The sequence below is a fragment of the Arachis ipaensis genome, chromosome B5 (genome assembly GCF_059453495.1).
Source record: "Arachis ipaensis isolate K30076 ecotype BB chromosome B5, ASM5945349v1, whole genome shotgun sequence".
Taxonomy (NCBI): Eukaryota; Viridiplantae; Streptophyta; class Magnoliopsida; order Fabales; family Fabaceae; genus Arachis; species Arachis ipaensis.
Window position 1 is genome coordinate 64,933,964 of NC_142440.1, and position 72,089 is coordinate 65,006,052.

At 37.9% G+C, this 72,089-nt stretch overlaps 3 non-coding genes and 1 pseudogene across 3 annotated transcripts; 1 reads left to right on the top strand and 3 right to left on the bottom strand.

The window, feature by feature from the left end:
- Positions 1 to 3,258: 3,258 nt before the first annotated feature.
- Positions 3,259 to 57,798, bottom strand: LOC107643633 (uncharacterized; annotated as a pseudogene).
- LOC148564469 (small nucleolar RNA R71) lies at positions 12,806 to 12,913 on the bottom strand. Its single transcript, XR_015884977.1, has one exon. It is a non-coding gene; the product is annotated as a small nucleolar RNA R71 (small nucleolar RNA).
- Positions 24,058 to 24,165, top strand: LOC148564470 (small nucleolar RNA R71). Its single transcript, XR_015884176.1, has one exon. It is a non-coding gene; the product is annotated as a small nucleolar RNA R71 (small nucleolar RNA).
- Positions 57,799 to 68,025: 10,227 nt separating the features above from the next.
- LOC148564471 (small nucleolar RNA R71) lies at positions 68,026 to 68,129 on the bottom strand. The gene has a single exon (XR_015885076.1). It is a non-coding gene; the product is annotated as a small nucleolar RNA R71 (small nucleolar RNA).
- Between the last annotated feature and the right edge of the window lie 3,960 nt (positions 68,130 to 72,089).

Consider the following 72,089-nt stretch of genomic DNA (forward strand, 5'->3'; position numbering starts at 1 on the left):
TTGTTGGTTCTGATCCACATTCAAATTTCTCCCACGAGGGCAATCCCTTGACATGTATCCAGGCAATCCAAATGAAAAGCATCCACTTATACCTAGCTCGCACAAGTCATGTTGATGAAAATGCCCACAACTGTCACAAATTAAATCCGGAGAAGTTTTGCTTTGTTTACCTCTTCCCTTCGCCTGGTGGTATTGATCATAGTGGTTTCTCCTAAAGTTTCCTTGGCCTTGAGGGTGTTGAGGTGCATGTCCACCCCTCTTGAATTTCTGACCTCTAGGCTAAAATTACTTCCCTCGGCCTCTGTTGTTGTTTTCTCCTCAAGTATCCCTTACTAGTGCCACCTTCTTCGCATAATCTTTAATTACTCGGGATTTATTCACTAAGTTAGAAAATACCCGAGTCTCCAAAGGAGCCACAACAGTCATAATCTTTTCCCTCAATCCTCCTTGGTACTTTATGCACTTTTAACTCTTATAGGACTCCAGGGCACCCTGACAGACGCTAGAGAACCTGCAAAGTTCTTCAAACTTGCTTGTATACTATGATATAGACAATGAGCCTTTCTTCAGCTGCATAAGCTCTAACTCTCTAGCTTCCCTCATCGATTCTGAAGAATACTTCTTTTAGAAGGCCGTTTGAAATACGTCCCAAGGAATGTTTGTGTTCGAAAGTCGCAGCAGTTGGCACTCTCTCTGGCACTAGTGTTGAGCCTCCCCCATTAGTTGATAGGCTGCAAATTCCACAAATTGATTGTCAAGGACATGCTGTGTCTGTAAGGAAATTAGTGGCTCGTGCTTCAAAATAAAAAACAAAGTATGAAAAAATGGCAAAAAGTTTGATCCCCCTTTTCAAAGTGTTTCTAAGATTTTATATACTAAAACCTAAACCTAAACCTAATCATTAAATTCAAACTTAATTCAAAACAAAATAAAATCAAATCAAATCAAATCATATCTTTCACATGAAACTTCAACTTTGTATCTTTTCTTCAAGGCTTTAGTGGTCCCAAGTTTTCCATTCTAAATGGGCTTGGAGAGTTGCAAACAAGGCTTGTGGAGGTTGGGCTAAAATCAAATAAAACGACTCAATTTCCTTGTAGAATGCCACGCTTTCCTTGAGCACGCTCCTCTGGCGTTTGAAATGACACACAATGGCATGTAAAACGGCATTCAATTCTTCCCTGGGAGTGGTCCCTCTTCATGGCATGTGCAATGCCAATATGTGGCATGTGCAACGCCATCTTCAGTGGTCCCTGGAGCTCTTCCTTTCTTGGCATGTGATACCCCCTTATTGTGGTGTGTAAAACGTCCAATGAGTCTTTGAAGTGGTCTTCTACTAGCTCATTTGAGGTGCTTGCCTGTGCAGTAGAGGTGCTTGCTTGTGCAGTAAAAGTGTTTGCTTTACTAAACTTCCGAAAAAAGTTTTATTCTGCTGAAAACTAGGTTGTTACATGCGCTTCCTTCTGTTGTATCTGTGCTTTCCTCCACCACGTGCCTTTCTTCTCTCCGTTGTGCGTTCGTTTCCCTCCGCTGTGTTCTTGCATCCCTCCGCTACATTGTTGCGCCTCTTCCATGCACCTCTCTCTGATGTGGTCAGCCTCTCCATCGTGTTCGTCTTCCTTCATACATAACCATCGGTGACAGAACCTTATTTTTTGGCAGTTTTAGATGTTATTTTGTTTATGGTTTTGGATGTTGTTTTTTCAAAGTTTTTGGATGAAGATTATTATGTTTTAATTTTTTTGATGTTTTTTTATTTTAAAAAAAGAAATATCCAAAACCAAAAGAAAAGAAATACTCATAATAAAATAAAAATCTAAAACTAAATGAAAAGAAATATCCAAATCATTGTAAAAAGAATATTAGAATCATACAAAAGGAAAACATCCGAAACATAATAAAAAGAAACATCTAAAATTATTGTAGAAGAACTTCCAAAGGTGATATGGAAGGAAAAGACATGGAGAAAAAAGTGCGGAAGGAGAGAAGAGATATGAAAAGGGTGAGAGGACGCATATTTTTTTAGTGTAAGACTAATTTTTAAAATTTTAAAATCATGATTTTTTTAAAAAGTTGGCTGCATATAGAATTAGTTCATAGACTTTCTCTTTTTATTGTTGTTGTTGAGTCCTCCTTTATTTTTTCTATAACACAATAAACACAAAAAGATTATAACTTAGGGATTATAGAGTTTATAAGTAATATAACCTGAAGGAATCGGTTTGACTTTTATAATAACTATTTTAAAATTAATTTTAGAAAGTTGTGTAAGAGACAAACGTAAAAGGGACCAAAAAAATTGTAAAAGAAACCAACGTTCAAATTAAATTACCCTGAAGGCCAACAAAATAATCAGATTACCCAAACTCTCTTTCTCTTTATATATACATATAGAGCTATGGATGTGAAGTATGCATTTTATATGAATAATTGACCAATCTTAATTTTTTCTTTGCCGAAAAAAAAGGTATGGAGTATTGAATGTTATTTTAAAATCTTGGGGGGGGGGGGGACAGTTTTGCTCTTTATTTTTGTTAGAAATCTGCTCAGTAGTAATTGTAGACTTCCAACTTCCAAGTTTAAACTTCTACACGTCTCCAAAATATTTGAATCAACAAAAGTTTGCATATGAGAAGAAAATGTTCCTCCACTAAATTTTGTTTACTGAAACTCAAGCAAATCTTACGTGACTAGTGCTGCAACAGTGATTTGGTAAGTTTCTTGTCAGACATTCAATTTGAGGAACAAGCCATGAAGCAGCTAGGTTAAGTAGTTGAGGTTGTTCTGACTTGTGATAACATAAAGATTACACAGAAATTCATATACAAAATCATTCTAATAGAAAACTTATCGTGCATCATTGTATATCTCAAATTTCAAAGCTCATTGCATATTTTATTTGCCATAATCAAAATACCCAGCTTATATTTCTAATTTGCAAGAAAAAGGGAGAAGTTTATACAAAGATATAGATTTGTACATGCGCCACATTTGTGCAGAACAAACAATGTTCCCATCAAGAAATCTTAAACAATTCTTCGATATATTATTGTCCTTGAAGCTGTTTACAAGAAAATAGAAAAAGCTGAGTGTTAAAAAACAGGTTTACATAAACATATTCAAACTGCAAGAAAGAACCAAAATGATAACTCGCAATATCTGAGTTGTTGATGAGAAGTCAATTAAAAAATTAGTTGCAGATTATACAGAGTCATTAATGTAATTTTTATCTTATTAAATCTAAAATGGTAGATTTTCTTATTGATAGTTTAGAACTTCAGATACTACATTGAGTCGAATTCGATATAAATATGCCTCAAGTGATGAAAGGAGCAATGCAACACCAGTGTTCCAGAAAGCATGGATAGTGATGGGAGCGAGAAGGTTGCGAGTTTGAGCATATGAAATCCCCATAAATGTCCCTATAAATATATCTCAAATATTTGTTATTTCTTCATGAAATTGGCAAATATCGGTACTTTCAAAACCAAATAAGTCGCAGTTTTCTTTTTCCACTACACTGTAAACTGGTAGAGTTTTTATTCAAATTTTAACTAGGTGCTTATAATTTAAGAGTTTGTGATGAGATCTCTATGTTGTACAAAAACTTTCAATCATGTTCCTATAATTCGAAGATTTTTAAACAATATGAAAACTTGATTACAAACTTTTAAATTGTAAGAACTTAATGAAAATTAAGTCGAACTTTAGGAACATTTGTTAGTTCTTGTTTGGCCTCTATTTAATTGATAAAAAAAATATTTTTTTCAATGAAAAAAGATCTTTTTTATTCTTCAGTGTGTTTGGCAAATTTCTATAATAGTAAAAGTAAAAGAAATAGAAAAATAAAAGAAAACATCTTTTTTGAGAAGTTACAATTTACATCTTTTTTTAAAAGATCTTTTTTTCCTTAAAAAAATATTTTTCACATAATAAATAAACAAAAAAGTATATTTATCTAATTTTACCCAAACATAATTGATACATAAAAAGATCTTTTTACATGAGATATCCAAACATAAAATCATTTTTACTTTTGTAAAAGATCTTTTAAAAAAGATCATTATAAAAGCTAAACCATCATCATCATCAATTTTGTTTTCTTAAGAAAAAATCCTTCAATGCCAATTCTAAAGATCATGTTATCACCCTACCTAAAACAAACAGTTTTGGAAAAGCTTCAGGAGTGAAATGGGCAAGAGTAAATACAGCAGCACTAATGATGATTGCTACCGGCGTCGGAACCCTACGGTAAGAGATTAAGCAACCAGCAATTATGAGGAAACTGTGCACGAATAACACAATAGTAGATAAAACATTCTAAAGAACCCAAGCAAGCAATTTGGACCAACTACATGTTTAATTGTTTAAATTTGACAAAGCATGAATTTACTATTTGATAGTTTTTTATATTGAACAGATTAGAGGAGATAAGTCCCGAAATTAAACTTTAAACTTAGGCTGCAAACAATGCCTTATTAGTTATACTACAAAAACCCCAAAATTGATTGATGAATAACTTGTAAATGCAATGAACCTGAAGTTTGAACTAAAAACAAACTCTAACCAATGTTGTAATAGTTTACACATAAAACTATCAGCTTATCGTTAAACTATGTCTACAATTGGAGATGCCAAATACAGGATATAAACGTGCCACGGATTTACTAAAGTTCAATTCTAAGTTTTTATCACACTATATTGCCATATTGGATACAATTTAATTTTTTGTTGGCTAGGACTGAAAGAGAACTATATAAAAAAACCCTTTAGAACTATCTAAGGAAACTCATAAAGTAGAAGCAGTAGTTAGTTTTTCAGCATACAGGTGAAATTATAAATGATCTTAAATGTTGGTTTAACGTACAACAAATGAATGAAACGTTTTCAAGGATATGAAATCATACTCCTATGAAAGAAAAACAAATAAGGATTTTCTTATTATAAGGTAAAACGAAATTTTTTCAGTTAATACTGAAAATGGCCCCTGAAATTTGACCTCCGACTCAATTTAGCCCTCTAATTTCTAGTTGACCAAAATTGTACCCTAAAACTTTAAGGCGTGACTCAAGTTGGCCCCTCCGTCCGTTTCTGTCACCGGAGAGATAACGTGGCACAATTAAACAACGTTGTTTTACTCCCCCCTCTTTGACGTTAGGATTTTTGCCAGTAAAGAAGTTCATAAAAACAGTCGCGTTGTAGATATAGTCTCTAAACCGACAAAAATTCCTTCGTACAAACGTTTTGGTTGTCACAAGTAACAAACCCTTTGAAATTGATAACCGAGTATTCAAACCTCGGGTCGTCTTCTCAAGGAATTGCAGGGAGGTGTTCTTATTATTGGTTATGAGTTTGTAAATTGGGGTTTTTGGATCAAGGTAAAAAGTTAGAAAAGAAATGGCAGAGGGAATAAAATAATAACAATAAACATAAACTCTTGGCAAGGTATTAGAAATTGGAAGTCCAGACCAAGTTATCCTTATCAATGATAATGAAAGTTGAATCTCAATTCCACTTAGTCAACCTTTACTAAGGTAAAGGTAAGTCAAGGGACTAATTAGTTTGTTCTTTGAATCCTATTTATTTCCTAAGAAAAGGTTGGGATTATTGAAGCTCAGTTCAATTAGCAAAGATAACAGTTATCAATTATGCTGTTGAGTTAGATAACTTCTGAGTTACTGATTTCTTAACCAAAACCAAAAATGTAAAAAGCTAAAATATAAATCACAAATATCTGAAATACCTCAAATAAAATACATTCAAAGTAGTAAAATCTAATATGGAAAAGTTCATAAGCCAATTGGGAAAATAAAAATAAAGAACCTGGGATTGAGAGTTACTCCTAAAACTAGGAGAAGTCCTAAATCCTAAGAGAGAGAGGAGAGAACCTCTCTCAAAACTAATCTAAATCATGAGAAGTGAATTATGAGAGCCTCCTATGAATGGATGCAATCCCCCACTTTATAGCCTCTAATCTGTGTTTTCTGGGCTGCGAACTGGGTCGAAAACAGCCCGGAAATCGCTGGAGAAGAATTCAAACACGCTGATTTCTGTCACTGCGACGCGGCCGCATGGATCACGCGGTCACGTTGCCTAGCGTCAGGGGAACTATAACATATTATATATCAAATCGAAGCCCCGGACATTAGCTTTCTAACGCAACTAGAACCGCGTCGTTTGGACTTCTGTAGCTAAAGTTATAGCCGTTTGAGTGCAGAGAGGTCAGGCTGGACAGCTTAGCAATTTCTCCAACTTCTTGCATTCCTTCCACTTTTGCATGCTTTCTTCCCATCCTCCAAGCCATTCTTGCCTTATAATATCTGAAAACACTTAACACACATATCAAGGCATCTAATGGTAATAAGAGAGGATTAATAATAAGCAAATATAAGATCAAAGAAGCATGTTTTCAATCAAAACACATAATTAGGAAGGAAATATAAAACCATGCAAATAGTATGAATAAGTGGGTAAAGAGTTAATAAAAACCACTCAATTGAGTACAAGATTACACATAAAACTATCAGCTTATTGTTAAACTATGTCTACAATTGGAGATGCCAAATACAGGATATAAACGTGCCACGGATTTACTAAAGTTCAATTCTAAGGTTTTATCACACTATATTGCCATATTGGATACAATTTAATTTTTTGTTGGCTAGGACTGAAAGAGAACTATATAAAAAAACCCTTTAGAATTATCTAAGGAAACTCATGAAATAGAAGCAGTAATCAGTTTTTCAGCATACAGGTGAAATTATAAATGATCTTAAATGTTGGTTTAACGTACAACAAATGAATGAAACGTTTTCAAGGATATGAAATCATACTCCTATGAAAGAAAAACAAATAAGGATTTTCTTATTATAAGGTAAAACGAAATTTTTTGAGTTAATACTGAAAATGGCCCCTGAAATTTGACCTCCGACTCAATTTAGCCCTCTAATTTCTAGTTGACCAAAATTGTACCCTAAAACTTGAAGGCGTGACTCAAGTTGGCCCCTCCGTCCGTTTCTGTCATCGGAGAGATAACGTGGCACAATTAAACAACGTTGTTTTACTCCCCCCTCTTCTTCCTCCTCATCAATGTCTGAACCTCCTACCACCCCATTGCTACCACCGTCAATCATATCTTTCCAACCCCACCATCCTCACCACTACCACAACCCTCCTCCTGCTCCTCCTCACCTCTTCCTCATCCACCACTCTATCATCACCCCACCATCTCCTTCTCCATCTCCCTTTTCCTCCACCTCTTTAGCCAAAGAATACTGCAAAGGAAACTGGACCATCCAAGAAACCCTCATCCTCATCACAACCAAGCAACTTGACGACGAGTGAAGACTCAACCCGATCATCATCGTCATCATCATCGTCATCCTCACTTGCATGCTCCACCACCCCAACAAATAGAAACAGTGGTGAGTTAAGGTGGAATTGGGTTGAAAACTATTGCTAGAGCCATAGCTGCTTGAGGTCACAGAATCATGTTGTCCCATTTTTCATTGCATTGATTCTGTGAGAAGAAGGGAAGGATGGAAGATGGAAAGGGGGCATTTACTGATCAAATTAAGGAGAAGGAAAAAGGGGGGGAGAGGTGAGGAGCAGGGGGTGGTGGTGGTGGTGGTGAGGGTGGTGGGGTTGGGAAGGTATGATTGAGGGTGGGGGCAATAGGGTGGTGGGAGGTTCAGACATGGAGAAGGAGGAAGAAGAAGAAGAAGAAGGGGAGGAGTAAAACGATGTCGTTTAGGCAAAAGCAGAAAACAACATCATTTAATCGTGCCACGTCATCTTTTCGGTGACAGAAATGGACGGAGGGGCCAACTTGAGTCACGCCTTAAAGTTTCAAGTTACAATTTGGGTCAATTGGAAATTAAAGGGCTAAATTGAATTCAGGGTCAAACTTCAGGGGCCATTCTGAGTATTAACTCAAAATTTCTCCAATAATTTTGATATATAATGGGGAACCAAAGCACATGAACGAGGCGTAATACCACTTAGTCAAGGAAGCCATAATAAAGCCTCAAAATACAGTCTCCTCAAGAAGGGGAGCAAGAACACCTGTTGTTCCTACCACACAAGCAGTACTACAATGAAGACCACCATAATCAATTACTTAATCATGAAACTAGGAACTAGGATATAGAGCATACCATAAAACTTATAGACATCATAAAATTAAAGTCCAAACACCCATGTGGTCTATAAAAAAGCATGTCTATAAATGCATCACAAAATAACAAATGTATCTCAAAAAAGGAAATTTAAAAGAAAAAGTGTCTGTAGACAAGCTAACAAAATAAAAGTATTTTTTAAATGATTTTAGCTATAGTACTTAGTCTATGTACGTCTACCTATGTCATGCAGCCCATTCAATTTCTTCTCTTCATGTAACTAAACCACTTAAGGAGGGATTCTAACATTTTTTATGTGATATCTGATGTGTGGAAAACGATCCAACACAAAACTCACCGGCAAGTATACTGGGTCGCATCAAGTAGTAATTACTCACATGAGTGAGGTCGATCCCACAGGGATTGAAGGATTGAGCAATTTTAGTTAGATGGTTGATTTAGTTAAGCAAACAGTTGATGAGTTGAGTGAATTGTGATAAACAGAAGCTAAATTGCATGAAAATAGAATGGAGAGGGGAAATTGACAGAGGGGTAAAGTGCAAAAGATTAAATTGCATGAAACTTAAATTGCAAGAAAGTAAAAGAGCTGAATCTTAAAGAGAAAATAATGTAAATGACTGAAGCTTAGAGTGCAAGAAATGTAAATTGCTTGAATAGTAAAGGGATGTGGGAGCTGGGATTTAGAATTCAATAGGTAAATGTAAAATCCAATCAATCAGAGACAGAGGAGTTGAAATAAATTGCAAAAGATCTAAATAAAATAGCAAAATTGCTTGAAGAACAAAACAGAAAGTAAATTCAGCTCAATTGTAAAAGCTAGGAAAGAAATTCAAGATCTCAGGGGATCAATGAGACTAGAAAGTAGATCTAGATCTCAATTCCTTCCTTGATAAAACAGAAAACAAATTGCAGAAGAATTGTAAATGAAAGCAGTAAAGGAAACTCAGATTTAATCCTCAATTCTCTGAATTATGCAGAAGAAGAACAAAAATGGATTTCAGATCAAGATTTGAAACAGAATTCCTTCAATCTCAATCCAAAATTCCAAAATAGAAAGCAAGAAATGCAGAAGCAAGAACAAGGAGGAAGAGAACTCAGATCTCAATCCCAATTTCCCCAATTCAAAGCTAAAATGTAAAAGTGAGCTAAAAAATAAAACTAAAAATAAAAGAAGGTTCAAAAGTGAGAGTCCAAATTCCTCCACAAATCAAACTAACTCCTATTTATACACTTTCTAATTTTTTATCTTCAGACTTTGGAGTGGGTGATGAGCGGATAATTTATACGCTTTTTGACAATGTTTTTAGTATGTTTTTAGTAGGATCTAGTTACTTTTAGGGATGTTTTCATTAGTTTTTATGTTAAATTCACATTTTTGGACTTTACTATGAGTTTGTGTGTTTTTCTGTGATTTCAGGTATTTTCTGGCTGAAATTGAGGGACTTGAGCAGAAATCAGATTCAGAGGATGAAGAAGGACTGCTGATGCTGTTGGATTCTGACCTCCCTGCACTCAAAGAGGATTTTCTGGAGCTACAGAACTTGAAATGGCGCGCTTCCAATTGCGTTGGAAAGTAGACATCCAGGGCTTTCCAGAAATATATAATAGTCCATACTTTGGCCAAGAATAGACGACGTAAAATGGTATTCAACGCCAGATCTCTGCCCAAATCTGGCGTCCAGCGCCAGAAAAGGAGCCAACACCAGAGTTGAACGCCCAAACTGGCACAAAAGCTGGCGTTCAACTCCAAGAAGGATCTCTACACGTGCAACACTGAAGCTCAGCCCAAACACACACCAAGTGGGCCCAGGAAGTGGATTTATGCATCAATTACTTACTCATGTAAACCCTAGTAGCTAGTTTATTATAAATAGGACCTTTTACTATTGTATTAGGTATCTTTTGATCACCTTAGGATCTTAGGAACATCTGGGAACGCATAGTTCTTAGACCATGGGGGCTGGCCTCTCGGCCATGCCTGGACCTTTCACTTATGTATTTTCAACGGTAGAGTATCTACACTCCATAGATTAAGGTGTGGAGCTCTACTGTTCCTCAAAGATTAATGCAAAGTACTACTGTTTTTCATTCAATTCATCTTATTTCGCTTCTAAGATATCCATTCGCACCCAAGAACGTGATGAAGGTGATGATTATGTATGACGCTCATCATCCTTCTCCCTTATGAACGCGTGCCTGACAAACACTTCTGTTCTACATGAAATAAGCTAGAATGAATATCTCTTAGATCTCCTAACCGGAATCTTTGTGGCGTAAGCTAGAATGATGGCGGCATTCAAGAGAATCCGGAAGGTCTAAACCTTGTCTGTGGTATTCCGAGTAGGATTCAATGATTGAATGACTATGACGAGCTCCTAACTCGCGATTGCAGGGCGTTAGTGACAGACGCAAAAGGATAGTAAATCCTATTCCAGCATGATCGAGAACCGACAGATGAATAGCCATGCCGTGACAGGGTGCGTGAGCATATTATTCACTGAGAAGATAAGATGAAGCCATTGGCAAGGGTGATGCCTCCAGACGATTAGCCGTGCCGTGACAGGGCATTGGATTATTTTCCCGAGAGATGACCGAAAGTAGCCATTGACAGTGGTGATGTATCACATAAAGCCAGCCATGGAAAGGAGTAAGACTGATTGGATGAAGATAGCAGGAAAGCAAAGGTTCAGAGGAACGAAAAACATCTCCATTCGCTTATCTGAAATTCCTACCAATGAATTACATAAGTATCTCTATCCATATTTTATTATATAATATTCGAAAACACCATTATCACTTTATATCTGCCTGACTGAGATTTACAAGGTGACCATAGCTTGCTTCATACCAACAATCTTCATGGGATTCGACCCTTACTCACGTAAGGTATTACTTGGACGACCCAGTGCACTTGCTAGTTAGTTGTATCGAAGTTGTGAACCATGGTATTGGCACCATGTTCTTGGCGCCATTGCCAGGGAAAGAAAGAGCCATGAATTTTACATAATTAAAGTGTAATCACGATTACGCGTACCAAGTTGCTCACGTTGCCAGGGATTGTTCGAGCCTGGATATCACAATTTCGTGCACCAAGTTTTTGGCGCCGTTGCCGGGGATTGTTTGAGTTTGGACAACTGACGGTTCATCATGTTGCTCAGATTAGGTAATTTTCTTTTGTTTTGTTTTCAAAAATTTTTAAAAAATCTTTCAAAAATTTTTCTTTTGTTTTCGAAAAAAAAAAAAAATAAAATAAAATAAAATAAAATAAAATAAAATAATGTTTTCAAAAATAAATTATTCTATGGCTTCAAGATTTTTAAGAATGAATTCTAGTGTTTCATGAAACATGTTGAATCCTATCTGGCTGTAAAGCCATACCCAAACTGCTTTGTGATTGGTATTCAACTAATCACTCCAGTCCATGTAATTATATGCTAAAGCTTGGCTGGCTATTAAGCTATGCCTGACCCTTTGATTGGAGCTTTAGAGCATAAGATTCCTGGAATTCATATTAAAAATTTTGGAATCCTTATTTTTCTTTTCCAAATAGTTTTTCGAAAAATATAAAAAAAAAATCCAAAAAAATTTTAGAAAATCATAAAAATCAAAAATATTTTTCTATTTCTTGTTTGAGTCATGTGTCATGTTATAAGTTTGGCGTCAGTTGCATATGCATCTTGCATTTTTTCGAAAATTCATGCATTCATAGTGTTCTTCATGATCTTCAAGTTGTTCTTGGTAAGTCTTCTTGTTTGATCTTGATGATTTTTTTTGTTTTGTGTTGTATGATGTTTTTCATATGCATTCTTGAATTCTTAGTGCCTAAGCATTAAAGAATTCTAAGTTTGGTGTCTTGCATGTTTTCTTTGCATTAAAAGTTTTTCAAAATTGTGTCTATGATGTTCATCTTGACATTCATAGCGTTCTTGGTGTTCATCTTGACATTCATAGCATTCTTGCATGCATCACATGTTTTGATCTAAAAATTTCATGCATTGCATCATTTTAGTGTTTTTCTCTCTCATCATAAAAATTTCAAAAATAAAAAAAAATATCTTTCCATTTTTCTCTCATCAAATTCAAAAATTTGAGTTGACTTTTTCAAAAATTTTTAAAATCAAGTTGTTTCTTATGAGTCAAATCAAATTTTCAATTTGAAAATCTTATCTTTTTTTTCAAAATCTTTTTCAAAAATCAAATCTTTTCCAAACTTCTTAGTTATTTTCGAAAATTCTAAAAATATTTTTCAAAAATCTTTTTCTTATTTCTATATCATATTTTTCAAAAATCTTTTTCTTATTTCTATATCATATGACTTTACTGCACCTACCTCCAATTTACATGGAAGAAGCATCTCCATTCCTGCCATTGGAGCAAACAACTTTGAGCTGAAACCTCAATTAGTTTCTCTGATGCAGCAGAACTACAAGTTTCATGGACTTCCATCTGAAGATCCTTTTCAGTTCTTAACTGAATTCTTGCAGATATGTGATACTGTTAAGACTAATGGAGTAGATCCTAAAGTCTACAGGCTCATGCTTTTCCCTTTTGCTGTAAGAGACAGAGCTAGAATATGGTTGGACTCTCAACCTAAATATAGCCTGAACTCTTGGGATAAGCTGGTCACGGCTTTCTTAGCCAAGTACTTTCCTCCTCAAAAGCTGAGCAAGCTTATAGCTGATGTTCAAACCTTCAGACAGAAAGAAGGTGAATCCCTCTATGAAGCTTGGGAAAGATACAAACAGTTGACCAAAAAGTGTCCTTCTGACATGCTTTCGGAATGGACCATCCTGGATATATTCTATGATGGTTTATCCGAGCTATCAAAGATGTCACTGGACACTTCTGCAGGTGGATCCATTCACCTAAAGAAAACGCCTGCAGAAGCTCAAGAACTCATTGACATGGTTGCTAATAACCAGTTCATGTACACTTCTGAAAGGAATCCTGTGAGTAATGGGATGCCTATGAAGAAGGGAGTTCTTGAAGTTGATACTCTGAATGCCATATTGGTTCAGAATAAAATATTGACTCAGCAAGTCAATATGATCTCTCAGAGTCTGAATGGAATGCAAGCTGCATCCAACAGTACTCAAGAGGCTTCTTATGAAGAAGAAGCTTATGATCCTGAGAACCCTGCAATAGCAGAGATGAATTGCTTAGGTGAACCTTATGGAAACACCTATAACTCATCATGGAGAAATCATCCAAATTTCTCATGGAAGGATCAAAAGCCCCAACAAGGCTTTAACAATGGTGGAAGAAACAGGTTTAACAAAAATAAACCTTTCCCATCATCCACTCAGCAACAGACAGAGAACTCTGAACAAAATGCTGCTAATTTAGAAAATTTAGTCTCTGATCTATCTAAGGCCACTGTGAGTTTCATGAATGAAACAAGGTCTTCCATTAGAAATTTGGAAGCACAAGTGGGCCAGCTGAGTAAAAGGATCACTGAAATCCCTCCTAGTACTCTCCCAAGCAATACAGAAGAGAATCCAAAGGGAGAGTGCAAGGCCATTGACATAAGTATCATGGCCGAACCTATGAGGAGAGGAGAGGACGTGAATCCCAAGGAGGAAGACCTCCTGGGACGTCCAGTGATCAATAAGGAGCTTCCCTCTGAGGAACCAAAGGAATCTGAGGCTCATCTAGAGACCATAGAGATTCCATTGAACCTCCTTATGCCCTTCATGAGCTCTGATGAGTATTCCTCTTCTGAAGAGAATGAGGATGTTACTGAAGAGCAAACTGCCAAGTTTCTTGGTGCAATCATGAAGCTGAATGCCAAATTATTTGGCATTGATACTTGGGAAGTTGAACCTCCCTTGTTCATCAATGAACTAACTGATCTGGATCAACTGACATTGCCTCAGAAGAGACAGGATCCTGGAAAGTTCATAATACCCTGTACCATAGGCACCATGATCTTTAAGGCTCTATGTGACCTTGGTTCAGGAATAAACCTCATGCCCCTCTCTGTAATAGAGAAACTGGGAATCTATGGGGTGCAAGCTGCTAAAATCTCATTAGAGATGGCAGACAGTTCAAGAAAACAGGCTTATGGACAAGTAGACGACATTTTAGTAAAGGTTGAGGGCCTTTACATCCCTGCTGATTTCATAGTCTTGGATACTGGAAAGGAAGAGGATGAATCCATCATCTTAGGAAGACCTTTCCTGGCCACAGCAAGAGCTGTGATTGATGTTGACAGAGGTGAACTAGTCCTTCAATGGAATGAGGACTCCCTTGTGTTTAAAACTCAAGGATCTCCCTCTGCAACCATGGAGAGGAAGCATGAAAAGCTTCTCTCAAAGCAAAGTCAACCCAAGCCCCCACAGTCAAATTCTAAGTTTGGTGTTGGGAGGCCACAACCAAACTCTAAGTTTGGTGTTGAACTCCCATATCCAAACTCTAAGTTTGGTGTTGGAGAGTATCAACAAAGCTCTGCACATCTGTGAGGCTCCATGAGAGCCCACTGTCAAGCTATTGACATTAAAGAAGCGCTTGTTGGGAGGCAACCCAATTTTTATTTATCTAACTATATTTTTCTTAGTTATATGTCTTTGTAGGTTCATGATCAAGTGGAGTCACAAAATAAATATAAAAATTGAAAACGGAATCAAAAACAGCAGAAGAAAAATCACACCCTGGAGGAGCATCTGCCTGGCGTTCAAACGCCAGAATAGAGCATGGTTCTGGCGCTGAACACCCAAAATGGGCAACATCCTGGCGCTGAACGCCCAGAACAAGCATGGTTCTGGCGTTCAACGCCAGAAATGGCAACAAATGGGCGTTGAACGCCCAAAATGGGCACCAACCTGGCGCTGAACGCCCAGAGTTGTGTGCAAGGGCATTTTGCATGCCTAAATTGGTGCAGGGATGTAAATGCCTTGACACCTCAAGATCTGTGGACCCCACAGGATCATCTCAGGATCTGTGGACCCACAGGATCATCTCAGGATCTGTGAATCTCACAGGATCCCCACCCACCTCACCCTCTATCTCTTCATTCATGACCATCCCTTCTGTTTTCCATCCACCACTCACATCCATACACACATCCCTCCATTTCCTCCATATCTTCTTCTTCTTCTATTCCTTCTTCTTTTGCTCGAGGGCGAGCAACATTCTAAGTTTGGTGTGGTAAAAAGCATAGCTTTTTTGTTTTTTCCATAACCATTGATGGCATCTAAGGCCAGAGAAGCCTCTAGAAAGAGGAAAGGGAAGACAAAAGCTTCCATCAAGGGTCTATAGCTTAGTGGTAGAACATTTGACTGCAAATCAAGAGATCCCTGAGATACCTCAGGGGATACATTTTCTTCCACACAATTATTGGAAGCAACTAAGGGTGGAACATCAAGAGCACTCCATCATCCTTCATGAAATTAGAGAAGATCTAAAAGCAATGAAGGAGGAGCAGCAAAGACAAGGAAGAGACATAGAAGAGCTCAAGGACATCACTAAGGTGGACTCATTCCTTGTTCTTACTTTCTCTGTTTTTTTCGTTTTATATGTTATGTGCTTATCCATGTTTGTGTCTTCATTACATGATCATTAGTAGTTAGTAACTTTGTCTTAAAGTTATAAATGTCCTATGAATCCATCACCTCTCTTAAATGAAAAATGTTTTAATTCAAAAGAACAAGAAGTACATGAGTTTCGAATTTATCCTTGAACTTAGCTTAATTATATTGATGTGGTGACAATGCTTCTTGTTTTCTGAATGTATGCTTGAACAGTGCATATGTCTTTTGAAGTTGTTGTTTAAGAATGTTAAATATGTTGGCTCTTGAAAGAATGATGACTAGGAGACATGTTATTTGATAATCTGAAAAATCATAAAAAATGATTCTTGAAGCAAGAAAAAGCAGCAAAGAACAAAGCTTGCAGAAAAAAAAAAGTAGGCGAAAAAAATTAGAACGAAAAAGAAAAAGCAAGCAGAAAAAGCCAAAAGCTCTTAAAACCAAGAGGCAAGAGCAAAAAGCCAATAACCCTTAAAACCAAAAGGCAAGGGCAAATAAAAAGGATCCCAAGGCTTTGAGCATCAGTGGATAGGAGGGCCTAAAGGAATAAAATCCTGGTCTAAGCGGCTAAACCAAGCTGTCCCTAACCATGTGCTTGTGGCGTGTAGGTGTCAAGTGAAAACTTGAGACTGAGCGGTTAAAGTCAAGGTCCAAAGCAAAAAAAAAAAAAAAGAGTGTGCTTAAGAACCCTAGACACCTCTAATTGGGGACTTTAGCAAAGCTGAGTCACAATCTGAAAAGGTTCACCCAATTATGTGTCTGTGGCATTTATGTATCCGGTGGTAATACTGGAAAACAAAGTGCTTAGGGCCACGGCCAAGACTCAGGAAAAAGCTGTGTTCAAGAATCATCATACTGAACTAGGAGAATCAATAACACTATTCGAAATCTGAAGTTCCTATAGATGCCAATCATTCTGAACCTCAATGGATAAAGTGAGATGCCAAAACTATTCAAGAGGCAAAAAGCTATAAGTCCCGCTCATATGATTGAAGCTCTGTTTCATTGATAGTTTGGAATTTATAGTATATTCTCTTCTTTTTATCCTATTTGATTTTCAGTTGCTTGGGGACAAGCAACAATTTAAGTTTGGTGTTGTGATGAGCGGATAATTTATACGCTTTTTCACATTTCTGAACTTTACTATGAGTTTGTGTATTTTTCTGTAATTTCAGGTATTTTCTGGCTGAAATTGAGGGACTTGAGCAGAAATCAGATTCAGAGGTTGAAGAAGGACTGCTGATGCTGTTGGATTCTGACCTCCCTACACTCAAAGTGGATTTTCTGGAGCTACAGAACTCAAAATGGCGCGCTTCCAATTGCGTTGGAATGTAGACATCCAGGGCTTTCCAGAAATATATAATAGTCCATACTTTGGCCAAGAATAGACGACGTAAAATGGCGTTCAACACCAGCTCTCTGCCCAAATCTGGCGTCCAGCGCCAGAAAAGGAGCCAAAACCAGAGTTGAACGCCCAAACTGGCACAAAAGCTGGCGTTCAACTCCAAGAAGGATCTCTACACGTGCAACACTCAAGCTCAGCCCAAACACACACCAAGTGGGCCCAGGAAGTGGATTTATGCATCAATTACTTACTCATGTAAACCCTAGTAGCTAGTTTATTATAAATAGGACCTTTTACTATTGTATTAGGTATCTTTTGATCACCTTAGGATCTTAGGAACATCTGGGAACGCATAGTTCTTAGACCATGGGGGCTGGTCTCTCGGCCATGCCTGGACCTTTCACTTATGTATTTTCAACGGTAGAGTTTCTACACTCCATAGATTAAGGTGTGGAGCTCTACTGTTCCTCAAAGATTAATGCAAAGTACTACTGTTTTCTATTCAATTCATCTTATTTCGCTTCTAAGATATCCATTCACACCCAAGAACGTGATGAAGGTGATGATTATGTGTGACGCTCATCATCCTTCTCCCTTATGAACGCGTGCCTGACAAACACTTCTGTTCTACATGAAATAAGCTAGAATGAATATCTCTTAGATCTCCTAACCGGAATCTTCGTGGCGTAAGCTAGAATGATGGCGGCATTCAAGAGAATCCGGAAGGTCTAAACCTTGTCTGTGGTATTCCGAGTAGGATTCAATAATTGAATGACTGTGACGAGCTCCTAACTCGCGATTGCAGGGCGTTAGTGACAGACGCAAAAGGATAGTAAATCCTATTCCAACATGATCGAGAACCGACAGATGAATAGCCGTGCCGTGACAGGGTGCGTGAGCATATTATTCACTGAGAGGATAAGATGAAGCCATTGGCAAGGGTGATGCCTCCAGACGATTAGCCGTGCCGTGACAGGGCATTGGATCATTTTCCCGAGAGATGACCGAAAGTAGCCATTGACAGTGGTGATGTATCACATAAAGCCAGCCATGGAAAGGAGTAAGACTGATTGGATGAAGATAGCAGGAAAGCAGAGGTTCAGAGGAATGAAAAACATCTCCATTCGCTTATCTGAAATTCCTACCAATGAATTACATAAGTATCTCTATCCCTATTTTATTATATAATATTCGAAAACACCATTATCACTTTATATCTGCCTGACTGAGATTTACAAGGTGACCATAGCTTGCTTCATACCAACAATCTCCGTGGGATTCGACCCTTACTCACGTAAGGTATTACTTGGATGACCCAGTACACTTGCTGGTTAGTTGTATCGAAGTTGTGAACCATGGTATTGGCACCATGTTCTTGGCGCCATTGCCAGGGAAAGAAAGTGCCATGAATTTTACATAATTAAAGTGTAATCACGATTATGCGTACTGGTGCACGAAATTGTGATCTCCAGGCTCGAACAAATCCTGGTAATGGCTCCAAAGCTTGGTGCTCTGATCTTAATTCATAATTGTCACAACTTCGATACAACTAACCAGCAAGTGCACTGGGTCGTCCAAGTAATACCTTACGTGAGTAAGGGTCGAATCCCACGGTGATTGTTGGTATGAAGCAAGCTATGGTCACCTTGTAAATCTCAGTCAGGCGGATTTAAACATGATATTTTATTAGATTCAAATAAACAATAAAAGGGATAGAGATACTTATGTAGATTCATTGGCAGGAATTTCAGATAAGCGAATGGAGATGCTTTTCGTTCCTCTGAACCTCTGCTTTCCTGCTATCTTCATCCAATCTGCCTTACTCCTTTCCATGGCTGGCTTTATGTGATACATCGCCACTGTCAATGGCTACTTTCGGTCATCTCACGGGAAAATGATCCAATGCCCTGTCACGGCACAGCTAATCGTCTGGAGGCATCATCCTTGTCAATGGCTTCATCTTATCCTCTCAGTGAATAATATGCTCACGCACCCTGTCACGGCACGACTATTCATCTGTCGGTTCTCGATCATGCCGGAATAGGATTTACTATCCTTTTGCGTCTGTCACTAACGCCCTGCAATCGCGAGTTAGGAGCTCGTCACAGTCATCCAATCATTGAATCCTACTCGGAATACCACGGACAAGGTTTAGACTTTCCGGATTCTCTTGAATTCCGCCATCATTCTAGCTTACGCCACGAAGATTCTGGTTAGGAGATCTAAGAGATATTCATTCTAGCTTAATTCATGTAGAACAGAAGTGTTTGTCAGGCACGCGTTCATAGGGGAGAAGGATGATGAGCGTCACACATAATCATCACCTTCATCATGTTCTTGGGTGCGAATAGATATCTTAGAAGAGAAATAAGAAGAATTGAATAGAAAACAGTAGTACTTTGCATTAATCTTTGAGGAACAGCAGAGCTCCACACCTTAATCTATGGAGTGTAGAAACTCTACCGTATGAAAATACATAAGTGAAGGTCCAGGCATGGCCGTGTGGCCAGCCCCTATGGTCTAAGAACAATGCGGTCCAAGATCCAAATACAATAGTAAAAGGTCCTATTTATAATAAACTAGCTACTAGGGTTTACATGAGTAAGTAATTGATGCATAAATCCACTTCCGGGGCCCACTTGGTGTGTGCTTGGGCTTGGGCTTGAGTGTTACACGTGCAGAGGCCATTTGTGGAGTTGAACGCCAGTTTCTGTGCCAGTTTGGGCGTTCAACTCTGGTTTTGGATCCTTTTCTGGCGCTGGATGCCAGATTTGGGCAGAAGGCTGGCGTTGAACGCCAGTTTACGTCGTCAATTCGTGGCCAAAGTATGGACTATTAATATATTGCTGGAAAGCCCTGGATGTCTACTTTCCAACGCAATTGGAAGCGCACCATTTTGAGTTCTGTAGCTCCAGAAAATCCACTTTGAGTGCAGGGAGGTCAGAATCCAACAGCATCAGCAGTCCTTTTTCAACCTCTGAATCTGATTTCTGCTCAAGTCCCTCAATTTCAGCCAGAAAATACCTGAAATCACAGAAAAACACACAAACTCATAGTAAAGTCCAGAAATGTGAATTTAACACAAAATCTATTAAAAACATCCTTGAAAGTAACTAGATCCTACTAAAAACATACTAAAAACAATGTCAAAAAGCGTATAAATTATCCGCTCATCACAACACCAAACTTAAATTGTTGCTTGTCCCCAAGCAACTGAAAATCAAAATAGGATAAAAAGAATAGAATATACTATAAATTCCAAACTATCAATGAAACAGAGCTTCAATCATATGAGCGGGACTTATAGCTTTTTGCCTCTTGAATAGTTTTGGCATCTCACTTTATCCATTGAGGTTCAGAATGATTGGCATCTATAGGAACTCGGAGTTCAGATAGTGTTATTGATTCTCGTAGTTCAGTATGATGATTCTTGAACACAGCTATTTTATGAGTCTTGGCCGTGGCCCTAAGCACTTTGTTTTCCAGTATTACCACCGGATACATAAATGCCACAGACACATAATTGGGTGAACCTTTTCAGATTGTGACTCAGCTTTTGCTAAAGTCCCCAATTAGAGGTGTCCAGGGTTCTTAAGCACACTCTTTCTTTGCTTTGGACCTTGACTTTAACCGCTCAGTCTCAAGTTTTCACTTGACACCTACACGCCACAAGCACATGGTTAGGGACAACTTGGGTTAGCCGCTTAGACCAGGATTTTATTCCTTTAGGCCCTCCTATCCACTGATGCTCAAAGCCTTGGGATCCTTTTTATTTGCCCTTGCCTTTTAGTTTTAAGGGTTATTGGCTTTTTCTGCTTGCTTTTTCTTTTTCTTTCTATTTTTTTTCTCGCCTATTTTTTTTTTCTATTTTTTTTTCTGCAAGCTTTGTTCTTTGCTGCTTTTTCTTACTTCAAGAATCATTTTTATGATTTTTCAGATTATCAAATAACATGTCTCCTAGTCATCATTCTTTCAAGAGCCAACATATTTAACATTCTTAAACAACAACTTCAAAAGACATATGCACTGTTCAAGCATACATTCAGAAAACAAGAAGCATTGTCACCACATCAATATAATTAAACTAAGTTCAAGGATAAATTCAAAACTCATGTACTTCTTGTTCTTTTGATTTAAAACATTTTTTTTAAGAGAGGTGATGGATTCATAGTACATTTATAACTTTAAGACATAGTTACTACTACTAATGATCATGTAATGAAGACACAAACATAGATAAGCACATAACATAGAAAATGAAAAACAGAGAAAGTAAGAACAAGGAATGAGTCCACCTTAGTGATGTCCTTGAGCTCTTCTATGTCTCTTCCTTGTCTTTGCTGCTCCTCCTTCATTGCTTTTAGATCTTCTCTGATTTCATGAAGGATGATGGAGTGCTCTTGATGTTCCACCCTTAGTTGCTTCCAATAATTGTGTGGAAGAAAATGTATCCCCTGAGGTATCTCAGGGATCTCTTGATTTGCAGTCAAATGTTCTACCACTGAGCTATAGACCCTTGATGGAAGCTTTTGTCTTCCCTTTCCTCTTTCTAGAGGTTTCTCTGGCCTTAGGTGCCATCAATGGTTATGGAAAAAACAAAAAAGCTATGCTTTTACCACACCAAACTTAGAATGTTGCTCGCCCTCGAGCAAAAGAAGAAAGAATAGAAGAATAAGAAGAAGATATGGAGGAGATGGAGGGAGATGTGTATTCGGCCATATGGGTGGGATTGGGTGGGAAAGAGATGGTGAATTTTGAAGGAAAGTGGGTGTTTGGATGTGAGTAGTAAAGGGTTAATTAGGGAAGAGTGTTTATTGGGAATAGAGGGTGATTGAGAAGAGAGAAGAGAGTGAGTGGAGGTAGGTGGGGATCTTGTGGGGTCCACAGATCCTGAGGTGATCCTGTGAGGTCCACAGATCTTGAGGTGTCAAGGCATTTACATCCCTACACCAATTTAGGCATGCAAAATGCCCTTGCACACAACTCTGGGCGTTCAGCGCCAGGTTGGTGCCCATTTTGGGCGTTCAACGCCCATTTGCTGCCATTTCTGGCGTTGAACGCCAGAACCATGCTTGTTCTGGGCGTTCAGCGCCAGGATGCTCCCATTCTGGGCGTTCAGCGCCAGAACTATGCTCTGTTCTAGCGTTTGAACGCCAGACAGATGCTCCTCCAGGGTGTGATTTTCCTTCTGCTGTTTTTTTATTCTGTTTTTGAATTTTTTTTGTTTATTTTGTGACTCCACATGATCATGAACCTAAGAAAACATGAAAAACAATAAAAATAAGAATTATATAAACATTGGGTTGCCTCCCAACAAGCGCTTCTTTAATGTCAATAGCTTGACAGTGGGCTCTCATGGAGCCTCACAGATCTGCAGAGCATTGTTGAAACTCTCCAACACCAAACTTAGAGTTTGGATATGGGAGTTCAATACCAAACTTAGAGTTTGGTTGTGGCCTCCCAACACCAAACTTAGAGTTTGACTGTGGGGTCTCTGGTTGACTCTGCTTTGAGAGAAGCTTTTCAAGCTTCCTCTCCATGGTTGCAGAGGGAGATCCTTGAGTTTTGAATACAAGGGAGTTCTCATTCCATTGAAGGACTATTTCACCTCTGTCAACATCAATCACAGCTCTTGCTGTGGCCAGGAAAGGTCTTCCTAGGATGATGGATTCATCCTCTTCCTTTCCAGTATCCAGGACTATGAAATCAGCAGGGATGTAAAGGCCCTCAACCTTTACTAACACGTCCTCTACTTGTCCATAAGCCTGTCTTCTTGAGCTGTCTGCCATCTCTAGTGAGATTTTAGCAGCTTGCACCCCATAGATTCCCAGTTTCTCTATTACAGAGAGGGGCATGAGGTTTATTCCTGAACCAAGGTCACACAGAGCCTTAAAGATCATGGTGCCTATGGTACAGGGTATTATGAACTTTCCAAGATCCTGTCTCTTCTGAGGCAATGTCAGTTGATCCAGATCACTTAGTTCATTGATGAACAAGGGAGGTTCAACTTCCCAAGCATCAATGCCAAATAATTTGGCATTCAGCTTCATGATTGCACCAAGAGACTTAGCAGTTTGCTCTTCAGTGACATCCTTATTCTCTTCAGAAGAGGAATACTCATCAGAGCTCATGAAGGGCATAAGGAGGTTCAATGGGATCTCTATAGTCTCTAGATGAGCCTCAGAGTCCTTTGATTCCCCAGAGGGAAGCTCCTTATTGATCACTGGACGTCCCAGGAGGTCTTCCTCCTTGGGATTCACGTCCTCTCCTCTCCTCATAGGTTCGGCCATGGCGCTTATGTCGATGGCCTTGCACTCTCCTTTTGGGTTCTCTTCTGTATTGCTTAGGAGAGTACTAGGAGGGATTTCAGTGATCCTTTTACTCAGCTGGCCCACTTGTGCTTCCAGATTTCTAATGGAAGACCTTGTTTCATTTATGAAACTTACAGTGGCCTTAGATAGATCAGAGACTAGATTTGCTAAATTAGAAGCATTTTTTCAGAGTTCTCTGTCTGTTGCTGAGTTGATGATGGAAAGGGTTTGCTATTGCTAAACCTGTTTCTTCCACCATTATTAAAGCCTTGTTGGGGCTTTTGATCCTTCCATGAGAAATTTGGATGATTTCTCCATGTTGAGTTATAGGTGTTTCCATAAGGTTCACCTAAGTAATTTACCTCTGCTATTGCAGGGTTCTCAGGATCATAGGCTTCTTCTTCAGAAGATGCCTCTTGAGTACTATTGGATGCAGCTTGCATTCCATGCAGACTCTGAGAGATCATATTGACTTGCTGAGTCAATATTTTATTCTGAGCCAATATGGCATTCAGAGTATCAACCTCAAGAACTCCCTTCTTCATAGGCGTCCCATTACTCACAGGATTCCTTTCAGAAGTGTACATGAACTGGTTATTAGCAACCATGTCAATGAGTTCTTGAGCTTCTGCAGGCGTTTTCTTTAGGTGAATGGATCCACCTGCAGAAGTGTCCAGTGACATCTTTGATAGCTCAGATAAACCATCATAGAATATATCCAGGATGGTCCATTCTGAAAGCATGTCAGAAGGACACTTTTTGGTCAACTGTTTGTATCTTTCCCAAGCTTCATAGAGGGATTCACCTTCTTTCTGTCTGAAGGTTTGAACATCAGCTCTAAGCTTGCTCAGCTTTTGAGGAGGAAAGTACTTGGCTAAGAAAGCCGTGACCAGCTTATCCCAAGAGTTCAGGCTGTCTTTAGGTTGAGAATCCAACCATAATCTAGCTCTGTCTCTTACAGCAAAAGGGAAAAGCATGAGCCTGTAGACTTCAGGATCTATTCCATTAGTCTTAACAGTATCATATATCTGCAAGAATTCAGTTAAGAACTGAAAAGGATCTTCAGATGGAAGTCCATGAAACTTGCAGTTCTGCTGCATCAGAGAAACTAATTGAGGTTTCAGCTCAAAGTTGTTTGCTCCAATGGCAGGAATGGAGATGCTTCTTCCATGTAAATTGGAATTAGGTGCAGTGAAGTCACCAAGCATCTTCCTTATATTATTATTATTTTCGGCTGCCATCTCCTTTTCCTGTTTGAAAATTTCTGAAAGGTTTTCTCTGGATTGTTGTATTTTAGCTTCTCTTTAATTTTCTCTTCAGAGTCCTTTCAGGTTCTGGATCTGCTTCCACAAGAATATTCTTATCGCGCACCACGCGACCGCGTCGCCAGCGTCGCACAACCTATCCAGATTAGTGCCAATTTTCTTATCTTCTCTTTTCTAATCCTAATTTCTTCCTTCTCTCTCCTTTCTCACTTTCTTTTTTCTTCTTCTCATCCTTTTTCCCTCTCATTTTATTTTACTTCATTTATTTGCATATTTCATTCATTGCATTATTCTCATTGGTGTTGGAGTTTTATTTGGATAAGTGCCTTATTTTAATTGAGCACGTGGCTACTCGGAGAAGAGATTTGACAATTGACATTTACTTATGGCTCTCATATACATTTGGATTACATTATTTTCATCCCTATTTTAACTTGCACACCCAATGTATTTGGGATTATCATTCACAATTGTCATCATTATACATGCTCTTTAATTTGGCACATTTATTACTTGATACTTGAGCTATGCTTCTCATGCCTATTATTTGCATGTTTTTACCCTCTTGCATCTAATTATTTTGAATTGCCCTTTTTAATCTTTATTGTTGTCTTCCCTACATGTTGTAGCTACCATGTAGATGGACTATCATCTTTCCTTTGGCATTCCTTATCACTTGGAATTTCCTCCCTTCCGGTCTTAGTTTTCTATATTTCACACTCTTCCTTTTTCTTCTTCCTTAGGCATGGGTACCAAGAAAGGAAAAGAGAAGGCCACTGACAAGACACCAGCAAGGAAAGGAACCAAGAGATCTCCAATTAAGGCGCCTCCATTTACAAGCGTCAGTTGGAGCAACCCGTCCACCTGCACATCTCAGCATGCACCGAGGACGGTGCAATCTTTAAGTGTGGGGAGGTCGATACCGATCTCCATGGGTTAGTTATTTCCTGACTCAACACCAAAATTTTTATTTTATTTGTTTGTTCATTGTTGCATTTGCATGTTTGATTGCATATTTGTTTGAACTTTTTGCATATTTTACCACCTGGTTAAAGTAATATTTTCTTTTTCAAGAAACCTTTTAGAAAATTTCACTAATTTGAATAAAATTTAATGTTACACTTGTTTGAAGAGATATTATACTGGAACATGGTTAGAGCTCGAACACACAAAACCTGTGAGATTTTTGAGCCTATTTGAATTGGTTGCATTTTATCAACCAAAAATTTTGTTTTAGTGTGTATTTTCCTCTCTAAAATTGTGATCTTTGTCTTGCTTAATTCTATATTTCCATAATTTGATGTATACATGCACTTATATGATTGAGGCCTTTGTTTCACTAAGCTTACATACCCATATGGCCTTACCTTTCATTATCCTTTTCAAACCAATTTGAGCCTATTTTACCCTTTTTATTCTTTATTTTAGCTCATCATTAACTCTAAGCGAAAAACAATAATGTTCTTAATTTGAATCCTTGGTAAGCTTAGACTAGTGAGATGCTTATGAATTAAGTGTGAGGAAAAGTGAGTTTGGAAATATTTGGTTTAAGAATTGGGTGTTATATATCTTTATGAAAATGTGAAAGAAATGTTTAGGACATGTTCATGCATTCAATAGTTTAATCATATGCATTGAGAAAAATAAAATATATATATATATATATATATATATATATATATATATATATATATATATATATATATATATATATATATATATATATAAGAAAAAGAGCAATTAAGCAAAAAGGGGACAAAATGCCCCAAAGTAAGTGAAAGCAATGCATATGTACGGTACTTAGAATAAGAATGCATGAATAATGTGGAAAAACATGGTTGATGGATAGTTAGAATTTGTATTGTGATTACATGGATTGTCTAAAGTTAGGTGGAAAGTTTAAGTTAATTAAGGATTCAGATTTTAGTCCACTTGGCCAAATGCAATCCTACCTTGACCCTAACCCCATTACAACCCTTAAAAGACCTCTTGATATGTGTATTTGTGCATTAAATTTTTGTTGATTGTTAGATGAAGAGCAAGCCTTAGAAAGCAAGGATAGTGGAGAATTGAGAGAATCTAACCTTAAACACTTGAGTGATTAGAGTGTATACACTACCAGTGAGGGTTCGATGCTCAATTCCTTGTTCCCTGCTTTCATGAGCTATTTTCTTCTACAAGTCTATTTGAACTTCATTTTCATGATTTGAATTAGTGAAATCCAGTTTATATTTCTTCTTGAAGGATTTGTTTACTTTTAAATAAGTAGGTAGAAACATTTTGCATGTAGTTGCATTCATAGGTTGCATTTCATACATTCTACCATTCCTCTTCATTTCTTTATAGTTTCTCTTGAGCTTAGCATGAGGACATGCTAGTGTTTAATTGTGGGGAGGTTGATAAACCACTATTTTATGGTTTATCTTGTACTCAATTGAGTGGATTTCATCAACTCTTTACCCACTTATTCATACTATTTGCATGGTTTTATATTTCCTTCCTAATTATGTGCTTTGATTGAAAATATACTTCTTTGGACTTATAATTACTAATATTAATCCTCTCTTATCACCATTAGATGCCTTGATATGTGTGTTAAGTGTTTTCAGATATTATAAGGCAGGAATGGCTTGGAGGATAGAAAGGAAGCATGCAAAAGTGGAAGGAATACAAGAAGTTGAAGAAATTGCTAAGCTGTCCAGCCTGACCTCTTCGCACTCAAACGGCTATAACTTTAGCTACAGAGGTCAAAACGACGCGGTTCCAGTTGCGTTGGAAAGCTAACGTCTGGAGCTTCAATTTGATATATAATATGCTATAGTTCCCCTGACGCTAAGCGATGCGATCGCGTGATCCATGTGGCCGCATCGCAGTGACGGAAATCCAGCGTGGCAAAATTCGAAACCAGCGAATTCTGGACTGTTTTTGACCCAGTTTGCGGCCCAGAAAACACAGATTAGAGGCTATAAAGTGGGGGAATACATCCATTCATAATTATGCTTCCATAATTTACTTTTCATATAGTTTTTAGAGGGAGAGGTTCTCTCCTCTCTCTCTCTTAGGATTAGGATTTAGGATTTCTCTTAGTTTTAGGAGTGACTCTCAATCCCAGGTTCTTTATTTTTATTTATTTTTTCAATTTAATTTATGAACTCTTCCATGTTACATTTGATGTCTTTATTAGAGTTAATTGAGGTATTTCACACTTATGATTGCTTTCTTTAATTTATTAAAATTCCCGATTTATCTAAATTATTTTCAATCAAGTAGAATTTCCCCCCTTTTGGCTTTGGTTAAATAATTGGTGACTCTTGAGTTATCAAACTCATTGTTGATTGAGAATTGGAATTATTCTAGAATTAATTCATCCACTTAACTTACCTTCATAGTTAGAGGTTAATAAAGTGGGAGAAAAATCCAATTCTCATTACAATTGATAAGGATAACTGGGATAGGACCTCCAGTCTTTATACCTTGCGAAGAGTTTATTTTATTATTACTATTTTATTTTATTCTTTTTATGCAACATACTGCTTCCTTACTTCCAAAACCCCCAATTTACAATCTTCATAACCAATAATAAGAACATACCTCCCTGCAATTCCTTGAGAAGACGACCCGAGGTTTGAATACTCGGTTATCAATTTCAAAGGGGTTTGTTACTTGTGACAACCAAAACATTTGTACAAAGGGATTTTTGTTGGTTTAGAGACTATATCTACAACGCGACTGTTTTTATGACATTCTTTACTAGCAAAAATCTCAACGTCAGCTTTCGATCTTCATCCAATTGGGTAGTTATCTTGGAAAAGAAGCTATTCATACTTGGATCTCTTCTGAACCTTGAAAGAGGAATGAAGAGATCATGCTAGAAATGCTTTCTCATGCTGGACCAAATTGGGTTTGGATGGATATGTGACTATAATCCTACCAACACTTGATTTGGGAAATGCATGTCGTATAATCAGTGACCATACTTCATCTCTTCTCATGAGCAATTGACCAAGGAATTGGCTATTGATCAAGATTTGAGAGATTGAATTACCAAGAAATTGGAATTCGATCACTTAAGATTGCCAAGGAGATCAATGAATGCATTGATTGAGGAAGAGATGAAAATGAACTTGATCCGGAGAATGCAACATCTCCTGAGCCCAATGAACTCCCCATTTCTGATCTTACCCATTCTCTTTAATTTCTACCATTTACTTTTATGAGCAATTACCCCATTCCCGTTTAAGATTCTGCAATTTACATTCCACCATTTACATTCAGCTCTTACTTCTAGCATTTACTGTTTCTGCTATTTACTTTCCCGCCATTTAATTTTCTGCAAATCTCAAATCAAATTCTGGTTCGCTCAACTAGAACATTCCTCTAATTAAAGTTGCTTGATCAATCAATCTCTGTGGGATTCGACCTCACTCTATTGTGAGTTTTTACTTGACGACAAATTCGGTACACTTGCCGAAGAAAATTTGTTGAGAGATAAGTTTTCCGTGCTATCAAAAATATACATTCATACAACAAACATAATTGAAGAAATGCACAACCAAGTATGATGCATGTCTAGCCTTAATATAGGTAATGAGCTCATTTGTCGGTTTCTACCCGCTCCTGACGCAACCCGAAGCAACTGAAATGGGTATGGTTTTCCAGTCAGCATAGGTACAGTTCTCACTAACCGACGTATGCGTCATATCCTCTTTAAGCAGACTCTGCCTTACAGGTGGCGGCATTTCAGCCGTGTATGAAGTCATATACTCTGTAAGCAATCCTTACATTACAGGTGCGGCATTCTAGTCATGTATAAATTAATATCCTCTGTAAGTGATCCCAGGTTATCAGTTGTAGGTATAGCTCTCAATAGCTGTGTAGCACTGGAAAACGTTCTGTGGTCGTACCACTATTTATCTGACTGCCTCAATGCAGCAGATGAACAAAGAAATAACTCTGGAGGTGCCTTAATGCAACAAATGTACACAAAACAAATATTTCTTTGTTGTATTACTCGTCTCTTTTATCTCTTTACTCTACTCTGATTTCTCTGCTTAACGTATGTATTTAAAGCTTATGTAAATTTCGGTATGAATAGTTATCCTGTCCCAAGTATATGTTCATTAAGTCTATACTGAAACAGTTTAACTTTTCATATTATACCTAATCCTAGTCGCAACTCAAGTAATGACTAAGTTGCCCTAGTTCGTTCACTAGTCTCTGTCTGTTTTTATGTGATTAAAATTTTACAGACTTTTTCTTTGGTTTTTATCTTTTCTTTAATTTTCTATCTTTTCTTTATCTTTGCCTCACTAACATGTTATTACCACTCCCTAAGTGTTTTATGAAGGTAATTATGAGATTCTGCACTTAAAGTTGTCTTTCTAAAGCTTTTACAGAAAACTACCTTTTTCGCATTATTTTATTATTTTTATTAAAATATTATTTTTAATTAAATATTATTATTTAATATTTTATTATTATTTATTATTTTATTAATATATTTTCGAAAATTACCTTCCTTTAACCTTTTACTTTATAAATTCACTTTTTACCACCCGTAACTTTTAATATTTCTACTTTAACCACCCTAACTTTCAGAAATCACAAAATAACCCCTCAAACACCAAAATATTTACCTCCTTGCCCTTTCTAAGATCTAAAAGGTGTTTTTCAATGTTCTTCACCACACTCAAAGTGTTCTCCGTGTTCTTCATATATTCTTCAGATTCTTTTTCTGTTTTTACCCGTTTTTCAATCTTTTCAGCAATCGATTTTTACCAAAATTCATAATAAATTTCCAGCCACTAAAACCCAATCTTTTCCTCATGATTTCAACACAAATTGAACCTCAATTTAAGCTCTAGGGTTTCAGTTTCCAGCAGCCACAAGAACACACATTCATAGCTTGAATTTCATCAAATTTCATCAAATTTTCACCAAAATTTCAACAAGAATTACTTATACAAACAATCAATTTCAAGCACAGCCAAACCATATTATAATCACACAACTCAAACACAATCAATCAAGATTAAATTCATCAAACCCTACCTTGATTTGCTGCTCCGAATCCGGTTACTCTTTGAAGTGTTCTTAAAGCACTTTTTCCTCCTAAAACACATCAAGAACAACTTTAAAACTATAAACCCTCAACTAAACGAAATTCAGAAGCATGTTAGGAAGGTTATCCTCACCTTAAACGTGCAGGAAATCAAATATCTTTGGCCCACAAGTCAAGCTAAGCAAGAGATCTAAGGAAGAACATCAGGAAAACACTTGTTTAAGCATGTTTCCTTGAAAACCAAATTGAAGACGGAGGGAGACAGCCATATCACCTTATTTTCATCCTTGATAAGTTACATGGTTATGTAGAGGAAGAAGAGAGGATCATTATGGTGAAATCGGAGTTTTGATTTGAGTTTTAGTTCAGAAGAAATCAAGCTTTGAAGATTAAGTGTTCATGAAAGTTTCTCTCTTTTGTCTCTTGTTATTTTCGGCCAAAATGATGAAATGAGACATCCTTGGAGGTCATGGAGGTGTAAGGTGAGTTTTGATTGGTTGGCTTGGAGGTGGGTTAAAATAATATTAAAATATCTCAGGTGTATAACTACTAAAACTAGATGTATCGGAACACTCGTAAAAACATCTCTAAAAATTATTTTATGAGCTACTAGCATAAATGACACTAGTAACATATTTATTATGAGATTAGAACATGTATGATGAGGCCTTAGCATTGCTAAAGTCATCAGAGAGTGCTGGTGCTAAGCTGCACCAGTAAACCGTAAACCTGGTTAAACTGATTTTCTATTTTTAACTAAAACAGACCATGTGACCTTATAATATCATTCAATCATCTTTTAATACTAATATAATACTAATATTATACTATTATCTCTCTTCTATCATGAATCGAGTCCGGTTCGTCAAACTGAGACTATTTACGAAAACTAGAATCAAAACTCCTAACCGATACGGTTCAAAAACTAGGTTCTTCGTGACTGCATTATCGAGCTTGCCTCAAAAAAGGTTCCAGCTTAAGGATGACATAATGACAATGATGATTGAGATGCATGATGATATATCAGAGGTGTTCCCTTTACTGATCTTCTGGACACATCCGTACTTTCAAAAAAGATCTTACGTACTAGGAACGAACTGCTCTGATACCAAATTGTAACGACCCAATTTTCAATATATCTGGATCATACCGGAAACTGAGCGCTACCAATTTGTCTTCCTAAATATTATCTATTATTTATCATATGAGCCTTATTTGTTGTTAAAAGCGTAGTTAATTTACGAGGTATATATATTTTTTTAAAATGTTTGGATTAATAGACAAAATCATTCATAATCAACTCACAACTGATAACAGATAAAACAGTTATAAGCAACCACATATAAATACATCACAAGCAGCTAACAATATTTAGTGATCCAGCCTTTATTAGAGTATAGACCTTTAGTTAGAAAACCCCTAGATATAGCTAGATAATAACTATATACATATATATACATACAACATCCCAAGTCCTGACCTGTTCAAGAGGTCCCTAAGCTGGCACCTAGGCTAGCCTAGACTCTATACTCACCTAGTCCCTCTAAACTACTAAAGCGAGGGAAAGTACGTTCTAGGTCTTCAAAACTCAAGTCAGGTGGAACGTCATCAAAAGGTAGAACATAATCTGCTACTCCTCTGCACGATCAGACATTGCCATAGGACGTCTCTCTGGTACCTCATCAAGTAGCCACACAGCAGGAGTCTCGTACACAGGATTTAGGTTAAAGTTCACGTACAAACGGGGTGAAGACATTGGCTGGTCTCACAGTATATACATATAAACAGAGAACGATATTCACCCTAGACTCAGAAGACTATCTAGAGCGAAATCCTCTTTGCAGAACCATCATCAACGAACTACGGTAAGGTACTCTCACTTCCATCTGAAGGGGGAAAGGAGAGAGAAGGGGTAAGAACTGGGGAGTTCTTAGTAGGGCCGGGGTTATTAGTTACGTTCATTAATTCTATGTTGTTTAGCATACTAATAGCAGAATACAGAGAAGCAGTAAATAGAAAACACAGATAAATAGAGAAGATAGAGAAAACAGATAGCAGAAAATAAACAGAAGAATACAAGAAAATAACACAAACACAAAGAATAGAATACACACAAGGAAAACATACATTCATACAACAAACATAATGGACGAAATGCACAACCAAGTATGATGCATGTCTAGCCTTAATGCAGGTAATGAGCTCATTTGTCAGTTTCTACCTGCTCCCGACGTAACCCGAAGCAACTGAAATGGGTATGGTTTTCCAGTCAGCATAGGTACAGTTCTTACTAACCGACGTATGCGTCATATCCTCTGTAAGCAGACTCTGCCTTACAGGTGGCGGCATTCCAGCCGTGTATGAAGTCATATACTCTGTAAGCAATCCTTGCGTTACAGGTGCGGCATTCTCAATAGCTGTGTAGCACTGGAAAACGTTCTGTGGTCGTACCACTATTTATCTGACTGCCTCAATGCAGTAGATGAACAAACAAATAACTATGGAGTTGCCTTAATGCAACAAATGTACACAAAACAAATATCTCTTTGTTGTATTACTCATCTCTTTTGTCTCTTTACTCTACTCTGATTTCTCTGCTTAACGTATGTATTTAAAGCTTATGTAAATTTCAGTATGAATAGTTATCCTGTCCCAAGTATAGGTTCATTAAGTCTATACTGAAACAGTTTAACTTTTCATATTATACCTAATCCTAGTCGCAACTCAAGTACTAACTAAGTTGCCCTAGTTCGTTCACTAGTCTCTGTCTATTTTTTGTCATTAAAATTTTACAGACTTTTTCTTTGGTTTTTATCTTTTCTTTAAATTTTTATCTTTTCTTTATCTTTGCCTCACTAACATGTTATTACCACTCCTTAAGTGTTTTATGAAGGTAATTATGAGATTCTGCATTTAAAGTTGTCTTTCTAAAGCTTTTACAGAAAACTGCCTTTTTCGTATTATTTTATTATTTTTATTAAAATATTATTTTTAATTAAATATTATTATTTAATATTTTATTATTATTTATTATTTTATTAATATATTTTCGAAAATTACCTTCCTTTAACCTTTTACTTTATAAATTCACTTTTTACCACCCGTAACTTTTAATATTTCTACTTTAACCACCCTAACTTTCAGAAATTACAAAATAACCCCTCAAACGCCAAAATATTTACTTCCTTGCCCTTTTTAAGATCTAAAAGGTGTTCTTCAATGTTCTTCACCACACTCAAAGTGTTCTCCGTGTTCTTCATATATTCTTCAGATTCTTTTTCTGTTTTTACCCGTTTTTCAATCTTTTCAGCAATCGATTTTTACCAAAATTCATAATAAATTTCCAGCCACTAAAACCCAATCTTTTCCTCATGATTTCAACACAAATTGAACCTCAATTTAAGCTCTAGGGTTTCGTTTTCCAGCAGCCACAAGAACACACATTCATAGCTTGAATTTCATCAAATTTCATCAAATTTTCACCAAAATTTCAACAAGAATTACTCATACAAACAATCAATTTCAAGCACAGCCAAACCATATTATAATCACACAACTCAAACACAATCAATCAAGATTAAATTCGTCAAACCCTACCTTGATTTGCTGCTCCAAATCCGGTTACTCTTTGAAGTGTTCTTAAGGCACTTTTTCCTCCTAAAACACATCAAGAACAACTTTAAAACTCTAAACCATCATCTAAAAAAACTTCAGCAGCGTCTTAGGAAGGTTATCCTCACCTTAAATGTGCAAGAAATCAAAGATCTTTGGCCCACAAATCAAGCTAAGCAAGAGATCTAAGGAAGAACATCAAGAAAATACTTGTTTAAGCATGTTTCCTTGAAACCCGAATTGAAGAGGGAGGGAGACAGCCATCTCACCTTATTTCCATCCTCGATATGTTACATGGTTATGTAGAGGAAGAAGAGAGGATCATTTTGGTGAAATCGGAGTTTTGATTTGAGTTTTATTTCAGAAGAAATCAAGCTTTGAAGATTAAGTGTTCATGAAAGTTTCTCTCTTTTGTCTCTTGTTATTTTCGGCCAAAATGATGAAATGAGACAGTCTTGGAGGTCTTGGGGGTGTAAGGTGAGTTGTGATTGGTTGTCTTGGAGGTGGGTTAAAATAATATTAAAATATCTCAGGTGTATAACTACTAAAACTAGATATATCGGAACACTCGTAAAAACATCTCTAAAAATTATTTTCTGAGCTACTAGCATAAATGACATAGTAACATATTTATTATGAGAATATAACATGTATGATGAGGCCTTAGCATTGCTAAAGTCATCAGAGAGTGCTGGTGCTAAGCTGCACCAGTAAACCATAAACCTGGTTAAACCGATTTCCTTTTCTAACTAAAACAGACCAGGTAACCTTATAATATCATTCAATCATCTTCTAATACTAATATAATACTAATATTATACTACTATCTCTCTTCTATCATGAATCGAGTCCAGTTCATCAAACTGAGACTATTTACGAAAACTAGAATCAAAACTCCTAACCGATACGGTTCAAAAACTAGGTTCTTCGTGACTGCATTATCGAGCTTGTCTCAGAAAAGGTTCTAGCTTAAGGATGACATAATGACAATGAGGATTGGGATGCTTGATGATATATTAGAGGTGTTCCCTTTACTGATCTTCCGGAGAAATCCGTACTTTCAGAAAAGATCTCATGTACTCGAAAATCAGGGTTGTTACATTTCCAGTAGGGAGTATAGACCTCCTTGCTATCTCATACCACCATTTGGCCTCAGGTATGAGATCTGTTCTGTTCAAGTGGCTTGGAGCTCCCTCTGAATCCCTTTCCCAGTCTCTGCCTTCAAAGCATAACCCATGTAATATCTCGTCAGGGTCATTCTCACCCTGCAACCTTTCCTCAAAGCTACGCTCTCCATAGGTTATTACTCTCAACTGTAGGGCCCTCATGACTGATGGTGGACTGAAATCTACCTCAACACCTCTGACATAGCTCTTATAAGGGGGTTTGTCCTGGCTTGCCTTCACAGTATTTGCGTAGAATTCTCTTATCATGACTGCACTGATGTCTGTTAAAGGTTCACACAAAAGTTCCCACCTCCTTTCCTTGGTAATTTGTCTCATGATGGGATACTCTCCCTCCCTTAGCCAAAAACTCATCTCTGGAATAACATGCTTTGACTCCATGAGCCTATGATACCTTGCTTTATGAAACTGAGATTTAAATTTCTTTTGGTCATAGGTTGAGGGTTCAGCCACCACTTGCTCCTTGCCTTTCCTTCTTCTAAAGCTTGAAGAAGCCATGATATTGAAAAGAAAGGAAAAAAAACAAGGGTGCACTTTGGTTGAGGTGAGGTACGGGTGAGGAAGGGTTGTTGGAACGTGTTTGGAAGGGGAGAAGAATGAAACAAAGACTTATAAGTGGAGAGATCTTGTATGAGTAGGAAAAGGATATGTGAGCTAGGAGGTATCACCACCTATTTATAATCAAAACATGAATCATAAAGATGTAACCACAAGTGGGGAGAGTTCAACTAAACAAGAATAAAGGGTGTAGATTGAGTGAAGCATTGTAGGGAGCTTATAGTATGGACGGCTTGCATGCATAGTTGAAGGTTGACAAGGATTGCTCCCCCATTGGATGCATGTACTTCGGCCTTCAAGGTTTCAAAGCATGCAGATTTTGTTTCCCAAGAGAGCACGCTTCTCTAAGCACATGTGACTCTCATTGTTACCTTGTCATGACCGTGCTTGCTTCCTTGTTTTGTCTTCTTCTAAATCTTCTTTGTCCTACAAAATTAAGACAAAGCCTTATTTAAATCATGGTACGGTAGTGGGGTAATGAGTAATAAAGAAAGATAATTCTACATGTTCCTTATTTAAATGACCAATCATGCTCCTTAGATTTTGAACAAAGATTTGGTAGACACCAAACTTGTTCTTTGTTAAGGGATCCATGTAAAACTCAGTGAGTATCTACCACAATTGGCTCATTCATTATAAAGAACATTTTATTTCTTACTATGATACCATAAGCTAAAAAAAATTGAAGCAATATATGATCCATCTGTTCATAAATTTAAGTCTATGAATAAAAGTGATTTTTCTAAAATTCTCTGCATATGTAAACACCAAACTTAATGTTTGGCTATACACTCCATCAAAATGACTAAGTATACATCCTAAGGCAGCTTGAGAAGCTATTTTGGAGTGCCGTCAGGCACAATAAACTTAGAAATCGAGCATATGCTTCAAGACAATGCATGCAATTATCATATATACTCATGAGAATTCAAATTCATGCTAGAAGGACCATTGATTATTGAAGTTAAAAACCAAAGCAAGAATATTAAATCATGGGTTGCCTCCCATGGAGCGCTTTTTTATTGTCACTAGCTTGACATTGGACCCTCATTAGGGTGGTTGATGATTGTGATGTCTCAGTTTGTCTCCTCTCACAATGTGCTTCCTCCCAGTGTCTTGATGTTCAATCTCTGCATGCTCCAGTGAGAGTATCCTGTTGATAGTGTAGTAATCATCAGATTTTTTATTTGTCCCTAACTGCTGGTAAATTAACTACACTTTACCTCCCTTTGAAAATCCTTCAGTTGGGATCTTTTTCTTTTTCCACCCTTTTGGACCCTTTTTCTTGTTTTTCTTCCCTTTTTTTGGTGATTCTTTTCCTTTGACAATGAGCTGTGTTTTGAAATCTGTCTTCTTAGTAGCTAACACTTCACCTCCTTCTTGCTTTCTCTCATCATTCTTTAGAGTCTCATTCTCCTTTTGTCCTGCTTTGCTGCTTGTCTGTTGTTCTGGAAGGGAATCAATGAGTGTCTTTTTGGTTTCTTCCTTCCACTGCAAGTCTACTTTGTCAACCTCCATGCATTTTTCTTTTTCCTTATTATGATGTGCTTTTGGAAAGACATTCAGGGTAATGCTTTCATCATGCACCCTTAGAGTTAGCTCTCCTTGTTCAACATCTATAATGGCTCTTGCTGTGGCTAGGAATGGTCTTCCCAAGATAATAGATTCACTCCCTTCTTCTCCTAGATCCAGGATCACAAAGTCTGCAGGGAATATGAACTTATCCACCTTGACCAAAAGGTTTTCAATTACTCCTTTGGGAAACACCAATGATTTGTCCACGAGCTCTAGTGACATTTGTGTGGGCTTTACTTCCTCTATGCATAGCTTTCTCATCATAGAATAAGGGATTAGATTAATACTGGCCCCTAAGTCACACAGTGCCCTTTTTATGGTTATATTGCCAATAGTACAAGGTAAGAAGAATGATGAGCGGATAATTTATACGCTTTTTGGCATTGTTTTTAGTATGTTTTTAGTAGGATCTAGTTACTTTTAGGGATGTTTTCATTAGTTTTTATGTTAAATTCACATTTCTGGACTTTACTATGAGTTTGTGTGTTTTTCTGTGATTTCAGGTATTTTCTGGCTGAAATTGAGGGACTTGAGCAGAAATCAGATTCAGAGGTTGAAAAAGGACTGCTGATGCTGTTGGATTCTGACCTCCCTGCACTCAAAGTGGATTTTCTGGAGCTATAGAACTCGAAATGGCGCGCTTCCAATTGCGTTGGAAAGTAGACATCCAGGGCTTTCCAGAAATATATAATAGTCCATACTTTGGCCAAGAATTGATGACGTAAACTGGCGTTCAACGCCAGCCTTCTGCCCAAATCTGGCGTCCAGCGCCAGAAAAGGATCCAAAACCAGAGTTGAACGCCCAAACTGGCACAGAACTTGGCGTTCAACTCCACAAATGGCCTCTGCACGTGTAACACTCAAGCCCAAGCCCAAGCACACACCAAGTGGGCCCCGGAAGTGGATTTATGCATCAATTACTTACTCATGTAAACCCTAGTAACTAGTTTATTATAAATAGGACCTCTTACTATTGTATTAGGCATCCTGGATTGTATTTTGATCCTGTGATCTCGTTTAGGGGGCTGGCCATCTCGGCCAGGCCTGGACCTTCACTTATGTATTTTCAACGGTAGAGTTTCTGCACTCCATAGATTAAGGTGTGGAGCTCTGCTGTTCCTCAAAGATTAATGCAAAGTACTACTGTTTTCTATTCAGTTCTTCTTATTTCGCTTCTAAGATATCCATTCGCACCCAAGAACGTGATGAAGGTGATGATTATGTGTGACGCTCATCATCCTTCCCCCCTATGAACGCGTGCCTGACAAACACTTCTGTTCTACATGAATTAAGCTAGAATGAGTATCTCTTAGATCTCCTAACCAGAATCTTCGTGGCGTAAGCTAGAATGATGGCGGCATTCAAGAGAATCCGGAAGGTCTAAACCTTGTCTGTGGTATTCCGAGTAGGATTCAATGATTGAATGACTGTGACGAGCTCCGAACTCGTGATTGCAGGGCGTTAGTGACAGACGCAAAAGGATAGTAAATCCTATTCCGGCATGATCGAGAACCGACAGATGAATAGCCGTGCCGTGACAGGGTGCGTGAGCAGATTATTCACTGAGAGGATAAGATGAAGCCATTGACAAGGGTGATGCCTCCAGACGATTAGCCGTGCCGTGACAGGGCATTGGATCATTTTCCCGAGAGATGACCGAAAGTAGCCATTGACAGTGGTGATGTATCACATAAAGCCAGCCATGGAAAGGAGTAAGACTGATTGGATGAAGATAGCAGGAAAGCAGAGGTTCAGAGGAACGAAAAGCATCTCCATTCGCTTATCTGAAATTCCTACCAATGAGTTACATAAGTATCTCTATCCCTATTCTTTATGTTTTATTTACATAATATATTGTAGCCCATATGAGTCAACTTAACTGAGATTTACAAGGTGACCATAGCTTGCTTCATACCAACAATCTCCGTGGGATTCGACCCTTACTCACGTAAGGTATTACTTGGACGACCCAGTGCACTTGCTGGTTAGTTGTATCGAAGTTGTGACAATTATGAATTAAAATCAAAGCACCAAGCTTTGGAGGCATTACCAGGGATTGTTCGAGCCTGGACATCACAATTTCGTGCACCAAGTTTTTGGCGCTGTTGCCGGGGATTGTTTGAGTCTTCGGTAAGCTTTTGGTCCGGTCACATCAGTGCCAGATTCCCTTTTGATCCGGCAACAGCACCAAGTTTTTGGCGCCGTTGCCGGGGATTGTTTGAGTTTGGACAACTGACGGCTCATCTTATTGCTCAGATTAGGTAATTTTCTTTTCGTTTTATTTTCAAAAATTTTTCAAAAATATTTCTAAAATTTTCTCATCTGTTTTCGAAAAAAATAAAAATGTTTTCAAAAATAAATTATTCTGTGGTTTCAAAATTTTTAAGAATGAATTCTAGTGTTTCATGAAATATGTTGAATCTTATCTGGCTGTAAAGCCATACCCAAACTACTTTGGGATTGGTATTCAACTAATCACTCCAGCCCATGTAATTATATGTTGCAGCCTGGCTGGCTGTAAAGCCATGTCTAAATTCATTTGGACTGAGGCAGCAATTTGTTATCAAAAGCAAGTTAGTTGGAGTTAATCCACCTGCTACTGTTTCTGATCACCTGCTGAAGCTTGGCTGGCCATTGGCCATGTCTAGTGTTTTGGACTGGAGCTTTCATTGAAAGCTTGGCTGGCTAGTGAGCCATGTCTAATTCCTGGACTGAAGCTTTAGACTAACATGGCAAGATTCCTGGAATTCATATTAAAAATTTTGGAATCCTTATTTTTCTTTTAAATTTTCGAAAAATATAAATAAAAATCCAAAAAAATTAGAAAATCATAAAAATAAAAAATATTTTGTGTTTCTTATTTTAGTCTTGAGTCATATCATAAGTTTGGTGTCACTTGCATATGCATCTTGCATTTTTTCGAAAATATCATGCATTCATAGTGTTCTTCATGATCTTCAAGTTGTTCTTGGTAAGTCTTCTTGTTTGATCTTGATGATTTTTTGTTTTGTTTCTTTTCATGTTTATCATATGCATTCTTGAATTCTTAGTATCTAAGCATTAAAGAATTCTAAGTTTGGTGTCTTGCATGTTTTCTTTGCATTAAAAATTTTTCAAAAATATGTTCTTGATGTTCATCATGACATTCAAAGTGTTCTTGGTGTTCATCCTGACATTCATAGCATTCTTGCATGCATCACATGTTTTGATCTAAAAATTTCATGCATTGCATTTTTTTTTGTGTTTTTCTCTCTCATCATAAAAATTCAAAAATCAAAAAAATATCTTTCCATGTTTCTCTCATCAAATTCGAAAATTTGAATTGACTTTTTCAAAAATTTTTAAAAATCAAGTTGTTGCCAATGAGTCAAATCAAATTTTCAATTTGAAAATCTTATCTTTTTCAAAAATAAAATCTTTTTCAAAATTATTAGTTATTTTCGAAAATTTCAAAAATATTTTTCAAAAATCTTTTTCTTATTTTTATACCAAATTTTCGAAAATAACATAATCAATTAATGTTTTGATTCAAAAATTTGAAGTTTGTTACTTGCTTGTTAAGAAAGATTCAAACTTTAAGTTCTAGAATCATATCTTGTGATTTCTTATGAATCAAGTCATTAATTGTGATTTTAAAAATCAAATCTTTTTCAAAACTAATTTCTATCATATCTTTTCAAAAATATCTTCTTATCTTATCTTTTTCAAAAATATCTTTTCTAACTTCCTAACTTCTTATCTTTTCAAAATTTGTTTCAACTAACTAACTAACTTTTTGTTTGTTTCTTAACTTTTTCAAAACCACCTAACTAACTCTCTCTCTCTCATTTTTCAAAAATATCTCTCCCCTTTTTCAAAATTTCTTTTTAATTTATTAATTATTTTAATTTTTAAATCTTAATTTTCGAAAATTACTAACACATTTTCAAAAACCAATTTTCAAAAATCACTAACTCTTTTTCAAAATAATTTTCGAAAATTATTCCCTCCTTCTCTCTCATCCTATTCTATTTATTCATTCATATCCTAACATCTCATCTCACATCTCTTCCAATTCTCACAAGTTGTGTTTCTTCCTTTACATCACATTCTTTATCTCCCCCTCTTTTCTTCCACTCACAAAGGGATCCCTATACTGTGGTATAGAGGATCTCTATTATTATTATTATCATTTTTCTGGCCATTCTTCCTTGTCATATGAGCAGGAGCAAGGATAAGAACATTCTTGTGGAAGCAGATCCAGAACCTGAAAGGACTCTGAAGAGAAAATTAAGAGAAGCTAAAATACAACAATCCAGAGATAACCTTTCAGAAATTTTCGAACAGGCAGAGGAGATGGTAGGCGAAAATAATAATAATGAAAGGAGGATGCTTGGTGACTTTACTGCACCTAATTCCAATTTACATGGAAGAAGCATCTCCATTCCTGCCATTGGAGCAAACAACTTTGAGCTGAAACCTCAGTTAGTTTCTCTGATGCAGCAGAACTGCAAGTTTCATGGACTTCCATCTGAAGATCCTTTTCAGTTCTTAACTGAATTCTTGCAGATATGTGATACTGTTAAGACTAATGGCGTAAATCTTGAAGTCTACAGGCTCATGCTTTTCCCTTTTGCTGTAAGAGACAGAGCTAGATTATGGTTGGATTCTCAACCTAAAGACAGCCTGAACTCTTGGGATAAGCTGGTCACGGCTTTCTTAGCCAAGTACTTTCCTCCTCAAAAGCTGAGCAAGCTTAGAGCTGATGTTCAAACTTTCAGACAGAAAGAAGGTGAATCTCTCTATGAAGCTTGGGAAAGATACAAACAGTTGACCAAAAAGTTTCCTTCTGACATGCTTTCAGAATGGACCATCCTGGATATATTCTATGATGGTTTATCTGAGCTATCAAAGATGTCACTGGACACTTCTGCAGGTGGATCCATTCACCCAAAGAAAACGCCTGCAGAAGCTCAAGAACTCATTGACATGGTTGCTAATAACCAGTTCATGTACACTTCTGAAAGGAATCCTGTGAGCAATGGGACGCCTATGAAGAAGGGAGTTCTTGAGGTTGATACTCTGAATGCCATATTGGCTCAGAATAAAATATTGACTCAGCAAGTCAATATGATCTCTCAGAGTCTGCATGGAATGAAAGCTGCATCCAACAGTACTCAAGAGGCATCTTCTAAAGAAGAAGCCTATGATCCTGAGAACCCTGCAATAGCAGAGGTAAATTACTTAGGTAAACCTTATGAAAACACCTATAACTCAACATGGAGAAATCATCCAAATTTCTCATGGAAGGATCAGAAGCCTCAACAAGGCTTTAACAATGGTGGAAGAAACAGGTTTAGCAATAGCAAACCTTTTCCATCATCAACTCAGCAACAGACAGAGAACTCTGGACAAAACGCTTCTAATTTAGCAAATCTAGTCTCTGATCTATCTAAGGCCACTGTAAGTTTCATGAATGAAACAAGGTCTTCCATTAGAAATTTGGAAGCACAAGTGGGCCAGCTGAGTAAAAGGATCACTGAAATCCCTCCTAGTACTCTCCCAAGCAATACAGAAGAGAACCCAAAAGGAGAGTGCAAGGCCATTGACATAAGTGCCATGGCCGAACCTGTGAGGAAAGGAGAAGACGTGAATCCCAAGGAGGAAGACCTCCTGGGACATCCAGTGATCAATAAGGAGCTTCCCTCTGGGGAATCAAAGGACTCTGAGGCTCATCTAGAGACTATAGAGATCCCATTGAACCTCCTTATGCCCTTCATGAGCTCTGATGAGTATTCCTCTTCTGAAGAGAATGAGGATGTCACTGAAGAGCAAACTGCCAAGTTTCTTGGTGCAATCATGAAGCTGAATGCCAAATTATTTGGCATTGATGCTTGGGAAGTTGAACCTCCCTTGTTCATCAATGAACTAAGTGATCTGGATCAACTGACATTGCCTCAGAAGAGACAGGATCCTGGAAAGTTCATAATCCCTTGTACCATAGGCACTATGATCTTTAAGGCTCTGTGTGACCTTGGTTCAGGGATAAACCTCATGCCCCTCTCTGTAATAGAGAAACTGGGAATCTATGGGGTGCAAGCTGCTAAAATCTCACTGGAGATGGCAGACAGCTCAAGAAGACAGGCTTATGAACAAGTAGAAGATGTATTAGTAAGGGTTGAGGGCCTTTACATACCTACTGATTTCATAGTCCTGGATACTGGAAAGGAAGAGGATGAATCCATCATCCTAGGAAGACCTTTCCTGGCCACAGCTAGAGCTGTGATTGATGTTGACAGAGGTGAAATAGTCCTTCAATGGAATGAGAACTCCCTTGTATTGAAAACTCAAGGATCTCCCTCTGCACCCATAGAGAGGAAGCAGGAAAAGCTTCTCTCCAAGCAGAGTCAACCAGAGCCCCCACAGTCAAACTCTAAGTTTGGTGTTGGAAAGTCTCAACAAAGCTCTGCACATCTGTGAGGCTCCATGAGAGCCCACTGTCAAGCTATTGACATTAAAGAAGTGCTTGTTGGGAGGCAACCCAATGTTTATCTAATTCTTATTTTTATTGTTTTTCATGTTTTCTTAGGTTCATGATCATGTGGAGTCACAAAATAAATATAAAAATTGAAAACAGAATCAAAAACAGCAGAAGAAAAATCACACCCTGGAGGAGCATCTGTCTGGCGTTCAAACGCCAGAACAGAGCATAGTTCTGGCGCTGAACGCCCAGAATGGGAGTATCCTGGCGCTGAACGCCCAGAACAAGCATGGTTCTGGCATTCAACGCCAGAAATGGCAGCAAAGGGGCGTTGAACGCCCAAAAGGGGCACCAACCTGGCGCTGAACGCCCAGAGTTGTGTGCAAGGGCATTTTGCATGCCTAAATTGGTGCAGGGATGTAAATGCCTTGACACCTCAGGATCTGTGGACACCACAGGATCATCTCAGGATCTGTGGACCCCACAGGATCCCCACTTTACCTCCTCATAATCCTAGTTTTTATTTCCACATCTTCTTCTTCATCTATTCCTTCTTCCTTTGCTCGAGGGCGAGCAACATTCTAAGTTTGGTGTGGTAAAAGCATAGCTTTTTTGTTTTTTTCATAACCATTGATGGCACCTAAGGCCAGAGAAACCTCTAGAAAGAGGAAAGGGAAGACAAAAGCTTCCATCAAGGGTCTATAGCTCAGTGGTAGAACATTTGATTGCAAATCAAGAGATCCCTGAGATACCTCAGGGGATACATTTTCTTCCACACAATTATTGGAAGCAACTAAGGGTGGAACATCAAGAGTACTCCATCATCCTTCATGAAATCAGAGAAGATCTAAAAGCAATGAAGGAGGAGCAGCCAAGGCAAGGAAGAGACATAGAAGAGCTCAAGGACATCACTAAGGTGGACTCATTCCTTGTTCTTACTTTCTCTGTTTTTCATTTTCTATGTTATGTGCTTATCTATGTTTGTGTCTTCATTACATGATCATTAGTAGTTAGTAACTCTGTCTTAAAGTTATGAATGTCCTATGAATCCATCACCTCTCTTAAAATAAAAACTGTTTTAATTCAAAAGAACAAGAAGTACATAAGTTTTGAATTTATCCTTGAACTTAGTTTAATTATATTGATGTGGTGATAATGCTTCTTGTTTTCTGAATGTATGCTTGAACAGTGCATATGTTTTTTGAAGTTGTTGTTTAAGAATGTTAAATATGTTGGCTCTTGAAAGAATGATGACTAGGAGACATGTTATTCGATAATCTGAAAAATCATAAAAATGATTCTTGAAGCAAGAAAAAGCAGCAAAGAACAAAGCTTGCAGAAAAAAAAAAAAAAAGAAAAAAATAGGCGAAAAAAAAAATAGAAAGAAAAAGAAAAAGCAAGCAGAAAAAGCCAATAACCCTTAAAACCAAAAGGCAAGGGCAAATAAAAAGGATCCCAAGGCTTTGAGCATCAGTGGATAGGAGGGCCTAAAGGAATAAAATCCTGGTCTAAGCGGCTAAACCAAGCTGTCCCTAACCATGTGCTTGTGGCGTGTAGGTGTCAAGTGAGAACTTGAGACTGAGCGGTTAAAGTCAAGGTCCAAAGCAAAAGAAGAGTGTGCTTAAGAACCATGGACACCTCTAATTGGGGACTTTAGCAAAGCTGAGTCACAATCTGAAAAGGTTCACCCAATTATGTGTCTGTGGCATTTATGTATCCGGTGGTAATACTGGAAAACAAAGTGCTTAGGGCCACGGCCAAGACTCATAAAGAAGCTGTGTTCAAGAATCATCATACTGAACTAGGAGAATCAATAACACTATCTAAACTCTGAGTTCCTATAGATGCCAATCATTCTGAACCTCAATGGATAAAGTGAGATGCCAAAACTATTCAAGAGGCAAAAAGCTATAAGTCCCGCTCATATGATTGAAGCTCTGTTTCATTGATAGTTTGGAATTTATAGTATATTATCTTCTTTTTATCCTATTTGATTTTCAGTTGCTTGGGGACAAGCAACAATTTAAGTTTGGTGTTGTGATGAGCGGATAATTTATACGCTTTTTGGCATTGTTTTTAGTATGTTTTTAGTAGGATCTAGTTACTTTTAGGGATGTTTTCATTAGTTTTTATGTTAAATTCACATTTCTGGACTTTACTATGAGTTTGTGTGTTTTTCTGTGATTTCAGGTATTTTCTGGCTGAAATTGAGGGACTTGAGCAGAAATCAGATTCAGAGGTTGAAAAAGGACTGCTGATGCTGTTGGATTCTGACCTCCCTTCACTCAAAGTGGATTTTCTGGAGCTGTAGAACTCGAAATGGCGCGATTCTAATTGCGTTGGAAAGTAGACATCCAGGGCTTTCCAGCAATATATAATAGTCCATACTTTGGCCAAGAATTGATGACGTAAACTGGCGTTCAACGCCAGCCTTCTGCCCAAATCTGGCGTCCAGCGCCAGAAAAGGATCCAAAACCAGAGTTGAACGCCCAAACTGGCACAGAACTTGGCGTTCAACTCCACAAATGGCCTCTGCACGTGTAACACTCAAGCCCAAGCCCAAGCACACACCAAGTGGGCCCCGGAAGTGGATTTATGCATCAATTACTTACTCATGTAAACCCTAGTAACTAGTTTATTATAAATATGACCTCTTACTATTGTATTAGGCATCCTGGATTGTATTTTGATCCTGTGATCTCGTTTAGGGGGCTGGCCATCTCGGCCAGGCCTAGACCTTCACTTATGTATTTTCAACGGTAGAGTTTCTGCACTCCATAGATTAAGGTGTGGAGCTCTGCTGTTCCTCAAAGATTAATGCAAGGTACTACTGTTTTCTATTCAATTCTTCTTATTTCGCTTCTAAGATATCCATTCGCACCCAAGAACGTGATGAAGGTGATGATTATGTGTGACGCTCATCATCCTTCCCCCCTATGAACGCGTGCCTGACAAACACTTCTGTTCTACATGAATTAAGCTAGAATGAGTATCTCTTAGATCTCCTAACCAGAATCTTCGTGGCGTAAGCTAGAATGATGGCGGCATTCAAGAGAATCCGGAAGGTCTAAACCTTGTCTGTGGTATTCCGAGTAGGATTCAATGATTGAATGACTGTGACGAGCTCCGAACTCGCGATTGCAGGGCGTTAGTGACAGACGCAAAAGGATAGTAAATCCTATTCCGGCATGATCGAGAACCGACAGATGAATAGCCGTGCCGTGACAGGGTGCGTGAGCAGATTATTCACTAAGAGGATAAGATGAAGCCATTGACAAGGGTGATGCCTCCAGACGATTAGCCGTGCCGTGACAGGGCATTGGATCATTTTCCCGAGAGATGACCGAAAGTAGCCATTGACAGTGGTGATGTATCACATAAAGCCAGCCATGGAAAGGAGTAAGACTGATTGGATGAAGATAGCAGGAAAGCAGAGGTTCAGAGGAACGAAAAGCATCTCCATTCGCTTATCTGAAATTCCTACCAATGAGTTACATAAGTATCTCTATCCCTATTCTTTATGTTTTATTTACATAATATATTGTAGCCCATATGAGTCAACTTAACTGAGATTTACAAGGTGACCATAGCTTGCTTCATACCAACAATCTCCGTGGGATTCGACCCTTACTCACGTAAGGTATTACTTGGACGACCCAGTGCACTTGCTGGTTAGTTGTATCGAAGTTGTGACAATTATGAATTAAGATCAAAGCACCAAGCTTTGGAGGCATTACCAGGGATTGTTCGAGCCTGGACATCACAATTTCGTGCACCAAAGAAGCCCCTAGGATCTTTGAGTTTTGGTGGGAGACCTCTTTAAATTACAGCACTACACTCTTGTGTAAGCATAATGGTTTCTTTCTCATGCCAGCTTCTCTTCTTATTGATAAGTTCTTTCAGAAATTTAGCATATAGAGGCATCTGCTCTAATGCTTCGGCCAGGGGGATGTTGATTTCCAACTTCTTGAAGACTTCAAGGAATTTGGGGAAGTGTTGATCCTTGGTCTCCTTGTTGAACCTTTGAGGGTATGGCAAGGGAGGTGTGAGAGCCTTCTCCACTTGCTTCTGTCCTTGAGATGGTTCTTCCATTACTTGCTTCCCTTTACTTAGATTTTTTGGCTGGTCATCCTTTTCATTAAGCTTCTCTTGAGCTTGCTTGCTTAGTACATCTTCTTCCTTATTGTTGGCTTTATCATGCTTGCTGCTAGCTCTGTCATTGTCCATAGGCTTTTTGTTATCTTCTTTGTCTTTCACCAAGGTTCTTCCACTCCTCAGTTGGATGGCTTTGTAATCCTCTTTAGGATTTGGAATGGTATCACTTGGGAGTGAGCTTGTTGGCCTTTTGATCACCGCTTGTTTGGACAGTTGTCCAATCTGCCTCTCTAAGTTTCTTATTAAAGCTTCCTGATTCTTGCTTGTTATCTCTTGGTGCTTCATCATCTTTTTCATCAATATCTCCAAATTGGAGATCCTTTAAGTGTCTTGTGATGTTTGTGGCTGGTTGTGAGATGTTGAAGGTAAATGATAGGTGTTTTAGTTAGTGGTTGGGTTATTGGGTGGATAGTAGCTGGAATTTGGGTAGTTGTTTTGGGGTTTTCTGTATGGATTGGGGTTAGTGTTTTGCTGGTTGTTATTGCTTGTGTTTCTTGAGTTTTTTTGGTTTGAATTTCTTTGCCATGGTTGCTGGTTTTGATTGTGGTTATCTCCCCATCTGAGATTTGGATGGTTCTTCTAGGATGAATTGTAGGTGTCACCATAAACTTTATTTTGGCCTGAGCCTTGGTTGTGCACATATTGAATTTGTTCCTACTGCTGATCTTCTTGGTTTTCTTTATTTTGCCCCCATGTGGGTGATGGTTGGCTTGTATTCACTGCTGTAACTTGGAGGCTATCAATTCTCTTAGCCATCTACTCAGATTGTTGCTGGATTTACTGTTGCATTACCTTGTTTTGAGCTAGGATGGTGTCCACACCTTCCAACTCCAAGACTCCTTTCCTTTGGGCTGGTTGGTGTTGCCTTTGATGAGAAAAGAAGTATTGATTATTTGCCACCATATCAATGAGGTTTTGGGCTTCCTCTGCTGTCTTCATCAGTTGTAAAGAACCTCCTGCTGAATGGTCTAGTACTTCTTGAGCTTTCAGAGTCAATCCTTCATAGAAGTTCTGAAGGATGTCCCATTCATTGAACATTTCAGGGGAACATTTTCTAATTAGAGCCTTGTATCTCTCCCAAGCCTCATAGAGAGATTCTGCATCCATCTGTGTGAATGTTTGCACCTCAGTCTTGAGCCTAATGATCCTTTGAGGGGGGTAGAACTTGGCTAAGAATTTATTCACTAGATCCTCCCAGCTAGTGATGCTTCCTTAGGGGAAGGTTTCAAGCTATTGAGCAGCCTTGTCCCTCAATGAAAATGGGAACAATAGTAATTTATATGTTTCTGGATGCACACCATTGGATTTCACTGTATCACAGATCCTCAAGAAGGTAGATAAATGCTGGTTTGGATCTTCTATTGGACTTCCTCCATAGGAGCAGTTGTTTTGTACCAATGTGATGAGCTGGGGCTTCAATTCAAAGTTGTTTGCATTGACATTTGGGGTAAGAATGCTACTCCCACAATGCCTTGGATTAGCAAATGTATATGAAGCTAAGACTCTCCTTTGTGGTTGACCATTGTTGTTGGCCACTCCCACTGGTGGATTTGTTGGATTCTCCTCCATTTCCTGGTATTCTTCTTCAAAATTTTCTCCACCAATGACTCCTTTTCCTCTGGTTTCCCTTCTCAGTCTTCGAAGAGTCCTTTTGTCACGATCACCAGAGGTGGAGACCTCTCTCCTAGCTTCTGTCATACAACCAGAACAACAAGAAACACAAGAGCACTCTGTAGCTTGAGTGCAGTGAGAGTTAGTAGAGTTAGTGTGTTAGTTAAAAATAAAGAAAATAAACAAAAACAAAGAAAAAGTGCTTAATCTAGACCACCATCTTACTTAATGATTGTCAATCTAGATCAATCCCCGGCAACGGCGCCAAAAACTTGATGTGTGGAAAACGATCCAACACAAAATTCACCGGCAAGTGTACCGGGTCGCATCAAGTAGTAATTACTCACATGAGTGAGGTCGATCCCACAGGGATTGAAGGATTGAGCAATTTTAGTTAGATGGTTGATTTAGTTAAGCAAACAGTTGATGAGTTGAGTGAATTGTGATAAACAGAAGCTAAATTGCATGAAAATAGAAGGAAGAGGGGAAATTGACAGAGAAATAAAGTGCAGAAGATTAAATTGCATGAAACTTAAATTGCAAGAAAGTAAAAGAGCTGAATCTTAAAGAGCAAGTAATGTAAATGACTGATGCTTAGAGTGCAATAAATGTAAATTGCTTAAATAGTAAAGTTATGTGGGAGCTGGGATTTAGAATTCAACAGGTAAATGTAAAATGCAATCAATCAGAGAAGGAGGAGATGAAATAAATTATAGAAGATCTAAACAGAATAGCAAAATTGCTTGAAGAACAAAACAGAAAGTAAATTCAGCTCAATTGTAAAAGCTAGGAAAGAAATTCAAGATCTCAGGGAATCAATGAGACTAGAAAGTAGATCTAGATCTCAATTCCTTCCTTGATCAAACAGAAAACAAATTGCAGAAGAATTGTAAATGAAAGCAGTAAAGGAAACTCAGATTTAATCCTCAATTCTCTTAATTATGTAGAAGAAGAACAAAAATGGATTTCAGATCAAGATTTGAAACAGAATTTCTTCAATCTCAATCCAAAATTGCAAAACAGAAAGCAAAAAATGCAGAAGTAAGAAAAGGAGGAAGAGAACTCAAATCTCAATCCCAATTTTCCCAATTCAAAGCTAAAATGTAAAAGTGAGCTAAAAAATAAAACTAAAAATAAAAGAAGGTTCAAAAGTGAGAGTCCAAAGTCCTCCACAAATCAAAATAACTCCTATTTATACACTTTCTAATTTTTGATCTTCAGACTTTGGAGTGGGCTTTTCAAATTTGGTGAAGAATTGAATTTAATTAATTTTGGACCAAGGCCCCTCAGGGAAGCGCTCAGTTGAATGAGCAAACGTAGCACTACATAGTTTGTTTCTTGGGCTCGTGCCTTCATAGCGCTAAGTTAACTAAACTAACGCAGCGCCTTTGCTTTGTATGTGAGGTTCCCAATTCGAACAATGGTGAATGCATTTTGTGCCCAATTTCCTTGCAAGTATAGCGCTCAGTGAACTAACACAACGCAGCGCCCTTTGCTTTGAGTGGAAGCTCCCCCTTCGATTCCCAGTGAAGCCACTTTGGTGCACCTTTTGGCCAATTTCCTTTATGAAGTAATGGCGCTCAGTGAAGTAAAGTAACTGAGTGCCCAATGCCTTTGCTCCCTTGCTTGGTGTAGCGCTTCTCTTGGTTCATCATGTGCCTAGTTCGATTCTTTGTGAAGCCATTTTGGCCAATTTCCTTGCAAGCCTTGTAGCACTCCTTCGTTCCTAGCACAAGGTTCGAACCTTTGCTCCACCTTTCCTTGACATTGCCTTGCTTTTTTTCTCATGAGGCGCCCGATAAAGTTAACAAAGTTAACTGAGCGCTATTGATTTTTCCTTGTTCTCTTTGGTTCCTTGTAGCGCTCGGTTAAATCACCCAACGTAGCGCCTTGGCCTTGCTTCCTTGGCTTTGGACTAGCACTCAAATAGAGAGCGCTGCGCTCAATAAGAGAGCGCCATGGCCTTGCCTTAGTTGATGCACCACGCTTTTGTTTCCTTAGGCCACGCTTTCCTTTTTTCTTTCTTTTCTTCTCCTACAAGTAATTAAAACAACCAATCAAAGCATCACCAAATTCACAAGGTTTATAAATCATTCAAAAACTAACCAATTCTAGCTTAAACCTCATGATTTTGTGTCAAATAAAGGATGGTTGATTGATTCAACAAAACCATGCAAATCCACTCTAAATTACTTACTTACAATATAAGAAAGTGCATAAAACCTAATGAAACAAGTGAAAAAATGCTTGAAAAGCTAACATAAGATGACATGTCATCAACATCCAAGCCTTTTGTTTAATACATTCATTATTAACCCTATATTGTTCTTGTTCAATATGTCCATCCATCCAATGCAAAATTATCATCTCTACTACGTAAAGTATATTGTACAGAATCTGTAATTTTCACCTCCAATTTAGAATTTATATGCCCCTTATAGAACCTACATTCAGTGGGATAGGTACTATATCTACAAAAATTATGCATCGTCAATTGATTCTTGAAAGTGCTTAGCAAGCATGTACAACACCAAGGTATACAGGGATCAAAGTCATCCATTAGAGCAACCATTTCCTGTTCGTGAAGATTAAGCAAGACTTTAGGCTTGCTGTCAACTACTTAACGTAATCATCCTCTTTCATCTAAACCAGCTAAATAAAAATTTCCAAAGCATAAATAGGGATCTTTATGGGGAACATAAAAGCATACGGAATAACTATTGCAAAGAACCTGAAAGTGATATTCAAAGATCCAATTGATAGAAGCAACGTAACAAGAGAGTGAATTTGAAAAGAAGCTAAATCAGAGATGATCCATGTAACACCCTAATTAGCCTAAGCTTTACCTCGCGTCGTAAAGCAAAGGTTAATCAGAGCTTACGACAATTCTAAGCTCCTATATATATATATATATATATATATATATATATATATATAAGGAATAATATAATCTAGAAGCCCGATGAAAGATATTGCTCAAAGTTAGAATTTAAAAGCGCAAAATGCACTAACGAAGCGTTTAACTTAAAACACAAGAAACAGGTGTGATATAAACAAAGATAATAGTATAATAGTTTAATATCATAAGAAATCTAGCCACGACTCGCGGAGTTTAAGCGGGCTAGCCATATACAGACCATACAGAAACCTGACAGTAAAAATAGCTTATACAGTTTGGTTCTCTCAAATACAAGCCTCTAGGCAAAACCAAAATACGAAAGTGAGAGACATATAAACAAAATAAACCAAAAAGACTCCAAAGGAATCCAAGATCCTCCGCTTCTGTCACCGTCCAAAATAACTCACCGAGGTGGGTTGCGACCTGCATCTGAAAAACACAATAGAAATATGGTATGAGAACCGGAGGTTCTTAGTATGGTAACAGTGCCCAGTGATGTCGGATATAAGATCACAGGACGCTAAAGGCAATCCTAAGCTCCATATCCATCACAAGATTCAAACTTAAGGCATACTAAAACAATTAAGCATAATTATATAAAACCTTAACATAAATAAACCGGGTACTACATCTTAGGAAAGTTTCTTATCTAAACCCACACCGCTGTCCCATAGCCTTCACTAGCCTACCCTCCATGCAATCCCCTCGCCTCCGCCTTCCGAACCTCCTCAATCCCAGTGGAAAGCACAATTATATACAATGCAAGTAAAACACAAGTAGGAGCATAATAAGCAATTAATTCAAGTAGCAATTAGGCATGTTATACAAATTGGCAAAAAATCTCAAGTCAGCAAAGCATACAAACAGATGGAAAATGCACATGATGAATGCCTGTCCTATTGGCTATGATATCACATTGTTGGTTCAACTGCCAACCCGACACATCTCTATGGAGATGTTGCCCTTCAGAATCATGGTGTGGGAACCCCCGAGATATAGTGCTCGGATCACTATCCAAGGTTTTGTGCCTGTACGCTTTGATGATCTGAAGGGATGCGAGCGGGATCTATTGCCACCAGTCTCACATCTAAGCACAAGCGGGATGAACCACCGCCCTTATGCCGCCGCCACTACCTCGACAGGCGGGATCTAACCTCGGCCCCTACCGGATGCATAACGTCTCATAATCTCAATGAAAAGTAGTGCAGTGGTTTTCAAAAATATTTTTAATACAAGATGGATCCATCACTTCATTCAGAGCCATCGACTCATTTCGACCACTGTTCTTTCACATTTCAGTTCCGAACTCAAAGTTCCTTAATCCTTATCTCATTCATCAACCATTCACCACATAATTTTAAACCACCTTCAGTACGCCAGAAACCTAGGCCTCCGTTTTCTAAATTTTTCCAAATAATATCGTCTAAGACCCTTAAAATCCTTTCCTATTTTCATGTATCCAAATATATGCCCAAAAGTCTTAAAAAGGTGTTATAGAAGCTTACAACCTTGTTGGAGAGGTAGAATAGTAGAAAACAAAGCAAAATTTGAGAAACAGGGCGTGTGCGACCGCACAGGGATGTGCGCGCGCACGCTCCTGAGAGTTTTAAAAGGTGTGCGTACGCACAGGGGTGTGCGTACGCACAGGTGTCAAAACTTAAAAAATTCTATTCACTCGCACAACCTATGCCAGCTCCCCCAACAGACTGGCCTTCCCAACGTGTGCGTCCACACAGGTTGAAATTCTTCCTTAGATATGTGCGCGCACAAGCTGTGCTAGCGCTGCAAACAGAACGCATTTTCCTACCTGTGCATGTGCACAGGTGTGTGCGTCCGCACAGATCAAAATTTTCGCAGGTTGTGCGTCCGCACAAGGCTATGCGTGCGCACATATAAAAAATCATAAAATTCTGCAACTTTGCAGAATTTCAGATTTTTAACACCAACTTTGAATGATCATAACTTCCACTACAAAATTCTAAATTTCACAAACTTTATATCGATTTAAAGGGTTTTCAAAGATCTTTAATTCTTAGCTAAATTCACCTAATTTTGAAAACCAAGGCAAAAGTTATGATCAAACAAAGTTCTCCAAAAACTAACTTTTACCCAAAATCACAATTTCCACAATTCCTTTATAAAACACAACCAAGACCAAACCAAACCATTCCAAACTCCAATTCTCATCAAAATCAACACTCTATGATATATTACACCAAGCTTGCCACATATTTCTTCACTTTACCTCATTCTCAATTGCAACATTAATATATTACATATAATCAAACCTCATTAGCATTTTTCCAACTTTATTACCAATCAATCAACATCAATATCACATTTATCAACACAATTCACTCCTCTACTCCACAAATCATACATCCTCATCACATCACTATCAATCATCAATATCAACTCAAAAATAATCATTTCATCAAACATCATCATACAATAACATCCAACAATTCATCAAGCATTCAAATCCAATCCTATCGTATGGATTACTAGCCTAAGTGTCCATGAATATTATATACTACATAGAAGAAACTGAAACCATACCTTGGCCGATTCCCAATATGAACCAAATGAGCTTTCAACTAAAATCCAACCACCAATGTAACTCCATCAAGCACCAACAAGCTCCAAACTCACAATAATCAAGCTATATAAATATAAATCACCACAAAATCAACCTAGGGCTTAACATAAATCAAAAGTTCACAAGAATTCAAAGGCTCTTAGCTTTCCAAACAGATTTGGATGTCAAAACCCAAAGCTAAGCAAGGATTAGAGTGAACCTAAACACTAAGAATCACAAAAACTCACTTAATCCCAAGCCCTAGATACCCGAAATTTTGAGAAGAAGAACTGAGAGAGATTCAAGTTTTTCTTACCAGTTTCTTGGCTGGATTTTGTAGAGCTCGTCACAAGAAATGCGTAGCCGCTGACGGCACACAAATCGGAGCAGCGTAGCTGAAGATATTAGATAGAGAAGAAGAGGATGAATAGTGCTCTTGGGGTTTCTCTTCTTCTTCTTCTCTTCAGTAATGTGTGGGTGTGTTTGAGTATGTTATGAGTGATTGGGTTCATTAATGAACCCTTATATATGTTGGGCTTGGGCCCAACTTGGTTTTGGTCCAACCCGTTAGCGTTTTTAGTCTGTTTGGCCCAACTTCGGGCCAAACCTTTAAAATTAACGTCCGTTTTTCCATTTCTAGTGTTTTTATAAGGTTTTTGATTGTTTCAACTTTCTCTCGAGCAGCACCGGACAGACTTGAATCGGTTCAACCGGTTCAACTGCCAGTTCAGAGTTTTTCACGGTTTTTTGTAGAAAACACATTTTCTGACTCGGAAAGGCCCACTGAGTCCAAAAATGATGTTTAAAACCTCAAGTTATCACTCTAACTTTTTGGAATCAAATTTGGATAATTAATCACTTATTTAACCTATTCGATTAATCGCGGTTCTTACAATCCAAAGATCAAAATCACACAAGCTTAATTAACTCCTATGAACAAATTAGGTAATCTTGAACAGGAAATAACTTGCCCCTAAGATTTTGAGCATCTAATATTCGGCATTCAATAAACCCAATTTGGCTATAGTCAGCTGTAAAGCTTCATGCTAAGATGGAAACATATTACAAATTATTGAAGTGGAGTCAGTACAGAGTACTTAAACAATTATGCTACTTCAGTGGCTGAAACTGGCCATCTCCCATTGAAAGCCAAGATTATTTACCACCATTTCCAGAGTTTCACCACTAAAGAAGGACATGACAGCTCCAGTCATCGCCATGGCAGTTAGGGCACCAGCTAGTCCGATTCTTGCCCACAAAAGCCATCCCTTTTGAAGATCGAAAGGTACTCCCCAATCTGAAATATTGTTTCACCTTTAAATGAAGATGAGATAAGCAACAACATAAGATACTATGATTCTATAGATCAAAATCTGACTAGAATGAGGTTTGAGACAACACACTGCAACAATAATTATGCAAGAAAGCTACAACACATTCTGTAGTGGAATAAATTGTTGGCATATATATAAACATTTGAAACTATTTGCTTGTATTCTATGAAATTCTGAAAACTTTTGGAATGATCAATTATCATATTTGAAGAAGTCTTCTGACAGTGGCTGTTAACTGTTAGCCATACGATAAATAATTCCATGTGCAACAGCAGTTATAAGGCTGCCAAATGAATACAAAAATATAACCTAATCAGAACAGACTTTACTTTAACATTGGAAAGACAATTATGTTATTTAGATAGATTTACATGATTAAGTGCTTTCCAAATTAGGAAAATAGTCAAAAAGGCAAAGACCTAAAGTTAAAAATAAAATTTTTGCATAAGTTACATTACTGACTACTATAAGCATTATCTTGTGGTCTCGCTATAAAAACATGAAATGCCTGCATCACTTCAATATCCTTAACAATCACTAACCAAAAGCGAAAAAGTAGAAGCTACTTCACAATTTGCCAAAAGAATTTGTGAAAGCATAAGGGTAATAGTCTAAAAAAGATGTTGCATACCCCTGCTCCGTGAAACTTATCTTTGATTTCTCATCTAAACATAGCTCATCATACTGAATGCTTAGATTTATTACTGCTGCTGCCTCAACCAAACCTGTGAAAACGAAACTAGTTGGAAAAGAATTAACACTAGAACCTTCAAAAACCAAGCAAATAACTGAATAAACACACAAATCAACGGTAACAGTAATATGATTCTACATGATTTTACATTATTTGACACATTTAATATGAAATCACGGTAGGTATTCAAAACAAACCCTAATCCACAGGACAGAGAAGTTAACGCAAGTGTTTGCCATTGCCAAGGCACCTGCCATCGCTGGAGAATTGGCCATTTGTCTGATCCAGATTCCTAAATTAAGAGAATAATACAAAAGTAAGCACTAAAATGGCCTTATTCTCTCATCTTCTCCCTTTAATAGAGCAACAAAAAAATAGAAAAACTGGCACCTTGTCCTGTAACTTGGTTTCAGATTCGGCTCGAGGATTGGAGAAACAAACTGATGGAAGAGTTCCTTCACTTAGAAAACCAAAATCGAAGGGAATAGACATGGTTGCTCTTCTTCGAAGGTGTTTGAAGAATAAGGGTTTTGTGCAAGAGAGGTTGAGGTTTTTGGCATTGAATTGGAAACACGGCGAGAACAAAGCTAGAGAAGAGGTAGCAAGCTTTGACAACATTATGAAAGTTGATGACAACTTTGATTAAGGTTTTAAGTTGAATTCGACTGCTAACACACTAAGCATTTTTTGGGGGGAGTATGGACGCAACCATACTTTGGACGAAGTTTGTGTCTAAAATCCAAATACAGTAAACAATCATCCGATCTTGATCCTGATCTTGACCTTTACCTCCAGGACAACACCATTTCTGAGAATTTAAAAATCTTAAATCGGTTTCTATTCTCATAAATTTTAGGATAATGTCATTCTTTCATCAAGTTTAATGTTAAAGGCTAACGAAAAAAAATGCTTACATAGATTATTAATGGGATGAGATATCCATTATCTCTTGAACTATTAATTTCGAATTGGATGGAAACTGATACGACGCACAGATGAAATTCGACAAAGATCTAATTAACCCTAACTCTTCAATTGAAAACAATGTCACAATAGATTGAATACTCGTATGAAAACTTCTATTTGTTGTTCTGCAAGCTGCGAAACCTTAAAAAATGAACAAGAGTGGAGTTGAAGGAGATGGAGGTGACGAGCATAGCTAAAGTGGCAAAGAAGGATATGCTTGTGAGTAATCACACCAGAAGAAGATTTGTTGTTCCTACATGTAAATGTGGAGTTTATGCTATTCTATACATGTCAAGAATAGAGAAAAATCCAGACAAGCTATTTTTTGGATGTCCAAATTTTAAGGTACTGTTAACCATGTGGTTCATTATTTGTTAAATGATTTCTATCTTAATGTTACTGATGTGTGATTATTGTTAAACGATATTTATTTCAATGTTATTGATGTGTAGTTATTGTTATTGAAGACTGCATCACCTCATTGCAATTTCTATCCATTACTTGATGAATATGTATCTTCTATTTATCAAGCATCTAGTGGTGAACACGGGAGATACTATCAGAATCAAAATTATAAGGCGGAGGAAAACCTAATGAAACGTGAAGAACAACTAAATGAACATTTAACATAAACATAATCTTGTAGTTATATACATTCTCTAAAGAAGGCAAGTTGCTGCCACACTAAAATACCATATTAAAATATTACATCAAAATATGTTCTTATATCTAATACCATGTTATACTTTTTCTAAAGATAGTAAGATGCTGCTACACCAAAATATATCATTAGAAGGTCTTGAATTCAGTCTCAAATACTAATAACATACTACCAACATACTACTAATAAACTAAAACAAAATATCACAATTTATCCAATCTTCTTAGGAGGTTTAAACCCACATGTAAAGATGAAGTTGAAAATTCTTGATGTAATTCCAGCACTAGCAACTGCTATTGTTTCGGATGACACACTATGTGGAGCAAATGGTTTTGCATTTGCTAGAGGAATACATAGTGCCATAGTTGGTAGAATAGATTGGGGTAATGCTTAGGGAGTTGGGGACCTAAAAACTGTACTTCTTTGAAGAGCTAGGTTGGTTGGATGTTGTGGCACCTTACTAGCTGATGCAGATGAATTCAATTGAGATGTGTTAGCTGTCTTATCTTTACTATCATCTCCAACATGTATACAGAATCAATTGATCAATAGATTATCAATAATAAGATAAAGGAGCTCTCGTTGGAGAGCAAATTGAGATAACAAGATCTCTTCACTTGTTGCTGGAGGTTTTATTGCTCTCTTGGACTTCTTTTTGTTATACTTTTTAGCTTTAGCCTAGTTTCACATAGCACACTCAATAAGGTAAAGATATAAAATTTGTTATTGTACATAAATGAAATGTATCTAAGTCCCACCAGATTGTTATATAGCACTTTAGTATTATTAGCACTAGGAGTAGATGATGAGGTGTTGGATTTGTTGGATTTTGCTGCATTAGCCAGCAGATATTAAGTAATCCAGTTAGGCCAAGCAGATACTTAACCCCTTACCAAAATTGATAAAGGACATATAAACTCCTATGTAATCAATTTTTGGGACATTTAAGTCATTGACAAACCAAATATAATAACAGATCGATCCCCAAATGGAATAGTACAAGAGTACTTAGCTTCATACTTTATTTGCCTGTTGATCCTCTTTAGTCTTTGCAATCCTTTCTTTCTTTGTCATTGGCTTTCAAGAAGGATTTGTAGCGTCATTCTTACAGGTCTTGTAGTAGTGTCCCTTTTGGCCGCACATACGAGAAGTTACTTCGAAGCTCCTCTTTATCTTGTTTGTGTTCATGTCATTCTCTATAGAATCTATTCTTCTTTTCTGTTGTGGACAATGTGCATGTCTTTTAATAATGGGAGGAAATTTTCTTAGAGCCTCAGTGGGCTTCTAATATTTTTCATTGCTTACACAGGTTGGATACAATAGAAGTAAGTCTCTCTGATTGAATTTATAGTCAGCTATTGGTGTACAAAGTCCTCAACCTTTAAACCAATCTTGCTAATTGCTACTACAACATGTCTACATGACATCCCTGTGCATTATCATATAAATAATGTTGAATTAGGATTACATGTTATTACAGTTTACACAAGTAAAATACAAGAAGTTAGATCATACCTCTTTACTATTCCAGGATGTAAATGTCAACCAAGGACAGTTTTCACCAGCACAAGCTACTCATATCCTCTCTTTCTCATTCTTGATTCAAATTGCATCCTTTTTCTCATAAGCAATGTAATCATTCAAGGCTTTCTTGAATGCATCTATAGTGTCATACATTTGTCCAACCTTGAATCAACTTCTCCATAAGCACAATCTTCATTGAATGCATCGTAGCATGTTCTCCTTCATCATCACTTGAGATTGGACTATTAAATGCCTCACTCTCATACTCACAAGGCTTGTCAAAGTCAGAATCCACTTCCTCAACAATTGGATTTGCATTAGGTGTGGCACTTGGGCCTGCTTCATGTATATCCAACCCATCACTATTTCCCCTTCCAAGTCTATTACCAATCTCAACTCCTTGCTCATTACCTTCCTGTCCACTGATGACTTGCATCGTCTACCTCTTTTTCCTATCTAAAAGGACCATAAAAAGAGCATAATATCATTGAATCAATGCAATTTCATGAACCAAATGATAAATATTATGGTACATTGCTTTGAAATGGGTTTGTGTTGAATTTCAGGTGAAAAGAGCAACAAAAAAGGAAGAAAACAACAAATAAAGCTGGGCGTGTGAAGCTGGGCGTGGCACGCCAACACTAGGGCGTGGCACGCCAGTTGGTAATTCCAGAAAGGAGATCTTGAAGTTTAACAAGGGCGTGGCACACTAGTTACATTTTTCAGAGAGCAAGATTGAAGGATACAAAAGGGGCGTGGCACACCAGGCTGGGCATGGCACGCCAACCCCATCATACACAATGGGTGTGCCACTTGAACTGGTGAGCATGGCATGCTAGTTCACTAATCCAAAAGGGGACAAATACTTGGGCGTGCCACTTGGTATCAAAGGCGTGGCACGCCAACTTTAACCCAATACTTGGGCATGCCACTTGGGACTCTAGGCATGGCATGCCAGGCTTGAAGTAGTCACACCAACATGGGCGTGCCACTTGAACACCAAGGCATCGCACACCAGTTACATTTTCCAGAGGAGGAGGTGAAGGTCCAAACACTTGGGCGTGCCACTTGGTATCGAAGGCATGGCACGCCAGCTATCATCCTTGACTTGGGCGTGTGACGAGGGCCCAAATTGCATATGGATTAGGAGCTTGGTTATCCAAATCAGGATTAGCGTTGTAAGTATAGTCCTAACCCGACAAATGGGACCTCAATCAAAATTGGTAATTCACAAGATGTGTCAGAAGCAAAACCAATTCAAAACCGAGATTATTTAACTCTCGAGTTGCCTCCCTAAGAGAACTTTTAGAACAGTGAGTGTGCAATTCCAGTTGTAGTGATCAAGGGGTTGTGAATGAAGAAATGAACATATAAAGCAATAAAAGAACATGCAAAATTGTAATGATTGAACTAATTAAGAAATTAAAGAATCGACTATGTAATATAAACAAGTAAAGTATGAAAGCGATTAACATAGAAATATATGAAAGCTTAAAAGCATAAAAAAGAGTCTTGGCTTGGAGTGAGCTAAGGGTCCTTTCCTTGTTGGAACCATAACTATGACAATTATGATGGATTAGTCTCACTTGATCAACCCTCACATTGAAAGGTAAGTTAAATGAGCATAAGTGTTCTCAACCCACAAATCCTAAATTGCTTCCTAATTACTTTAGCAACAAATTAGCGTTAGTGGGAACAAGAACAATTAACAACCCAAGAATTGGGACTAAATGTTGGACATTCCAGCTCTAGAAAACCAATTGCTCACTTTATCCAAGCCAAGAACCAAAAAATTTAGCCTAAAACCATGTTTGACATTTTGTCAAACACTTGGTGGGCAAAAAGCTTAAACATGGAAAAAATGAGAAAAAGCTTGAAAGTAAAAGCAACAATCAATCTCAATCAACAAGAATAACATAAGAAAGCATGAAACAACCATCAAACATCAAATTCAACAACAAGAAATTAAAATTACAAGAGAGAAGCAAAATTGAACTATAACTTGAATTAGAAGAAAAGATTAATGACAATGTAACTATAAAGAGTAATAATAAGAGAATACTTACAATGAAAACCCTAATAGAGATGATGAAAAACTTAGAGAAAAACTGAACTAAAACTTTCTACCACTACTTCTAAAACTATACTAATGATATGCTATCTTGTGTCTTCCTTTCCACCTCCAATATGAGCTAGAGAACTTCAGAAATGGGCCTCCAAAGCCCCTAAATCACGAGGCACATGCTTTTTTAATGAAGTAATGTGCGGACACCTGTGCAGACGCACAGATGCGTGCGTCCGCACACCTCACAAAAAGTTTCGTCCTGTGCGTACGCACAAGTAGCCGTGCGCACGCACACTAGGCGATGCTGGAATGGACACGCGACGCGCTCGAAGCAATCCACGCTCTCTGCTTGGGCAGCTGTGCGTACGCATACATCTCTGAGCTCATCTCCTTTGATTATTCTTGTTTCCTCCATTTTGCATGCTCTTCTTCCATTTTCTCCAACCCATTCCCACCTTATACACCTGAAATCACTCACAAAAAATATCAAGGCATCGAATGGAAGGCTGATGGAATAAAAATAGATCAAATTAGGCACGAAAGAGCATATTTTCATAATCAAGCACAATTTGGGAGGAAAGTTCAAAAACATGCTATTCAAGGGAATAAGTGCAAGTTAATGTGATGAAAATCCATTCAATCCTAACCAGAAATCATCATCAAATATGGATTCATCAATTCTCTCACACTTAAACACTAGCATGTCCTCATGCTAACCACACACAAAGGAGATAGATGAAAGGGAAAATGACTTTATGCTATATACTACTTAAATCATGCAACTATCCTAAGACTAATCACTAATATGTACTGCAATGAGAGTTGGTGTAAACAAACCATGAAATTCCAATTCATCATACGAAAGCTTTAGGGCCAATGCAAAGAGTTCATGCATTAAGATCAATGTCCAAGGAATTGAATTGAGTTTATCAAAACCATCTAATTAGACAACTTGCCAGAAGATACAATATGAGGCGTAAGAACATAGAATTGAGCGATCGAACCCCTCACCGGATGTGTATCCACTCAATTCGCTCAGTATTTAGGGTTTAACCACTCAATTCTCCTTTTATCATACCTTTCAAAGATTTGCAAGTCATCTAATAATCAACTAGTATTTAATGCATGAATAACAAATATCATGAGGTCTTAGAGGGATGTAATGGGGCTAGGGTTAGGTAGGATGAAATATGGTTAAGTGAACTTAAAGAATTAGTTCTTTGATTAGTTTGAGTGTCCACCTAATCCTACATCCTATGTTCACAATACAATATAACCTTTCTACCCATTTCTTTCTATCTCACCTCACTCATGCATTATTTTTTCAAACATGGCATATGCATCCTTTATTTACTCTTTTATTTTATACTTTGTTATGCACAAGGGTTTTTTTTTTCAATTGAACTATGAATGCATATGTTTTTAATTAATAGAATGCATGAGCATTGCCCAATTGCCAAAATTTTCACAATGAATTGATGCCTCTATAACCAATGATTCCCAAAATTCTCCCACACTTAGACTTTACACACTAATCCACCCAAGCTAATCAAAGAGTAATTCAGGGACATCAATGGTTTTCCGCTTAAGGGGAGTAATGTGCTATCATCAGAACAAAAGGGGATTCATAGGCTCAAAAGGGTTCACAAAGGTGAATTCAAGGGTCGGCCATATAGGTTAGTGAGTTTATCATCAAAGATGGCCTCAATCATGCTAAATGCTTCCAAACACAAATACAGGACATACAGAATCATGCAAATCAATGATCACAATAATGAAGGAGTAAAATCACACACAAGAACAATATTATGGTTGAAAAGTGCAACCATCTATTAAAGCTCAAATCTCACAAGGCATGTTGTTTGACGAACCGGATTTCCTGTCAGTAAAGAATTTCATAGGAATAATCACATTGTAAGTATAGTTTCTAAACCAACAGAGAATCCTTTCATACAAAAGTTTTGGTTGTCACAAGTAACAAAACCCAATAAAATTTATAACCAAAGTATTTAAACCTCGGGTCGTCTCTCAAGGAATTGCAGGGAAGTATGATTTATTATTGGTTATGGGAAAAGTATCTTTTTGGGTTTTTGAAATAGGGAACAAGGAAATAAATTGGCAAGAAGGTAAATTAATTATTATGAAAACCATTGCAAGGTATAAGAACTGGAAATCCCATCCTAGTTATCCTTATCAATTGTGATAAAAATTGTTTATTGCTCCCACTTAGTTAACTGATGCCAAGGCATCATAGGCTAGTTTCACTAGTATTTTTCTGTTAGTTTTAGTTGTTTTATGCATTTTCTTGAGCTTAAAGTAACCAAAAATGGTTAAATGAAGAACAAAGTAATGAACCATCCAAACAATATGATTTTGATGCAAATTCCATGAGTTTTAGTTATATTACTTAAATGCTATGAATGAAAGATTTCTCATGAAATTTTGCAAGACTTTGATGCAATTGTTTGGATGATTTCAGGGAAGAAGAGGCTAAGCAAGGAAGCAACAAAATCAATAAAGGAAGCTTGTATATCACATGTGGAGTTTAAGTTCCAGTTTAAGCCTAAACTGGAGCTTAAACGCCAAAATCATGAAGGATAAGAAATGCTGGGATTGAAGTTTAACCTCCAGTTTGACCTCAAACTGGAGGTTAAACGCCAGAATGAAAAGCCTCACTTAAGGAGCATTCCACGTTTAACCTCCAGTTTGACCTCAAACTGGAGGTTAAACGCCAGAATGAGTATGCCACCCAGGGAGGAGTTCCACGTTTAACCTCCAGTTTGACCTCAAACTGGAGGTTAAACGCCAGAACCAGGAAGAGTACCAGGGGCCATTCCACGTTTAAGCTCCAGTTTGACTCAAACTGGAGCTTAAACGTGTTCGATAGTTTCTTCACTCCAGGGTTGCTCTCTCCATCTCCACGTTTAACCTCCAGTTTGACCCCAAACTGGAGGTTAAACGTGTTCGACACCTCCAGGGCCACCATTCCAAGCTTCCACGTTTAACCTCCAGTTTGACTCAAACTGGAGGTTAAACGTGTTCGACCTCCAGGGCCACCATTCCAAGCTTCCACGTTTAACCTCCAGTTTGACTCAAACTGGAGGTTAAACGTGTTCGACCTCCAGGATTGCCTCATTCCTTTTCCACGTTTAACCTCCAGTTTAACCTTAAACTGGAGGTTAAACGTGTTCGACTACATTACTCTCCAGGGCTACCATTCTTCCATTTCCATGTTTAAGCTTCAGTTTAACCTTAACTGAAGCTTAAACGTGTTTCTACAAATAGCCTCACTGGAAGTGTCTGGCGTTTAAGTTGCAGTTTAAGCTTAAACTACAACTTAAACGCCACTCTTGAAAAGGGTTTCTGGGCCAAAAATATTGTGATTTAAGTTAGTCTTTGAGCACAATTATTAACTTAAACTTACTTTGGTATGAAACCCAATTGAATATCATGGTTTATGGGATTGGGCCTGAAGGATTGATGAGTTTGAAATCTCAATTTATTGAGTCATGTGTCATTATTTGATTATCACTAAGTTGGCTCAATAAATGTTACAGGATCTGGATCAACAACCTCATCAAGATTATGGATCATAAACCCAAGGCAAAAGGAAAGCAAGGAGAGGCCTCAAAGCCCAAGAAGCACAACTGAAGCTCAATATAGAAAGTGTATAAATAGGATAGAAGTTAAGTTAGAAAGGGACTTTTACTTTCACTTTTAGCTAGTTTTCCTTTTCTTTGTAATTGAATTCAGAGCTATGATTCACTAAACCCCCTTTCATTGGGTTAGGGAGCTCTATTGTAATTCAATGAATCAATAATAGTTTATCTTCTTCTTCAATCTTTTCTCTTGAATTTTGTTAGAAAGCTTCTCGATCTAATTCCATTGAGTAGTTGTCTTGGGAAAGAAACTACTCATACTTGGAATCCTTCGGAGCCTTGGGAAAGGAATGGAGGATTCATGCTAGAGAAGCTTTCTCACAGTGGATTGGATTGGGGTTTGGATGGATATTGTGACATGTAATCCTACCAAATTGTGGTTCATGAAATTGTGTGGTATAATCAGTGATCAAGCATCATCTCTTCTTATGAACATTTAAACCAAGGGATTGGGAATTTGTTTGTTTTTAGAGAGCATTGGTGAGCCAAGGAATTGGGATCCAATCATATAAGATTGCCAAGCAAAATTCAATGAATGCATTGGTTGAGGAAGAGATTTACATGTTTTGATTCGGAGATTTCAATATCTCCTAAACCCAATGAATTCCCCATTTCTGATTTCCACTTTCTCTTTACATTCTGCAATTTAATTCTTGCAATCATCCCCATTCCCTTTTTATTCCAGCAATTTACATTCTGCTCTTTAATTCATGCAATTTAAGATTCAGCCATTTAATTTTCTTGTCATTTACTTTTCCCGCCAATTTTACATTCCGCAATTCTCATCTCAAATCTTGATTCCGCTCAACTAGAACAAACTTCTAATCTGAATTGCTCACTCAACCAATCCTTGTGGGATTCGACCTCACTCTATTGTGAGTTTTTACTTGACGACGATAACCGGTGCACTTGCCGGAAGGAATTTTGCCGATCGTGCAATTTCCTAATCGTAGCATAACTAGTTTTATGCGCATCAAGTTTATGGCGCCGTTGCCGGGGATTGGTTTTCGATTGACAATTCTCAAATTGGAAGCTAACTAGATTGAGCAATTTTCTCTTGCGTTGTTAATTCTGTTCTAGATACTTGTTGAATTTTAATTTCTGCACTTGGTTACATGCTTTCCTTCGTTACGCCTTTAGATTCATGCAACTAACTCACTGACTCACTAACTGTTTGATTTAATTCCTCAATTGATCTAACCATACTCTTCCATTAACCAAGAGTATTTCACTTGTTTGTGTTTGAGTTGTGTTCTTGTATGACAGGTAGGAGAGGAGAGACATCAACTCCTCCATATACTGAACCAGAGAGGACTCTTCATAGACTTAGAAGGGAAGCAAGAGGGAAGAGAGTAGTGGGAGAAGAGGAATCTGAAGGAGAATCTGAGGACAATTTTGAGGAAGCTTTAGATCTTAACATGGATAGAGAAGTTCATAACCATGAGAGAGCTGATGGAAACAATGCCATCCCTGAGAGGAGGGTTCTGAGTTCATACATAAACCCAACCTCATGGAATTGTGGTAGTAGCATCCAGAAACCACCCATTCAGGCCAACAATTTTGAGCTCAAGCCACAGCTAATATCACTTGTGGAGAATCATTGTTCCTTTGGAGGAAGTGCTAATGAAGACCCAAACCAACATCTCACAAAGTTCCTGAGAATTTGTGACACTGTGAAGTCTAATGGAGTCCAGGAAGATGCTTATAAACTGCTTTTGTTCCCATTTTCACTTAGGGACAAGGCAGCTAAGTGGCTGGAATCATTCCCAAGGGGGAGTCTAACCACATGGGATGAGGTGGAAGGCAAGTTTCTGGCACGTTTCTACCCTCCACAAAAGGTCAATAGGCTTCGATCTGAGGTTCAGACTTTTAGACAACAAGATGGTGAAACTCTCTACGAGGCATGGGAGAGATTCAAGGACTTGACAAGGAAATGCCCACCAAACATGTTCCATGATTGGGTGCAATTGCACATCTTCTATGATGGGCTCTCGTATGAATCAAGGAAGGCTGTAGACCATTCATCAGGAGGTTCATTGAACAAGAAAAAGACCGTGGAGGAAGCCATTGAAGTGATCGAGACAGTGGCTGAGAATGAGTACTACTATGCATCAGAAAGGCACAACACTAAGGGAGTCATGGAGCTGAACCATGTTGATACAATTCTAGCCCAAAACAAGGTGTTTGCCAAGCAACTAGCAGAGCTTACCAGGCAATTAGAAACAAAGCAAGTGGCTGCAATACACACACAAGATCAAGAGGAAGAAGGCATTGAAGGAGGTGATTGGGAAGAGGCCAATTATGTGGGAAACCAACAAAGGCAATCATATGATCCACATGCCAATACTTACAACCCAGGCTGGAGAAACCACCCAAACTTTGGGTGGGGAAACCAACAAACCCAACCACAAAACCACAAACCTTACAACCACAACCAACAAAACAATTCCACATACCAAAACTCCAACCAAAGATCATACCAAGCCACACAAAACACTTACCCCCAATCATCATATCATGGCCAAAATGATCAACATACCCAACCTAATCCGAACCAACAATTTCAAGATCAATTAAACCGGATGGAAGGAATGATGGCAACCATGAGCCAAGACATAATTGAATTGAAGAGCTTCAGGGATGATGTGAGAACTACCTTAAGAAAACATGGTGAAAAACTCAAATGGATGGAATCTCTAGTAGGAGAGCTATCTCGACAGGCCCCCAAATCAACTGCAGTGTTCCCTAGTGACACAGAAAAGAATCCTAAAGGGGAACAAAAGAGAGTAAGATGGGAAGAATGCAAGGCCATCACCTTATTGAAGGAAGTCTCAGAAGAAGGAATCAGGTCCTCACAGCAGGAACCAGAAATCTTGAAAGAAGATGTGGAAGAAGTTAAGCAGGAAAGTGGAACTGAGCAAGCCAAGGATCTGCAAAAAGGCATGATGGAAGTATACCAACCAAAAGCACCATTTCCTGAGAGGTTAGGAGGAGGTGAAAAAAGGAAAACCTATTCAAGGTTTCTAGAGACATTTAATTCTCTGCATGTCAATATTCCTTTTCTTGAGATTCTTCATCAAATGCCCACACACATCAAGTATTTAAAGGAATTGTTAAGCAAGAAAAGAGTTTTGAAGGGAGGACAAACTGTAACAATGAACAAAGAATGCAGTGCTCTCATCAAGAAGGACACCCTCTCTAAGAAAATGGACCCAGGAAGTTTTCATATCCCTTGCATCATTGGGGAAACAAAAATTGACAGAGGATTCTGTGATCTAGGAGCTAGCATAAATGTGATGCCTCTAACTCTTATGAAGAGGCTACAACTGAACGAGGTGAGGTCCACTGATGTAATCATACAACTGGCTGACAAAACTCAGAAGCAAGCTGAAGGGGTAGTTGAAAATGTGCTGGTGAAAGTAGGAGATTATTATTTCCCCACAGACTTTGTCATTGTGGACATGGAGGAAAGCTATTTACACCCTATCATTCTGGGCAGACCATTTCTAGCCACTACTAGAGCACTCATAGATGTAGAACAAGGAGAACTAATTCTGAGAATATATGATGAACAGCTCATTTTCAAAGTCTTCAAACCTGCATCTGAGCCTGAACCAGAATCTGAAAAGCCTAAAGATGATAGTAGCCATCCGTGTTTGGAGGAAAGTAATCCAGCAGCTGAGACTCTAGAACAGTCATTGGAAGGCAAACAAGAGTTACAAGAGTTAGAGCCACAAGAAGCAGTGGAAACAGATCAGAAGGATCCTCCCGACATAAAGGTCAATAAAGAAATCCTCAAGAGAAAGGGGAGAGTGATAGGGAGATTGCCAAGAGGATGGAGAAACAAGAAAATTCCCACTGAAGGTTTTTCTCCAGGAGATAAAGTGATCTCAAGTCATTATCTGCCAATCCCACCTGGCCTCAAGACCATTCCTTCTCAGCTCCCTCAAGTGTTCACAATCAAGAAAGTTCTTTCTATGGAACATTTAGAGGTCATGAATGAATCAAGAGGGGACGTTTTCATAGTAAGAGGAGAAGACGTCAAGCACTACAATCCACCCTAACAAGGGACAACCGTCAAGCTAGTGACGTTAAAGAAGCGCTTCATGGGAGGCAACCCATGTTTTTAGTATCCTTAACCTTTAGTGCTTTGCTTTACTTCTAATAAAGCATGGTTTCTTATGCATGAACTTGAATCCTCAGGACAACTATTGATTAAGTGCACTACACCTGGCATGTAAATTACAATTGGTCTCTAAGTTTGGTGTGCCTAATGGCACTCCCAAATCTTACTCAAATTGAATTCCATCTTTATTTCAAGGTGCACAACCAAACATTAAGTTTGGTGTTCTTTTTGAACACAGTTTATGAAAAGCAAGAAGTTCCTCTGGATTTCAAAATTCATGACAAGTATACCATTCATATGTTTTAATGCTTTAGTTTCAATTACTTAGGGTAGTCACTTTGTTTAGAATCAAAGAGCCAAGGTGACTATGATTTATTAGAAATATGCACACTCATTAAGGACAACCAATATGGATTTCATGTCATCAGGAGACTTAACCAAAAACTAAGTTTGGTGTCCAAATAATAAGTGTGCATACATGTAGAAGTCACGGCTATAAGCTCATAAAGACAAGCATTGCTTTACATGTGCAAATACTATTCATAATTCACATGGACCGAAAAAAATGATAGCAATTTTGTTTGTTTGTGCAGGTACAAAAGAAAAGACAAAAATGGAGGAAAAAGACAAAGGGAGGTACGTGCTTGGTCAAAAAGAAAATTCATAAATCTTTGAAACTAACACATGGGAAAAGGAAGTTCTGCAAGAAAAGAAAGCTACATGTACAACCTAATGCATCCAGAATACTTCCAAGAAAATGAAAAGCCAATCGTCCTTATCTACAATTCATATATTTACCATCAAGCCACCCTTCACAAACCACCCTAGCCGTTCATTTTTCATTCATGGGCACTATAAAAGACCACTTGGGGGACGAGTCCCACACCATCAATCATCCTTCATACACTTTTTCCTTCATCATAGCATAACCACCTCTTGCCGAAAACAATCTCACCACACCTCCAACAACACTTCTTGCTTCACCTTGTCAACTTTAGTTGTCACTTACCAAAATGGCAGCTTCATCTAGCCACAAAAGAAGAAAAGACAAGCAGCCAATGGAGGAAAACAGGGGATTCGATGCATGGAGATACAGATCAGTGTTCCATGAGATTCAAGCCGAATGGATGAGACCTAAAACGGTACTAGCTGAGGTCCCCTTTGAACTTGAAAAGGATGAGTTCCCAGGTGTTTGGGAAAAGATCAAAAAGAGGAAGTGGGAGCTCCTAACTAAGCCAATCACTAGAATCAACATCAACTTGGTGAAGGAGTTTTATGCAAATGCAGTAAGGGAGGATCAAACCAAGAACCCCACATACAAAAGCTATGTGAGAGGGGTGGAGGTTGACTTCAGTCCCAAAGCAATCATGAAAACTCTTGGCCTGAAAAACATACATTTCAGCCAAGCGAGTTATGACGAAAGGATGAGAGGAGAACCTGACTATACAACTATTGCTGAAGACCTTTGTGCCATCAGAGCTGAATGGGTGAGAAAAACAAGAGGGGCTCCAAGAGTCTTGAGAAGAGGAGACCTAACACCTGAAGCTAAAGGGTGGTATGCAATAGTTAGGAGATCCATCCTACCCACTGCAAACTCTTCAGAAATAGTCCCTAAAAGAGCCATCTTGCTACATTGCATTATGGTTGGAGGAGAGATCAAAGTTCATAAACTCATTGCTGAACAGATACAAGAGTTTAGTGAGAAAAGTGACCCTGAATCCTGGCTTCATTTCCCTAGCACCATCATTAGACTATGCATCGATGCCAAAGTACCACTTGAGG